Below are 72,089 nucleotides of genomic sequence, written 5' to 3'. Positions count from 1 at the left end.
TTCAGAGTTATTGACTTGATATAGGCAAAATCCCTTTGAAATATAATCTTAATAACATCTGATAAAGCATGTTCAGAAGATGTAGATTCATTCCTTATGACAGAGTCTGCTTGCTTCAAACTATTCAAATCTTCAAAAATTTGTTGATCTTTGTATATCAAGTAAGCTTAGGTTTAGCATCTGAAATACCTGAGTTGACTCTTTAGAGTCTGAAGACAATGGTTCATATCCTTCAGATTTAGAATAAATTTGCTTCTCTTTAATGATTCTTCTAAGTGATTAACTTGATTTATTTCAAGGTTAATGTCTTTTGATCCCGCACACTTGAATAACCATTAGTAACACCTATTGTTTTTTAATTACTTTGTTATCATCAAAACCTTTTAAGGGCATAAACAAATAGTGTTCTAACAATCTCCCTTTTTTTGATGATGACGAACAAATGTATTTAAGAACAATGTTTAATGATTTAATTAACACAATCTAACATCAGAGCCTAAGGTTTGTAAGCTCCCCCTAAGTTAGACATTCCATTAAGGTGAGGTTTGTAAGCCCTCCCTAAGTCTGATAGTCCATTAAGACAATGTTTATAATCTCTTCTTAACTCCTTATCTATGTTAATTAAATCTTATAAGTTTTATCAAAAAATTCTAACATCAGGATCTGAGGTTTGTAAACTCCCCTAAGTTTAGCAGACGTTAGGCTGAGGTTTGTAAGCTCCTTCTTTAGCTTGACAGTTCATTAAGGTAAGATTTTTAAGCTTTCCTTAAGTCATGTCTTTGTTAATTAAATTTATCATTTAACCATAGTAATATAAAGTACTTAAAAATATATAAATAACTTAAAGTTTATAACTTCAGAAGTTGCTAATGCAGAAACTGATTTGTTCAGGTTTTAATGCATTTCTCTTCTTAAATACTCCACGCATTTTCTCCCCCTTTTGTCATTATCAAAAATATTTTAAAGAAAGAGAGAAAAAATAAAATCGAGAAAAATAAAATAAAATTTAAAACAGTTTAAATGCACAAAATTTTGAAAGAGTTTAAAACACTGAAAATTTGAAATAATTAGAAACCAATATAAAGGCTTAAAACAAAAACTTTTCAAAAAACCATTTAATAGTTTAAAGTTTTTCACGAATTTGAAAGAAAAGATAATTAACGAAAGAGATATTTTACTCCTTATGGTAAATTACTATTGTTTTAGTTTCCAAGAAGTAATTATGATCCAATATGACATGCTTAATTAGCGATTGGCTTTGAGAATTTCAAAGATCAGAAATTGAAACACCTAAAGTGTTTGAACTTCCAAAAATTTCAATATAAAAGCACACAACTTGTTAAATCCAAGTCATAAATCCTCATCCGCTCAACATTCATCTGGTTTAAGATGAATATAACTTCTGAGCAATCATTAATGTCCATTATTTCAGAAGCTCCTATGGTCTCTAAGGCAACTTCTGATCAGGAGGTCAGACCCTCTGATGAAATTCCTTCAACTTTTCTTCCTCAGGAACTGGATCCATAGAAGAAGATTAGTAAGAAGAAGAAGTCCAAGAGAAGAAGAAGATTAGTAAGAATAATAATGGGATTTAGATTGGGGAAACTTTTTTCATGCTTGGAAATCTAGGGATGATTGGGATTAATGTTATAGACATATTTTTGTAATCATTCCTTTATTTCAATGAAGCTTTTTTCCCTTCTTTAATTTGCATACCAACCTTTTAATCATAATTATTTATTTTAAATTAAATTGAATTAAGAAGCCCATAATCAAAACAAAACATTTCTTTTAACTTAATATTCCTTTTTCATTATATTCATTTGATACATCCAATTAACCATAGACATTGCTTTGGTCATACAATCAGAGACTAATACATCAAATTAAACTAAGAATCAGAACATATGAATTTTAAGCAAAAGAAATTCTTTTGACACAATGTGTTACAACGTACATTTATTGATTGGAGATGCTTTTACAAGTCTTACAATCCAAAACAGGAAAGGATATCATAAACTTTGAATCTCAAAATCTAAACAAAAATGAGGAAAATCACAAAAGAGAAACTTAAAAAAATAAAGCTAAGGCAGGTTATGAAGACTGCCAAAGCTTGAGTAGAGGAAGAGGGAGTTTGATTGTCCTTAGAAACATCATAATCTTCACCGACAATTTTTTAACCCAAGGTTGAATGAAACTTCATCCAGATTTACAACCATTCCTTGCTGAGAGAAAAGTTCACCCAAAACTCGTTCAGAAGAAATGAAGAACAACTTTCTTTCTTGGAGAGGCAGTGTTATCTTCAGGAGGTTGAAAATTACTTGAGGAAATTTGGTTTGTATGCCTGAGTGAGGAAGAAGCAGAAAATCATAGTCAGAGGCTCCCAATTTCTTCAAGGAAGACTAGCCTTTCATTGGTGCTCTCCAGTTGGTTTTTCATGCCAAGGTTTGGACCAGAGGTCATCTCATGTTAGGACAAGAACTAGAGATAGAAGCTTTTGAAAAACCAGGGAAAGGTTGTACAACTGTGTCAACCAGGTTTTAGAGACAAGTTATTAAACAAGAGTGAACAACTTAGACTGAGGGAGATCAGTTTAAATAGGAAATAAAAAGGCATAGCCAAGAGAAAAAGAGATTTGAGACAACTAGATTTTGAAAAGATAATTCATAAAAATATCTTGGAAAACCAACAAGTAAGATAACCAAGTAAAAAGAAAAAGTAAGAAATGACAAGAGAAAAAGAGATAGAGAGAGAGAGAGAGAGAGAGAGAGACCATATAATATCTAGACGGTAAACCATCACTACTCCATAGGTTCTACACTTACAACTGTAGATCATGTATGACAAATTTTCAAACCCGTGAAATTTCTAAGTGAGGCATATGTCAAAAGTATTTTTCACTTAGGTGTTATTTGAAATTTTTTATTCCTTTGCTAAGTCTCAAAGTCTGATACTTTTCAGAAACCACACGTCATCAGAGACTGTTCTAGTTTTTGATGAGGCTACTTCTGATTAGCATCCGTATTTGATACTATTTATTCAGAGTCAAGATTTTTAACAAGATCATAAACGCTTTCTTTGGAAAATAATTAAGTCTTTAAAAGAAAAAGTGTAAAATAAGCAAAATAACTCATTCATGAGTTGACTTGAACAATAGTACTTTATGATCAAAACTGTTTGAGCCTATAATGCTTGGTTCTTGATAGAGATAATGAATGAAGATATATTCAAATATCCATAATATTTATCCAAAGGGTATAAGTATTCTTTTCATAGGTTTGAAAATCCTCACACGAGTAAGTTGTTAAAACTAGTTATGCACAAACAAATCATATACATAGACCAACTACAAATAACCTATCATGCATAGAAGCTATCTAAAGAATGAGAATGATTGAGATAACTTTGTGCAAATTTTGAACATCCTTTGCAGATTCTTTCTGAAAAAGAACCAGTCTTCAAGAATATATGTTGTTGAAGTAGATTCATGTTCAACAGGTACTTGGAGACAACATCCCTTTTCTCCCTTGAGTTAGGATCTAGAATATATACTTTCCTCTTATTTTAGGTTGTAGATGTCCATTATATAGGCTCCTAAATAAATGCTTCACCTTTTACCTTAGTTTCTGAATATTTTAGAAACTTAGATCCAAAGGTCTTTTTGGTTTAGGTTTCCTTGCAACCTTTAACTTTGAGGTCTTAGGTTATGAAATCCTTTCACCTTTTGACCTAAGGATCATAGTGACTAATTTCTTCAGGAACTACTGACTTTGAAGTTTTAGGTTCTAATTTGATCAAAACCTTTGACTTCTCTGTCATTTATTTTGGTGTATTCAGAATCTTGTTGCACTTAGCAATAGATACACCAAGGTCTTTCAACCTTTCATCAACATAGCTGGAAGAAGATGGTTCTGAGGTTTTCTTCCATGTCAAAGTTTTGGAACAAAACATTTTTCATGAACTGTTTGGATTCTTCAGTGTCACTTATCTAAATCATCCTTTTAAACAAGAGAAACTGTTTGTAATATGCCTTGCTGCTGTTTTTGAGACAAGCTGCAAAAGTTCTTAATCTTGCTCTTTCTTAATCCAGCAAATCAAGATTAAACCTTAATTCCTACAACAAACACATTTTCCCCATGAGACAGTCTTAAAGATTAAAGAATCCTTTCATACTCACAAAGCAAATGACTCAAAGCAGAAAAATGTTTCTTGATTTCTCCAACAAGCACACTTGTCCATAAGTCAGTCTTAAGGATTAAAAATCCTTTCATACTCACAAAACAAATGACTTAGACAAGAAACAAGTTTCTTGATCCATAGATTTTGGAAAGAATTTTCCACAACCTCATCATTAAGACTAATGATGTGAGTGAACATCTTGCTTTTCCACCACTCAAACTAAGTGGAATGACAACTGAAAGTATGAGGTCTATATTGGCGATTCCTTTCAATAGTGTTATGATCAAGGTGAACACTACCAAAAATATTTTCATCTCTGACTTCACTTTCAGGAGTGCCAATCATTTTGTCAAAGATATATTTTTCTCAGAATCTTTTCTATACCACTACCAAGTGTTTAGAATAAAAGGCTATCATACCAACTGAAGGTGAGAAAAATATACACAAGAAGGGGGGTTGAATTATGTATGGAAAAGTATGTTTCTTTTTATTAAACCTATTTCAGAACCTAAGATGTTAAGCTTAGATTCTGATTCAAGTAAGAGTCTGAATCAGATAAAAGTCTGATATCAACCTCAGATGCTAAACTCAGATTCTGATCCAAGTAAGACTTTGAATCAGATCAGAGTCTGACATAAGAGTTTGTTGCACAACAAAATGTAGAAGTAGAAGTAAATAAGGAGACACAAAATATATCATGGTTCCTCTCAACCTAAGAGTAGTTCAGTCCCCTTGCAGCACAAGATATTTTCATTATAATCAACAGATTAAAACTTTCTCAATCAAACTAGAAAGAGAATTATGCTCAAGCTCTCCAGCAAAAGACTTCCTTGCTTAAACACCCAGTTAATGACTTCCTCCTAAATCCCACAGAAATAGACTTTCTGCTCAATCATACCAGATCGAGACTTCCTGCTCTGCCCTCAAGCATGAGACTTCAATGTTTAATCACATTGATTGAGACTTTCTTGCTCTGCTCTCAAGCATGAGACTTCAATGCTCAATAATCAGAAAGAGACTTACTTTGAGCATAAAGGCTAGAGTCTTCAGATTCTCTTAACAAGAGAGTCAAGTATTAACCTTGTGTTTATATGTGTGCTTCTTAGTTAATCAGATACACAAAGGTTTTACATTTTTGAGCAGATTACAAATTAGTTGCTCCTAAGTGTTGAAGAATGAAGTTTTCATTCTTCTTCTCTTTTTGCACATATTTTCTTCTTTGTTATGCCTTTCTATTCTATTTATATTCTTGATCATATTCACATATTCTTTCTTTAAGTTATATGTGAATATGTCTCACTCTACTCTCACACACTTAACCCTTATAGTTATATTTCCTTTTTGTGTGTGTTTCTCTCATATGTGTTTTTGTTGTAACACAGTCTCTCTCTCAAACCATTTATGTGAACTGGTATCACAACCTTGTCAACCCAGTCATATATTTTTCAACCCATATTGATGATCTCAGGCACATTTAATGTTTTTAATCTTCTTCTTTAAATAGATGTTGAGAATACATTCGTTAAAGATTGAAACTACCCATGGTACAGATAGTCATTGAAGGTCTTTAGCTAGGGCATGTAAAGTGAGTTATAAACTTAGCTAACATAAAGACGTTAAGAATAACATAGCAGAGTTCTGAACAGATGGAGAGATAAAACCTTGACAATGGTACTTTTCTAATTTGACATAACATATTGCACAATTTTCATATGATCTTTGTGAGTGCAACTATTCGGTAGATGTATTTTGTATGATGTCAAAACTAGGATACTTTAGCGTTAATGTATATTGGAAAATATCCTCTAATTCTCAATGTGCATATTAGCATTAGAAAGTATAAAATCATTTGGAAACAAGTTGGAAAAGTTTTCATGCATAAAAAATTAATAAAAAACAATTTTTATGAAAAAATTATCCACAAGTCGACACATAGAAGAAAATTTGTTCATATGTGTCGACACATCCGTTTTATAGGTTTGCTCATATGTTGCATTATTAAAGCATGTAGGCTATGTTAGATTTTCCACCTCTATAGGTCAGCACGTGACCTTTATAGGTCGACGTATCACCTATACAGGTCGGCACATGAGTTGAATAGGTCAGCTAATGCAACGAAATTTTCCAAAAATTCATAATTTTTTTCGAATATTTTGCATTCCTTTTTCCCTCAAACATGCATGCATATAAATACTTCATACATGCATCATTTCTATTAACGTTTCTAGAGAGTAAAACCTATACAAAACCAGAATTTAAAAGCATTATCATCATCTTCAACCTAATTCTACGCATACACATAATCAAACTACACATAATCTTTTTTTGATTGGGGGTGATCTAGAGTTTGGGTTGATAACGTCCAATTTAGGTTGATTGTACTGTAATTTTGGTTGATATCTTTGAGGGTTTCAAATCAAAAAACCGAGTCGGGGTTTTCCTTCAAGATCATTTAGGGTTTGAAGATTTTGGACAAGATTATGAAATCTGGATTTGATTGAGTGAAGTCTTTGAAGAACGAGAGGTTCTTGCAAAGGATTAGTGTGGGACAGTGGATTGCATTGGTAAATCTTGATTTACAACAATTGTGCGTTTTGGATTCGGTCGAGTGAAAGCCTCGAAGAATAAGGCGTTTCTTGCAAATAAGTAATGTGAGACGGTGAATCAAAGCGGCATTATTGGGTTACTTGATCAAGATTTGATCAAGGGAAGAGAAAGTGTTAGAATAAACATCAATCTTAGGGTTTGTGTGATTAGATTTCTACATTTCTCTTGTATACTATTTTTGCGAAGTAAGGTTAATTACACTATCCCAATTCTAGTTTGAATTGAGGGCAAACGTACCCATAGCGAGGTCGATTGGGGAACTTCCTAAATAAATCCTTATGTACTCTCTCTCTCTCTCTCTCTCTCTCTCTCTTTCTCTCTTTCTCTCTCTCTTTCTCTCTCTCTCTCTCTCTCTCTCTCTCTCTCTCTCTCTCTCTCTCTCTCTCTCCATCTCTCTTTTATTTTTGGTTTGAAAATTGTTGATTTCATCAATCGTGCGATCAATTTGTTTTGATAATATTTTTAATACATTTTGAAATTTGTGTTGTTAAGTTGATCACAACTCCTTAGGTTGTAATTGGGTTTTAAGATCAACAATACCACATAAAATTCCCAACAATATCGATTTCACACTAGGTGTTCGATAAACTATCTCAACAAATTTTTTTATGAATTATTATTCGAAGTAGACTATCCTTGTTGCTTTGCATTCAACTGGTTGTGATTAATTGTGTTTGGTCAATTTGTGATTCATTATCATACCATGATTACTATTACACATATCCGATTTTTTTGATAGCGTGTTCAATTAGACGATTTTGATATGGGATACTTCCGCTTGCTTCCATGCGCCATAAAATTTTTAAAACTCTTTTTGTTAAAGTTTTAAACTAGTGATCTATTCACCCCCTCTAGATCTAAGCATATCTTTTAACAATCTTCTTTATATAACTTCTGACCGAAGACTTCTTGTAGATGTTTGTTGAAGCTTGATCTGAGTCATTGTTATCTTAATACTTAACTTCCTATATCAGAGGCTTTTTATAGAATAGTTAAAGCATGATTAGAAGCTAAAGTATGTCTTAAGAACCTGGTTAGAATGATACTTTAGAGTCTTGAGTTCATGGGTTTTGAGCTTGCCTATTATCAGAGTCTTAATCAGAACTAATATGGATGGAAACTTTCAGAGTTGTTGACTTGATATAGACAAAATCCCTTTGAAGCATAATCTTCAGAACATCTGATAAAACATGTTCAAAAGATGCAGATTCATTCCTTATGACAGAGTCTGCTTACTTCAAACTACTCCAGTCTTCAGAACTTTGTTGATATTTGTATATCATGTAAGCTTAGGTTCAACATCAGAAAGGCTTGAGTTGACTCTTCAGAGTCTGAAGACAATGGTTCTGATCCTTCAAATTAAGAATAACTTTTCTTCTCTTTAATGATTCTTCTAAGTGATTAACTTGATTTATTTTAAGGTTAATATCTTTTGATCCTGCACACTTGAACAATCATTAGTAAATCCTATTGTTCTTTAAATACTTTGTTATCATCAAAACTTTTTAAGGGCATAAACAAATCTTGTTCTAACAAATTTGACCTGCATTCAGGAGAACAAATAATCATACATAGGCACAAAATTGTTAAGCAAGTGACTCCAAATACAAGATGGGGTGAATTTGGATATTCAAAAATCTTTGTATATTTAAAAAATTATGTTAAATATTAAGAATAAACAAGAAGATGAATAAAGAAACGCAACGAAGATGATATAATTAACAAAAAATAAAGATAGAAGAGTTTAGAGAGAGTGCACCGAGATTTCTACTGGCTCGACCTAACCATTTGACCTACTTATCTCCATAAGAGTTTCCTCTTGAGAGATCCACCAAGATCACATTTGAGCTTCTTACAAGATCAACCCACTAACCTTTGAATAAATAAAATTAGGCACACCATTGTTTATAGCAAAAACTCTCGCAAGGTCTTTTCGGTCTTTCGACTATATGAAAAACAAATATGAAAATATAGAGAGTAGAAGAAGATAAGAATGTTTCATATTCATAAATTTGGTGCAAAACAAAATGAGGAGAAACCTCTTGTATATAGGAAACAATTTGGCTCAAAATGGAAATAATCCATATGTTACTTTAATGATTTAATGGATTAACCATAGTTGGTGATTGATTAAAGCACCTTAAAAAATAGCTACCCCAATAAAAAAAGGAAACACTAACACATATATATGTATTAATCGATTAAAATCTTTTCTAATCGATTAAGATTTGATTTACCTTGCTTTAATCAATTGGACCAACTCCTTAATTGATTAGGAAGTGTAAAAACTTCCCTAATTAATTAAAATACTCTTTGATTAATCCCACATAAGTCTATATGGGTTTTCAGGAGATTTTATGAAATAAGGGAGGGTTTCAAAAACCTTTTCTATGAGTTTATGATTGTCATGGTACATGAGAATTACTCTTGCTTTTACATTTTAACTGATCACTCTAAGATGCAAAGCTTAGGATCAGGCGAGCTTTCACATTTTCCCAACTTCATATCTTCAAGTTTCCCTTGCTATATACAATAATGACTTAGCACTTCATATGGAACTTGAATCTTCTAGAAGAGGAGACTTATGATACCTTCTTGATCAGGTTTCATCATCATAAACTTTATTTTGACAGTTGAAATTAACTCCCCCTATCATGGATAACTCTCAACATGGACTACCATTATCTTCAAAACTACTACTTCATCAATCATCATCAAAACCTACTGATGGTCATACCTACTAGCACATAGATCCATACTCTTCCCTCTGTTGATGACAATTCATCTTTCAAGTAAGTGGTAAAGGGAAAATGTCTGGTAAAAGTTTGGAGTGATTAAACTCCCTTCTCATAGATAAAGACAACATATTCTACTCTTTTTGATCCCTTTGGCATAATAAAAAAGGCAAGAAAAAGAAAGCACAAGCACACAAATCATGTAAAAAACATTGTGTGTGTGGTGTGTGGTTTGTATGTGTGTGTGTGTGTTTGTGTGTGTGTGCGTGAGAGAGAAAAAGAGAGAGAGAGAGAGAGAGAGAGAGAGAGAGAGAGAGAGAGAGAGAGGAAGATGAAGAAAGAGAATAAACATTTAGCAGACTAATCTATGCATGATTAATTTAAGATTCCCAACTCAGTTCTTATAAAAAAGAATTTTGTTTTATGAAGATGTTTTATAAAAGTATCTTCTAGTTGATTAGATGAGGACACAAACTCAATTACAAAATCTTTTTTTTGACACGATCTCTAATAAAACGGTTCATAACCTCGATGTATTTAGTCTGAGAGTGAGGTACCGGATTTTTCATGAGGTTTATGGTGTTAGTGTTATTACATTTTATCGTGGCAATTCCGAGATTAACTGCACAATCACTTAATTGTTGTTTTATCTAAATAACTTGCGCACAATAACTACCCACCACAACATATTCTTCTTCAATTATGGATAACACAACACTTATTTATTTCTTATTATGCCAGAAGACAAGCACTTTCCCAAGCAAGTACTATTGGTACTTTTTGTTGGAAAATAGCCATCCAAGGCGCAGCGGAATTTAAAAATTTCTCCATTTAGTGATCCTTACGAATGGGCATGATCAGTGATAGAATCGTTACCTCTTGTGGCGATTCGAACCTTTGGTGCAGATCTCTGATAATGATCAAAACCTTTGATATAGATCCACGGGGCGATCACGAACGTTGAACGATGACAACGTCTCTACTCAGTCCACACGAACGGATTCCTTCAATCGCAGTGCTAGCTGTTATGAATGAAGGCTTCGAGTGAGAGAAAGAGGGAAACAAAATTCCAAGTCTCTACTTGAATTTCTGTCTGAGTGGAATGGAGTGACAATGCTTCTACCCAAGGGGTTCTATTTATAGAACCACTTGTGTGGGCTTCAAGCCAAAAAGCCCACTTAAGTGCATTTTGGATCATATCTCATAATATGCCAAAATCACTTAAGTATTTGGTACCTTACCATATTTCGTCTCCCACTTAAGTGCACCGTACCTTACGGTGTTCCTTAATTATTCTATCTCTCATCAATCCGTCCTTTGTGTGTGACCCTATAGGTTTTCGCGGCGTTGGCAATTATATTAAATCACGCATTTAACATAATAAACAGTGAGCGGTATCTAGCAACACATCACTGCTACCCAAGTCACGAAAATGTCATGTGATCTGACAAAACCTCCTGTGATAATAATTATGTGTATAATTACCCCTTTGCCCTTATGTCTATATTGAACACAAGGTATAGACCGTGTCACCCTTGTCCAGTTCAATATTGGGCCCATGGACATTTATCCTGTTACGCAGGATTGGCAAATTCCATCTAGGACACTCATGTCCCTCAGCATGCTTCGTGGAGTACCCATCAACTGTCTTTATGGTTATCCAGTTACGGACAACGTTGGATCAGCAATAAAGCACTCGACTCTACATCTAGGATCCATAGTGGTTTCAGGTCGAAGAGTGGTATACACTATTATCACCATGAGAATAACTTATGACACTTTGCATAACTTTCTATATAGTATTCTCATAGCGGGTCAATCCAGTATAAATATTACTCCTAATATTCATACCTATGTTTAAGACTTGATAACTCTTTATCCATGATCCATGAGATGTGATCATCAGTCTACAAACATAATAGTCTTAATGCTTTAATGTTATCCCACTTCACATTAAAGCTCGACTACGGATATTTTAAGAATAGTGCCCTTATGTTTAATATGTTCTCATGATTAAGTCATACTTAATATATTAAACGGACTATCTATTCTAGGGACTTTATTAATCAACCATAATAAAGAAAATGCCTTTTATTATTAATAAATAATTCGATACAAGTACCAAAAGTATTGGCCTCTAGGGCTTACACCAACAATCTCCCACTAGCACTAGAGCCAATCAGGCATACCCCGTATACCCATTGATCTAGTATGGCCATCATGCTTCTGCTGCGCAAGAGGCTTTGTCAGTGGGTCAGCTATATTGTCTAGTGTAGGTACTTTACATATTTTCACATCTCCTCTATCTATTATCTCTCGAATGAGATGATAACGCCTAAGTATGTGTTTGGATCGTTGGTGAGATCTAGGCTCCTTAGCTTGTGCGATAGCACCATTGTTATCACAGTAGAGACCAATGGGATCCACAACGCTAGGGACTATGCCAAGTTCACTAATGAACTTCCTGATCCAAACAGCTTCCTTTGCTGCACTTGAGGCAGCAATATACTCGGCCTCGGTTGTAGAGTCAGCAACTGTATCTTGCTTCGAACTTTTCCAGCTCACAGCGCCACCGTTCAAGCAAAACACATAACTAGATTGCGATCTAAAGTCATCCTTATCTGTTTGGAAGCTAGCATCAGTGTAACCAATTACAGCCAACTCTTCCTGACCTCCATATATCAAGAATGATTCCTTAGTCCTTCTCAAGTACTTAAGGATATTCTTAACAGCTACCCAATGGGCATCACCAGGATCAGATTGGTATCTACTTGTTGTACTTAAAGCATACGAGACATCTGGTCGAGTACATAACATGGCATACATGATAGATCCTATTGCAGATGCATATGGAATCTTATTCATGCGTTCCCTTTCTTCTTTAGTTGAAGGGGATTGTGTTTTTGATAGACACAGGCCATGTTGCATAGGTATGAATCCTTTCTTGGAATCATGCATATTAAAGCGTCTCAGCACTTTGTCTATGTATGTACTCTGACTTAGGCCAAGCAGTTTTTGTGATCTATCTCTATAGATTCTGATTCCTAATATATAGGTTGCTTCACCTAGGTCCTTCATAGAAAAGCATTTCCCCAACCAAGTCTTTACTTGTTGCAGGGTAGGGACATCGTTTCCAATGAGTAATATGTCATCCACATATAACACCAGGAACACGATCATGCTCCCACTAACCTTCTTGTAGACACAAGGCTCATCTTCGTTCTTGATGAATCCATATTGTTTTACCGTTTCATCAAAACGAAGATTCCAGCTTCTGGAAGCTTGCTTCAATCCATAGATTGATCTTTGTAGCTTACATATCTTATGGGCTTCTTCTGGTATGTCAAATCCTTCAGGTTGTGTCATGTACACATCCTCAAGAAGATTCCCATTAAGGAAAGCAGTTTTGACATCCATCTGCCATATTTCATAATCATGATATGCAGCGATAGCAAGTAAAATCCGAACAGATTTAAGCATTGCAACTGGTGAAAAGGTTTCATCATAGTCAACACCATGAATTTGTTTATATCCTTTTGCAACCAGTCTTGCTTTATAGGTATGTACCTTACCATCCATGTCAGTCTTCTTTTTGAAGACCCACTTGCATCCTATAGGATTAACTCCTACAGGAGGCTCTACCAAGTTCCAAACTTGGTTCGTGTACATGGAATCTATTTCAGATTTCATGGCCTCTAGCCACTTCTCAGACTCGGGACCAGTTATGGCCTCTTGGTAGGTCACAGGCTCATCTTGATCCATGAGCAATACATCACCTTGATCTGTTATGAGATATCCATATCTCTCAGGTAGGTGACGTATCCTGCCTGACCTACGCTGGTCTTGTTCTACTTGAGCAGGTTGCTCTTCCACAACCATTTGTGTTTCCTGCTCTAATTCCTCCATAGGTGTATCGATGCTTTGTGATTCTTGAATTTCTTCAAGCTCTACTTTCCTCCCACTGGTTCCTTTGGAAATAAAATCCTTTTCTAGGAAAACTCCAGTTCGAGCGACAAACACTTTGCCCTCAGAAGGATTGTAGAAGTAATATCCTCTTGTTTCTTTAGGATATCCCACAAATAAGCATTTGTCAGATTTGGGCTCAAGCTTAGTTGAAATTTGTCGTTTCACATAAACTTCGCAACCCCAAATCTTCATGTAAGACATATGTGGTTTCTCACCACTCCATATCTCATATGGTGTCTTATCAACCTTTTTGGATGGAACACGGTTAAGTGTGTAAGCTGCGGTCAACAGCGCATGTCCCCAAAAGGAGTTTGGAAGGTCGGCTTGACTCATCATGGATCGGACCATGTCCAACAGGGTTCGATTTCTTCTCTCAGACACACCATTCCATTGGGGTGTTCCAGGAGGAGTGAGTTGGGATAGGATCCCACATTCTTTCAGATGATCATCAAACTCTAGGCTTAAATACTCACCACCTCGATCTGATCGAAGAGTTTTAATATTCTTACCCAGTTGGTTTTGTACTCCATTCTTGAATTCCTTGAACTTTTCAAAGGACTCTGATTTGTGTTTCATTAAATACACATAACCATATCTACTGAAATCATCAGTGAATGTGATGAAGTACTGAAAACCTCCTCTGGCTGGTATGTTCAGTGGTCCACATACATCAGTATGTATGAGGGCCAAAAGATCATTAGCTCTTTCACCTTTTCCTGTGAATGGAGATTTTGTCATTTTTCCAATTAAACAAGATCTGCATGTCTCATATGATTCATAATCAAAAGAGTCCAACAATCCATCTTTATGGAGTTTGGAAATGCGTTTCTCATTTATGTGGCCTAATCGACAATGCCAAAGGTAAGTTGGATTTAACTCATTAGGTTTCATCCTTTTAGTATTAATGTTATAAATTGGCACTTCAAGATCAAGGACATATAATCCATTGTTCATTTGAGCAGTAACATAGAATATATCATTCAAATAAATTGAACAACAATTGTTCTTTATTATGAATGAAAAACCGAACTTGTCCAAACAAGAAACGGAAATAATATTCCTGCTAATTGCTGGTACATAATAACAGTTCTCTAACTGAATTATTAAACCACTAGGTAAAGTCAATTCATAAGTTCCTACGGCTAAGGCAGCAACCTTTGCTCCATTGCCAACTCGTAGGTCGACTTCACCTTTTGCCAAATCTCTACTCCTCTTCAGTCCATGCACATTTGTACAAATGTGAGAACCGCATCCAGTATCTAATACCCATGATGCAGAAGTAGATAAATTAATTTCAATAACAAAAATACTTGAAGTTGGAGTCTCTACTCCTTTCTTCCTATCTTCCAGGTACTTTGGGCAGTTCCTCTTCCAGTGTGCGGTCTTACCGCAATGGAAGCAGGTGCCTCCCTTTTCTATGCTTCCACTAGGCTTCAAGGCAGCACTAGTGGGTTTGGGTTTGGCAACTTCCTTGCCTTTCCCTTTATCATGTTTGAGGACAGTCCTCATGTCTCGGTACCAATCTAGAAAATTTGTCCCAGACAATTTTTCTTTCTCAGGATTTGATCGCAATATGTTGTTAGAGGTGTTTGGTGTCATGGTAATCTACACAAGGATTAATGAAAATATAAGTATCATTGACATATTTAATTAGGCCTTTAATTAAACATGCTCCCACTATTTTATTCAAAACAAATGACCCTCATCATCTGATTCGGAAAATCCCGTTGGAAGATTTTCTAGTGGGTCGAGATCCATATTTCACTTCGTTCTAAGTCCGCGTAGGCGGATTACACAAAACTAGGTTATTTAGGTAGGAACTCCTTCCAATTGTATCTCATACAACTCTCGAAAATTTCAGTTGGGTGAATAACTCCTTATTCCAATCCATCATATGGATTATTCCCAACTCTTGCTTCTAAACATATATATAATCTTATTATAATTTGTTTAGTTAAGTTTGACCCATTGTTTTAACAGTTGGATATTACAATTATCCCATCGCACCTTACTAATATAGAACATGCACCTCGCGTAGGCGAAACCTACATTATCCGATACTAGTCTTGATTAGTGTTAAAACTTGGAAAGCTTAAAACTTAATATTTAGTTTTGAGGGAATTGCAATTTTCTGATCTCACCGGCTTGTTTATCATATAAACCGTCTCTCACATGCATCAACATACATACACATGCATCAACATACATATAAACAAAATGAAACAGTTATGGCCCCTAGCGCAATTGTTCTCCCAAGCCAATGAGAGAACCTAAGCTAACCTATAACGATCTAAGCTTCTCCAAGCAAGATCTTCAAGGTTGTCTTCCTTTGGCACTGACTTCTTTGCTTTCTTCATATCATTACATTACAAAAAGAAACTCGTTTTACATACGAGGGAGTGAGATGAGAAAAGAAGTTACATTTGGGAGATTAAGAGAGAGGCACGACACGCAGGTCGTATTTTAAAACCCAAAGCAGAATAAAGGAAAACTAAGGCCATAACCGATCACCACAAGACAATAATAAACACTTTATTATTATTATTAATTCCTTTAATTAATTAAAATCAAAATAAATTTCGACAACCGATCACACTACGCAGAGTTAGCCGGGGGTCCGCTGCCCGGGCAGCGCCCCTTGCGGGGTCTAAGGGGCAGCGCCCCGCTCGAAAATTTTAATGAACAATTCATTTAAAAATTGACGTCGTTTTTCGTATCAACACTTGATACTTCAAAGCACTTTTTCTGGTCGAACCGGTGAATTTTTCCTTGCGTTAACCGGTTAACCATATGCGTTAACCGGTTAACACTGTTTTGAAATTTGAAAAAATTGTTTTCTGCCTTGCGTTAACCGGTTAACCAAATGGGTTAACCGGTTAACACTGTTTGAAAATGTCTTGGAAAACTGTTTTCCGCCTTGCGTTAACCGGTTAACCATATGCGTTAACCGGTTAACACTGTTAAAAAATCTCAAAAATTTTATTTCGCATTCCGTTAACCGGTTAACCATACGCGTTAACCGGTTAACACTGTTCCAAAAAGTGTTTAGGAAGCACAACTCTTGTGCGTTCAAACCCCAATCGCATAACTCTCTGACAACACAACCCTTGTGCCGTCACTAACCCTAATGCACCAATTTCAGACCGTCAAACACGTCTCGATTGTTAATTCAGTATGATTGATCAACACGTCATTGCTTCACCATACTAATGTCGGATCAAGAAGCAAACGACCATTGATCGCTCAAAGGAAAACAATCATCGAGGTTTTGAATGAACGAAACAAGAACACTATATCATATATAATGTATTTTGCATCAGGGTTACATATATCACATATATGTAATTTGATCGATCTCAATTTAACCTTTGATTCATTCTGTTTTAATCATATTATTACATAACAAAAACAGATATCAGATTCATGGTTTCGTAAGTGGCTCTGATACCACAGTTGGAAAATAGCCATCCAAGGCGCAGCGGAATTTAAAAATTTCTCCATTTAGTGATCCTTACGAATGGGCATGATCAGTGATAGAATCGTTACCTCTTGTGGCGATTCGAACCTTTGGTGCAGATCTCTGATAATGATCAAAACCTTTGATATAGATCCACGGGGCGATCACGAACGTTGAACGATGACAACGTCTCTACTCAGTCCACACGAACGGATTCCTTCAATCGCAGTGCTAGCTGTTATGAATGAAGGCTTCGAGTGAGAGAAAGAGGGAAACAAAATTCCAAGTCTCTACTTGAATTTCTGTCTGAGTGGAATGGAGTGACAATGCTTCTACCCAAGGGGTTCTATTTATAGAACCACTTGTGTGGGCTTCAAGCCAAAAAGCCCACTTAAGTGCATTTTGGATCATATCTCATAATATGCCAAAATCACTTAAGTATTTGGTACCTTACCATATTTCGTCTCCCACTTAAGTGCACCGTACCTTACGGTGTTCCTTAATTATTCTATCTCTCATCAATCCGTCCTTTGTGTGTGACCCTATAGGTTTTCGCGGCGTTGGTAATTATATTAAATCACGCATTTAACATAATAAACAGTGAGCGGTATCTAGCAACACATCACTGCTACCCAAGTCACGAAAATGTCATGTGATCTGACAAAACCTCCTGTGATAATAATTATGTGTATAATTACCCCTTTGCCCTTATGTCTATATTGAACACAAGGTATAGACCGTGTCACCCTTGTCCAGTTCAATATTGGGCCCATAGACATTTATCCTGTTACGCAGGATTGGCAAATTCCATCTAGGACACTCATGTCCCTCAGCATGCTTCGTGGAGTACCCATCAACTGTCTTTATGGTTATCCAGTTACGGACAACGTTGGATCAGCAATAAAGCACTCGACTCTACATCTAGGATCCATAGTGGTTTCAGGTCGAAGAGTGGTATACACTATTATCACCATGAGAATAACTTATGACACTTTGCATAACTTTCTATATAGTATTCTCATAGCGGGTCAATCCAGTATAAATATTACTCCTAATATTCATACCTATGTTTAAGACTTGATAACTCTTTATCCATGATCCATGAGATGTGATCATCAGTCTACAAACATAATAGTCTTAATGCTTTAATGTTATCCCACTTCACATTAAAGCTCGACTACGGATATTTTAAGAATAGTGCCCTTATGTTTAATATGTTCTCATGATTAAGTCATACTTAATATATTAAACGGACTATCTATTCTAGGGACTTTATTAATCAACCATAATAAAGAAAATGCATTTTATTATTAATAAATAATTCGATACAAGTACCAAAAGTATTGGCCTCTAGGGCTTACACCAACACTTTTCCTATCCGATTTGCACCCAGCGAAATCAGAATCAGAGTACCCAACTAAATTACAATTCTTCCCTTCGGGGATACCATAAACCCATAAGTCGTGTGCTAGTGAGGTAACTTATAATGCATTTTAATGTAGTAATGTGTGATTATTTGGGGTTTGCTTGAAAACGAGCATACAAACAAATGGCAAACATGATATCAAGATGAGAGGTAGTAAGATAAAGGAGAGAACCTATTATAACTTGGTGTTTTCTCTCGTCTACTGCCTTTCCGTCTCCATCCTTGTCTAAGATGCATGACATACTCATAAGGGTTGAGATTGACTTGCCTTTATCCATGTTGAATCTCTTTAACAATTTTTTGTAGTATATTGTTTAATTGATGAATCTGTCGTCCAAGAAAGCACCACAACTCCCTTATCATAAACATCTCAAATTCGTTATGCATCATATCAGAAAACTCATTATACAATAATTCATTAGTAACATAAAAAATAATATCATCAATATAAATTTACATAAAAAAATCATGCTCGACTTTCTTAATAAAATATATTATATCAATCTTCCATCCTTCAATCTTCCCTCTTTATAAATTTAATAGAGGTATCCATGTGACTTTGATTGTTGTTCTATAGAAATATAGTACTGTAGTAAGTTATAAATTATGATTTATTCATAAAACATCCACATAAAAGGTACTGAGAAGATAGTTGACAGCACTCTTCATATTATATCAATGAACTTTTATCAATAAACAAGCGACACATTGACCAATCTGATTCTCATGGTCCGGCAAATCTTCCATGGACCCCTCCACTTTCTTTGTGCCCCACCAAGTTACTCCTCATAGCTTTCTACTCTTGCCACGTGTTAAATATTCTGATTTTTCCACATGCTATTACAACAAGAAATCCCAACCGCTACATATGTTCCCTTCCTCAGCAACTCCCCTTTCTCTCCTCACTCCTCCATCCATCCTTTCCCTCATTCTGCACTCTCTCTACCATAATGAATGACTTCACCAACACCATCACCACCCTCCTCCACCTCCAACACAAGCAAAAACCTCTCATTCTTCCCCTCAACCACCAATATCTCACTTCCATCAAAACCCTAACACCCCATATCACCTGTCTCGCAGTCCACCGTAACCTTCTCTACGCCGCATCTCTTAACCTCATCAACGTCTTTGATCTCTCCTCCAGTTACACGCTCATCGACACCTTCAACGAAACCTCCACTTCAGGTTTCGTAAAATCCATCACGTTTACCGGTTCGAGAGTCTTCACTGCTCACCAAGACTGTAAAATTCGTGTCTGGCATATTACATCTTCAAAACGACACTGTCTTGTTTCTTCACTACCTACCTTCAAAGACCGGTTGCGCCGCTGCATCGTTCCTAAAAACTACGTGACGGTTCGACGTCACCAGAAGAGTCTTTGGATCAAACATAACGATACGGTGTCTGGTTTAGCAGTAAACGAGAAAGAGAAACTCATGTATTCTGTTTCTTGGGATAAAAGTTTTAAGATTTGGGATTTGTCTTCCGGGTATTACCGGTGTTTGGAGTCTTTAAACGCGCACAATGACGCCATTAACGCTGTTGTTGTTTCAGATGACGGTACCGTTTACACGGCTTCGGCGGATGGGTGCATCAAGGCTTGGAAGATGGATCATAAGGTGAAGCGGTATTCGTTGGTGAGTTCGGTAGGGAAGCAGAAACCAACTGTTAACGCGTTGGCAATGAACGGCGATGGTACGGTTTTATTCTCCGGCGGGAGTGACGGGACGATATGCCGGTGGGAGAATAATAACAAGTGTGAGGAAAAGAACGTTGTGTTGATGGAAACGTTGAGGGGTCATAGTGGGGCGATACTTTGTTTGGTCAACGTGAATGAATTGTTGGCGAGTGGGTCAGCGGATCATACGGTGAGGATTTGGCAGAGGGAAAGAAGGGACGGCGGTGGTTATTGTTGTAGGGGAGTGTTGGAAGGACATGAAAAACCGGTGAAGTCGTTGGTGGTAATTTCAGGTGGTGGTGAAGAGGATGATAAATCTGAAGGGGATGTGGTCGTTACTCTTTTTAGTGGAAGCCTTGACGGGGAAATTAAAGTGTGGGAAGTGTTTGGTTTGATTTAAAACTTTACCATTTCTAGATCATGATCTTAACTAGCTAGGTTGAAACTGACACAAACATGTTACATGGTGGTAGTTTAACAGCAAATGGATATCAACTTATCAAACCGAGCGCAGCCTAATATATGTATATATATGCTTCGGCTTTTCATGAGAGCATAAAATCAAGTTTCAAAACTGATGTGGCTGAAGTCTTGCTCTTCATCACTAGAACTTTAGTTGCAATAAGTAAAACAAAAATAATTATAAATAAAAGTATGTATCTTCATGCGTAACATTTTTATGTACGTTATCACAAGCTTTATTTGCTCTCTACTTCTCTTTGATTTTTTTTAATGAAAAATAGATTTAAGGAACTACAGACCAAAGGGATACATATGGCTGCCATAAACCTGACTTATTATTTTCTGTTGAGATATGTATGGTAAAGTGATGAAATACACTTTTAGTATGGTTAAATAATCTTATGATACCTCATATATCGCATGCGATATTGTATATATAAGAGACGGTTAAAGATGCCTCATGCTTCCTAGTGTGGAACAGAAGGTATTATTAGATAATATTCAACCATGAATTAATCATGTGTGGCATGGAAAGAGTATAGGTCTCAAGGTCGTGAGTCCATTGTATCTTTGACACCTTATGACTTTGTACTCATGACTAGGCCTATTCGACATTAGGCTCCTAACCGGTCTAAAACAGTTGCCTCAAAGCTTTCCATAGCGTAACAATGAGAGGGTTTTCACAATATCGGGTCGGTGTCGCCCTAGGCCAAAATCTTCGTGACGGGTCCTTCGTTCGCAGAAGTGGAAAATATTTAGAAAGTCGGAGTAAGTGACCTTGAGAATAGACACATTAAATGTCAATCTCATCATTGAGATGCTTTGCAAGATTGTTCTTACATGCGGTCCTAGGTCTTTAGGGAGAGTACGACTCTCCCCTTCAGGGTGCTCAAGTGTACTTGAGTGATGTTATAATCTCGAGGAAAATTTGATAGTTGTTTTTCATCTGCATGTTTTCCTTCATTTTGGATCATTGATTCGTCAATCTCGTTGCATTATATAGAGGTTATTCATCCTTTAAAGTATGGTCTTTGCGCAAACAATAACTTTTCCATTCTCTTTTTAATCTATGATTACTATTCCATGAGCTCCGACGATTTTTATTTTGCATATTCATTTCCTTCTTTGGATTTCAAACTCCCTTGTTTTATCGCACCTTCAAGACGACCCTTCGTCGTATTCTTTCCTTCAAACTTCTAGTTTTTTTACATCTACTATTTCTCTTTTTCTCGTCTATAGTTGTTTTCTCTCTGTTGTTTTAGTCATGATCAATGTGGGAGATGAACTAGTGAATATTACATAAATATCTAGTGGCAATGATATAAGTGACGCTTCATCTTGCACTAGAATGATAGGCCTAGAAATATTGAATGTCGTCTCTTTGGTGGTGGCTCACCCCCTTGCAAACCTTATTGTTCTTAATGACAACTTTTCATCTTACGGGGGCTCCATCGAAGAATCTAGTGAACCTTTGAGTCCCCATTTTGGTGGAAGTATGTATGGTTCACTAGAAGGAATCAGAGGCGGCATGTCTTGAGTTTATTCGGCATATCGTGATGACCTGAGGGCTTGTTCCTTCATTAAAGCTTTTATATCTTTATCTTTTTGTTAGGGATCATCTCAAATTTCAGGGTCATTTATAAATTCATGATGAACATTATCTTTTTATTGACATTGGGGTAGACATGGTTCGAAAGGACTGACAAGGTCTTATTGTCTATTGATGTCGCTCATAATTTTTGGGTGGAGACTGAATTGGTGGGGATGGATTTCATCTTTATTTGCGCTTAAAGTTTGAAGAATGCCTATTCGGATGTGGGACCATCTTTTGATTGGTATGTTTCTTATTTCGACCCCAACAAAAGGGTGTGTAGTTCCTTTGACGGATGTTCAACGCCTCTTTATGAATGGTTGCAAAGCGAAAAATACTCGAGCGTCTAAACGCTCAAAATAGACACAAAGTCACTACCGAAGTTTTTATTTGAAGGGAAACGTCGATAAAACCCTTAACAGAAGAAAACAAGGTCATCAAAACCAGTTGAGGGTTCAAGAGTCGATTTTCTAAAGGAAAGATATTAACACCCCTCACATACTGTGTATTCAACAGAAACCTCCTAATAGGTTAGGGTTAAGTGTTATTAAGTGAATGCTTGCAATCATTTTGTTTATTTATTAAAAGGGATATTTACAAAGGGAAAATGTTAGTTTTTTGTTATTGCGCTCTCTAGGGTTTCGAAACCATGTGGCTACGTATTCCCAAAGTGCAATGAGAAAATCAAAGCTTCGTAGTTTGTGTAAAAATATTTGTGGGTTGGTTGATTTTAGAGAATAGTGTTAGATCGCATTTTAGCGGTTAAACGTCTGCCTATATGCTCGCACGATGGAGGCTTAGGCATTGTTTGTATTCGTGTTAAATGAATCTGACTATTCTTTTATGAAAAAGTTTGGTTTAAACGCGCAAGGAAAAAATGATTTGATGGGTTAAGCTGAATTTTAGTTGTGAATAAAAAAAATTGTTTTTGATCTTTGAAATTGACTTTGTGTTAGTGACATATGTGCATGTATTGTGAAATATTTACGAGATACTTTAATCGGGCAAAACCTAGAGATTGTACAACTAAATTAATATTTCATTTAAAAGAGATAAAGACATATTTTTGTGTTTTTTAATTAATTAAATATATTCATTTTTTTTAATATTTTTCTAATAAACAAGATTGACTAACCTAATAAACTAAAATAAATTAAAAAAGGCTAATTAAATAAAAGAAACAAATGAAATGGATAGTTTTTTGGTATTTTTGAATATTAGTTAAGCAAAATAAGGTTAAATGAATTTACTAAATAAATGATTTTTTGTGTTTTAAATGATAATAACAATTAATCTAAAAAGAAACAATTAAAATCAAAATTAAAATAAAAGTTAGAAGAGATGAACTAGTTACTTGGGGTGTCGATAAATAAAAAGGATACAACCTAATTTTATCCAAGGTCCAAACTAAAATAAACCCTAGTTGAATTTTAAATAAATAATAATAATAAAAGAAGAAGAAAAAAACAAATGAAAATAATAATTAGAAAACACGAAGGGAGGAGGCGCACCTTTTCCTAAATGGTAGTAAAAGTTTTGACTTTTCTACTTATTAATATTATGCATCCAATTAAAAAAAAATATGTGGCATCTCTTTTTAAAAATAATGAAACACATACATAAACTAAATATAATAGTAAAATACATAAAAGAAAAAAAATAAATAAAAGATCCCAAAACTACTTTTCTTCTTCCTCTCACGATTTCTTTCCTTTTTTTTTATTTCTTCTCCAAAAACTCAAGAAAAATATTGTTTCAAACTTTACAAACCAAATCAAAAATCAAATAAAAGGAATGAAATCATGAAGCAAAAGAGGGAGAACGAACAAAGGGGCGACACGGTTGAGATCAGAGAAGAGGGAGGCGCAAAAGCAATAATTGGTGTTGGTGGTGGCGCGACCGCGTGCGGGTGGTGGTATTTACAACGGATGGTTTATGGGCGATGGTTTTCTTTTCTCACCTTTATTTGTTTATGAGTTTTTTTTGCACACCAAGTGTTTGTGAATTTGTCAATGGTGATTTTGAATGCAATTTGGTAATGGTGTAGAGATATGGGGAGGTATGATTGTTTAATAGAATTTGAATAATGGTGGTTGGTGAGTTGTGTTTTTGGCCATTGTTGTTGTTATTGTGTGTGGAGGAAGGTTTGTGAGGAAGATGAATATGAGTGGGAGTAAAAAAAAGTGTTGATAATGTTACTGTCACGTGTGAGAGATGGTTATATATTAGGAATTGACTATTTTTGTGAGTTTTTCTTGTGTGATTTTTTTGTGTGAATTTCTTGTGAATTGCGGATGATGATGCTTAGGTCAAACGTAAAGACAACATCACCGAAGGATGGTGCTTAGGTCGAAACAAAAGGAGATTGTCCCCTTCCCAAGGGTCGATGATTAGATTGAACATAAAGAGATCATCCTCTTCTTGAGGTTCGGTGCTTAGATCAAACATAAAGAGATTGTCGTCGAAGACTGGTGCTTAGATCAAACCTAAAGAGATCGTCGCCGGAGACCGGTGCTTAGATCAAACATAAAGAGATCATCACCGAAGACTGGTGCTTAAATCAAACATAAAGAAATCATCTCCAAAGACCGATGCTTATATCAAACATAAAGAGGCCGTCATCGGAAATCAGTGCTTAGATCGAACATAAAGAGATTGTCGTCAGGGACCGATGATTAGATCAAACATAAAGAGACCATCATCGGAGATTGGCTCTTAGATCGAACATAAAGAGATCGTCGCCTTCCCGAGGGTTGGTGCTTATATCAAACATAAAGAGATTGTCGCTTTCTCGAGGGTCGACACTTAGATCAAACATAAAGAGATCGTCGCCGGAGACCAGTGCTTAGGTCGAACATAAATAAATCGTCGCCTTTTTGTAGGGTTAGTGCTTAGATCAAACATAAAGAGATTTTCGCCTTCCTGAGGGTCGGTGCTTATATCTAATATAAAGAGATCTTCGCTGGAGACCGGGGGTTGATGCTTAGATAGAACATAAATAGATCGTCGCCAGAGACCGGAGCTCAAATCAAGACAATTCGTTGCCAACTAGAAAGTCAATGCTTAGCTTAGTCTTAAGGACAAAGAGATCATATTTAACCCGAAGGTCGATGCTTGGATCAAAACAAGTCGTCGCCAACTCAAAAGTCAATGCTTAGACTAAGACAAGTCATCGTCAACTCGAAAGTCGATGCTTAAACTTAAGGATACATTGATCGTCTTCAACCGAAGGTCGATGCTTAGATCAAGGTATGGAGATTTGTTGGGGATATGAGAGGTCAAAACCTACTCACAAGTTAGCATGGATCATTTAAGACGATCATCTATTGGGGGAGATTCCATAAAGGACTTACTGAGGAGCGAGCTTGTTGGGGAGCAACTTTCCAAAGGACTTTGTAGGGGAAATTACTTATTGGGGAAACCAATAAGCATTCCTTCTTGGGGAATTGTAACGGTGTTATATGGGGATTGGACCTATATGAGAGGTCACATAACCCTTGATTATGCTTATCGCGCCGCGAAAAATACCCGAGCGCATCGCACGCTCGAAATACCACAGATTCGCGTTAAATAAAATTTTCTTCACACTCAGCCTTGAAGACATATGTCATGTAATGTTGCATCAACTGACATAGAGGTGGACAAGGGCATGAAGTTAATACTTTCTCTAAGATCACACAATGCTCTTACACAAAAAGAATCTTCAATGTTTCATGGTATGGTGAAACTTCCAGGATTTTTTAACTTGGGTGGCAACTTTCCTTGAACAAATTGACTACATTCTTGATTCAATGGTACAATAGAAAACTCTCATACTCTCTTCCTCTTTGTCAACATATTCTTCGTGAACTTAGAATAGTTTGGCATTTATTAAATAATTGTAATAGGGGTATATTGACATGAAGTTTCTTAAGAATCTCTGTGAATTTTCCAAAATGTTGCTCTTCCTTAGCCTTTCTAACCCTTTGAGGAAAGGCGGTGGTGGTCTTTCTTGCAAAAATTTGGGTGTTGTGCTCAATTATGGCATGTCAATTGTGATTTCTACTGTTGAATTTTTTGTTCTGAAAGTTGTTAGATTAAGTTGCTCAACTGCATACCTTCTATTCTTGCTTCAACCAAATGAGTTGTTATAAATGTTGGTTGCTCTTATTTTGATGCATCAAAAGACTTCAGATCCTTCCTTGGATGGTCAATATTTTGTTGGGTTGGTCTTTCAGAATCCTTATCACTTCTCAATGATATGACTTTTCATGTTTCAATGCTCTTGGTACCAGAAGTAGATGGTGGTGTTTCAGTAGAGCTTGGGTTTACTCCTATAGGTCTTGAACTGAGTGCATACGCAATTTTCCTAACTTGGTTTTGCAAGTTTTTGATGCTTATACCTTGAGCTTGAAACTGATTATTTGTTTCTTGTATGAAGGACTTCATAATATTCCCCATCTAGTTGTTTCCCTGTGTAGCCACAACATGGTTTGATGTAGAAAAACTAGGGGGATTTGTGGTGCTTGAAGCTTTAGTTTATTTTTGGTGTTACTCTATGAAAATTTGGGATAATTATGCCATTTTATTGTATTTTTTGTTACCAACATAGTTCACAAAAATAGGATTATCTGAACACTCTTCAAATAGGTGAGCTCCCCCATAATAAACACATGCAACATCGTTGACATCAGTTACAACTTTGACTAGATCGTCATAAATTGTCACTTTGTTCTTCACCATTTGGTGTATTTAGGCCACTTTAGCAGCTAAGTCAGTGGTACTAGTGACAACATGAACACCAACTGACTTCTTTAAAACTGTTATAATGGTTGCTCTTGTAACTGGAAATTGATAATTGTTGGCGGTAATTCTCTTAAATAAATTGTAACCTTATTCATAGGACTTAGATAATAATGCTCTACCAGAAGATGCATCCAACATATATCCTGATTATGGTAGTAAACCATTGTAAAATGTTTCTAATTGAATACAAATTGGGATCTCATGGTGTGAACATTGTCTTAACAATTCCTTGAATCTTTCACATGCATCAAACAAAGACTTATCATTTCCTTTCCTAAATGAAGTGATTTCTCTCCTCATCTTTGCATTCTTGATAGGAGGAAAATACTTAGATAAAAACTTTTTAGCAAAGGCATTCCATGTGGATATGGAATTAGGTTATAAGGAATTCAACAAACTCTTAGGTCTATCCCTTAGAGAATATGGGAACAACCTTAGTCTGAAAGTGTCATCAGTAATCCTAGGAATTTTGAAGTTACTCGCAACTTCCAGGAATTTCCTCAAGTGTCAATGTGGATATTCATTGGCAGCTCTAGAGTATTGGCCAATAGCTTGCAATAATTAAAACATCATAGGCTTGAACTCAAACCGTGCCATTGTGATCTCTGGACATATTATTCTTGTATTCATGGCATTGGCATCAAATACAACATAATTCCTTATGTTTCGTACTCTATCATTGGCAATTCCAATAATGTCATTTTCTGCCATGACTCCTTCTTAATTCAGTTGTATTTCTTTAATGATTCCTTCAAATGGATCTTCAAAGTGTTCTACAAAATTTCCAAACACAAGCGTAGGAGGATGGCTTCATAATAAATGATCGGTAGCTTGAAATATCCTTATTAATATGAGTGCTCTTTCAGGCTCAGGGTCTCCTCTATATACTAAAGTTAACAACCTGCACATGCAGCATACACACACCTGTCGTGTCACCAGAAGACAGAAAATGTCAAAAACTCTAATGTATTTTTCACAAAATTTCTTATAAAATTAAAGTGTTATTGTTATAATCCCCGACAAAGGCGCCAAAAACTTGTTGGTTGACAAACTATTCCTTTTTGCAAGTATACATAGCCAAATAGTAGCAAGTGATGTAAAAGTAAGAGTATCGATCCCACAGAGATTGCCAATAAATTAAATTAATTCTCAAAGTAAAATCTTGTGAATAAATATAAGCAAAAGGTAAAAATAATATTTGTTTTTCATAGGTTCATGTTGAATAACAATAAATAATAACAAAGAAGTTAAATCAATAGTGAGAGGAATGTTGGACAATGATTCATTTAATGAAGTTCATATTTTGTGTCTGTCTAATGAGATATGTCGTGATAGATGAGGCAGAAAGTGATCTAGTGGTGTATATATACAACATCAGAACATATACATTAAGTCAAGGGAACAACTCTCAAGGTCTAACAATAACATTAAAGCATATCTATTTTTAACTTTTGATTTTCCCCATGGCTGTAGTCCTTTATCTCTAAAGTGGCTAATTTAGTGAATATGTATGTTCTACTATTTCCAACCATATTTACTCATGAATTCCATTGGTTACTAGATCTCTCAAACCTTAACCAACTTTTACCTATTTCTAAGGTGATCAAGCAAAGAAACAAATGTATAACATTATTTCACATAGTAAAATATATCACGTCAAATCACACCATTTAACACAAAATATTACTTTTCATTAAACCTTACATTGCTCGACATAAAGAGGTTTAGATCATGATGAGCTGAAGAAATACAAAAGCACAAGTTCATATAAATAAGATTTATAAACACAAATAAAAAATAAATGTAAACCTAAGTATGACATTTTACTCCTTGCAATCTTTCAATCAACATGAGGCCAATTTTGTCATGCCATAAATCTCAACACTTCTTTAATGGAGGGGAAATGAAAGTAACTCTTCACTAATGGTTTCAAATTCTTATTCTTTAATGATCTCTAAAGTATATAAACTTATGAACCTATCTCTATTTCGTCCAAGCGGTTCCTTTTATACTCTCTAACTTTTAGGATTTTATCTTGTCATTCAGTGAATCAGTGTAGCGTTTGATCTTATCCATCTAATTTTCCAGCTTACTTGCACTTCATTCTCCACGTTGTTGCATGTTTGCCCTAATTCCAAGTACCTTCACTCCTTACATCATCTTCTGGATCAAATTCATGTTGGGAAATAAGGATGAATTGATACTTCAACTATGTTGTACCAGAACTTATCATTCGAGCAATCCTACACAAGTAACAAACACATAAAACTTACAAAAGAGAACACCTATTATGCTATACACGAAATGAACTAAAAATAGCAAAATAAAATTGAATTAACCTAATAAAGTTTGCTAGCTAAGAATAAATTCAAATACTAAGGGCTTGAATCTCTCGCAATTAGTGAGTTATCAGCGGTCACAACTATTGTCGGGCAATTTGATGTCTCCCGGATCCTGATTGACAACGACAATTCTACTATATAATGTATTCAGAGTCGTCTAAAAAGATGAACCTCAATTAAGGAAGCTTATTTCTATATGAAGGCTCTGACTTACAAGCATCCAACGGGACGACCACCCGTCCATGGAGATACATCGAGATGTAATATCAGTAGGTTATGGGAAAGACGATCGAGTGGTCAATTCACAATTCCTCACATCCCTTGCAGGAGTGTCTACAATTCCATCCCAGGGAGACCCTTTTTCCGTTATGCTAGACACTGTAGCTTTGTTGGTGCATCTTAAACTCAAGTATCACAATCTTCAAGAAGAGCTAGTCACCATCAATGCCAACCTTGAGGGAGAAAAATAATCTATCAAGAGCTTCATAAGGACCAGGGATAAAGGGTGGCCATGAAGATCAATGTAGCTCATCTCACCAACCAACTCACCATGAAGTGCATCCATCCTCCCTGAGGTGGCTAGACCAGTAAAAGCAAGCAAAAGGAATAAACAACGGCTAACCCGTCTAATTATGTGTCTTTTCATTTTCCATTCACATTAAATGACGTTGTTAGATAATCATATTCCTTTTGTACAAGAATATATTACAACTATAAATCAAATTCAATATTTTTTAAAACAATTATTTCTTTGTGATTGTGCGTAGTTACAGAAAGTCACGGGTATGGATGACGAGATCGAAGCCTGATACACCAAAGCTAGGGATGATGTCGAAGACTCTTTGCATGTCCGACTACAACAATAAAATCCCCATAACACAAACCACACATAACGAAAGTCATGGATGTTACCAAAGACACAATGCACATCCAACTACAACAAGAACTTCCCCCACCTAAAGTCAGGGGTGCTTTTAGTGACGCTTTGCACGTCCAACTACAACAATCAATCCCCCACAAGCAATAAAGATCCATCGCTTCCGGAAGCTACCCACTATAGAGGTCGCGGTGGGTTGGCCACACGTGTACCCTTGAGTGAGTTTTCATCATGTGAGGTGAAGGGGAACCGACCTTTGGCTGGAAGCGGCCCAATGACGTCCAATAAAATTCGAGGTAAGACCTCATAAGTTCATAAAAGATATGGAGCCTTACTCTCGGGATCATAAAAATATAAATCCATAGCCTTGCACTTACGATCACTCAAATATTCCTTGCACATGTAAAAAAAGCATTTCATTCTAAAAATGACAATATATTTCCATATATTCTTCCATTAAATTAGTATTATACTTGAAGTAAAAAAAATCATCAGGGTTACTTCCGCTGAGACACAACCTCCCCATCTTTGACCATTTGATCCGCCTGAATTTGCTCTCTCAAGACAACCAAAGGACGCTGAGAATGCTCTACTTGTTGCAAAGCATTCTCAAATGATTGTGAGACTTCCTCAAGGGTAAAACTTTTATAGTCGGCCAACTGCTAAGTCAGAAAAGCGTTCTAAAGACGCAAAGACTCCAATTCTCCTTGAGCAGACGACAAACTACCATGAGCAGAAACTAGAGCCCGGTTCTTCCTCACCACCTTCCTCACCAAATGGGTCACTTGGTCGACAAGAGATCCAACACGATTAAGGGGGGGGGGTCAAAACATACATCACTCAGGTAAGAGAGGTATAAGTCTTCTCTATTTCCTGCAGGTATTTATCCCGTTTTAGCTTCAGATTGCGAACGCTCTCCTCTAGTCGTTGCTTCTTAGCACGGTGTCGGTCGGACCATAAAACCTCCCACTGACCAGCTCTGCTGAGAGACAAAGTAGTATAAGCATGATGGGTATACCGAGGCAGATTAACCAGTTCTTCCTCCAGGGCAGGCTCAGACAAATTTTCCAAATAATCCCAATCATCTTCCAAGGGAGGGGTCCGACGATCTACAGAGGAATGGGAGCTCGACCCCGTCAATAATAAACGATCAAGAAAACCGGACATATTCTGTAACATCGAAGCTTATTCAAAGCAACCTCATTCCCAATCGGACATATCCCTCGCTTCAAAAGATGGAGATTTACTTCATCTTTCATATGATCTGCACACCATCATAATCAGTGTCAAAATAAATACACCATGAACAAACACATTAAAAAGCAAAGAAACCAAGAGTTTCTAGAACTTACTAAAGACGAATTTCCTTTCTTCTCGGGAATGGGCCTGCATCAATAATGGTACATCAAAGGGGTGCTGCAAGCGTCTCCGATTGACTTTATTAGTGGGGGTACCTCCTTCGAAGTAACCCAATTTGCTGATGAAGCTCATCAATTGTTCTTCTGATACATAGCTTCATCAGAAAGATCCAAATATTTTTTACACGTATATACTATTCCCCATAAGAAGTGACTCTCAATCCAGTACTTGAGGAACAAATCGATGCATCGGCACTCTACTCTATCCCTAACGATGCAAATTGTGACATGAGCTTCGGGGCTGATGGGGGTGACCAAAAAAACTTATCTTCAAATAGTTGTAGCTTAGGAAGATGCCCAGGTCCGCACACAATCGGCTCCAAAGAAATAAACCCTTTTCCACGCCCCCAATCCACAAGACTACTACGATATTTAAAGAGATAAAGAAAAGGGTCACCTAAGGCTTTCCTTATAGGTACTCACACCAATACTGGTAAACCTTCACATGCGCCCAGGTAGCAAGATGAAATTGCGAATGGCTATTGACAAATGATTTAATACTTTTATCTCAATGACAATGAAGGGTAAATGAACACCCATGACGAAGAAATTGCACTCATAAAAGGGAATACCATGATTTTCATACTTGTTGCATATCCTCTCATCCTCTGTGGGACTCAAGACCACCAATAGGAAGGTGAACTGACTTCGTTAAAGGCGTCATCAAGACCATCCACTTTAGTGAAAACTGAAACAGTAGTAGAAAAATCAAAATCTACCTAAGAAGATAGGGCACTCTTCTAGAATTTGTGAACACTCATATGTGATTTTTTTTTTACATATTATGCACTAAGTTTCAGATACAAGGAAGTGGAACGACAAAGAAGAAAATAACTGCTAAACTAAGAAAATTACTCAAAGAAAATTATGCTGACTCTTTGAGGGCTTTGTTCTAGCATGCAAAAGGAAATAAATTCTATCAAACACATCAAACCACTCACACACAACCCTCAAGTATTTCAATTTCCAAGAGTTGCAATGACGCCACTTTCGAAAATATGTTTGAAGTATGAAACATTAAATGCATGAATCTCTAAGGGACTGAAACACTTTCTTTTAGTCTTCCACACATAAAGGAAATAGTGGTCGGCAGCTAAAGGCAAAGTAGCAAACCCATGCCTTACTGAGCATAAACACGAGCTTGAAAGATAACTGTTCCAAGTCATCCATGTCGACCTCGACCGACCACCACGAAGGGATAGTAATCTTTCCAAAATCTTCTTAGCACACGAGAATTCTCCTCATGACACTAACAAGAATCTCAACTGCAAACATATTCAACAACTCTCCGCAATTCACTTCTAACAAATACCAAATTAATTATTCTCTCTCTATTATATATAAAGAAATGTGCCAAATCATGTGACAAATTTCAAATATAATTTGAATTCACTCTTCTTTTTCATATACTGACTTAAGCGTTGAAGTATTAATCTTACATGCCTCCGTCACCTTCACACCTGAAATTCAGATCTACCATTACTTATGCTCTTCACTCCATTTCTGATTCGAGAATGGATTAGTAAACTGATTTAAATTTTAAGGTAAAGATAATGAAAAGAATGTGATTTTGCCAAATAATTAGGAATTTTAAGGTAAAGATAATGAAAAAAAATGTAATTTTGCAAAAAAATTAGGAATAAAAGAAATAAGAGTATGCACAACAGAGTCTATAGACTTTTCCAAACATGAATATCACCACTACACGAAGGGACACATTGTGTCTAATTGATTTTAAATTGCAAGCGCACAAATCATCAATTATTTTATAAAAACGGGTTTGTGTTTTGTTTCACTAGAGGTGGGAAAAAAATTACTAAAAGTTATTGTTATTTTCCCTCCAAGCGAGTCTCATTTGTGACGGTGATTGACGAAACCACGTTTCACTCTTCTGCAGCAGTCACCAATGGAGGAATCTACCTTCGACTCTGTACGGCGTTCCTATAACCCTTTTTCATTCCACACTTCATAGCACTTTTCTTTTATCCTACCTTAACTTAATACATGCTTTCTTCGTTCAAATCAGGATCTAATCCATTCCATCATGAAGCGTATTTGGACATTGCGAACCCTTGGTTATATACCTTATCCTAATTTCACAATTTATATGAAACCCTAACTATATCGTTTTAATTTCTTAAAATTATTTATTTTTACACTTGCAGAGCGTGAAAATGTTGCAACCAGCGATGCTTTGGACTCCGAGGTTTTCAAAATTTCCTCTTTATCAATTTTCTAACCTATGCATGCTATATGTTTGTTGGTTGGCCTCAGAGAGTGACACCTAAGATGATTAGTTTTATGTTTCTTTCTTGAAATTCAATATCAATTTCTGAATGCTACTTGTTTAGAACATTCCTGTTTTCCGGCGGAAAACACCTAAATCCACTTTCTTGTGTGGGCTTTACTCAATATAATGTTTCTCAGATTTTGTAGGAGCCATGCTTATCAGATTTCTTTCCTTGTTTTTTTTTTCTTCCTTTTTTCTTTTTCTTATTCTTTGATTTTCTTATCAGCAATAATGCAAACTGTTCATGGTTTCTTCCTTTTTTTCTTACCGTGTGCTGTGTTATTTGTTTTTACTGTTGTTCACATCTACAACATTTGGTTAAGTATTGCTTGCAGGATATCTCAATATCAATCCTTTTACTGGATACAAGATACCTTCATATGCTGCATAGGAATGTGTTTTTCAAAAACTTATTTGATTGTTACTTTTGACAACATTATTGAGAAGCCTTCAACTTGAAACTATGAACATATGAATCTGAATGACGATGAAAAGTTCTTGTAGACCATATACTAACTGGTTACTTAAGAAATTTGTGTCCTCACAGCATTAAGAGTTAGGTAAAGTGCATGTTTTGATAAAGGCAAAAGGGTTTTGTGTTGGTTTTTGTTATAAATGAGAGCTATATGTAGTGAAGCACAAAGTACAAGAGAGTGCTTAGTAGTTTACTTACTGTGTTTTTTTTACTATATCACACCCTCATTCAAATTTGTAATTCTTTTTGTCTCAAAATTATTTAGCAGCGGACCATATTAGGCTCCAACTGTTTCCCTTTCAATCTCTTTTCTTCGTTATTGCCACATTTGTTTTTTTATGGTATGGTGGTTTTTCATCCTCAATCTATTTCACAAAATACTTCATCTACAATAATGTAGTTTATATTTGGCTGGGTGGTATCAATGGGAGTAGCATCTGTAATTGATTATACATTAATATTTTAATTTTCTTTAGTTACAGAACATCTCCTACTTAATTGTTGTATTGTCTGTCAATAATCTGCAAATGCGTTTTTACTGCTACAGGCAGGAGCCGGATCGTCCAAGAAGAATCGGACAACTTCTGGTATTTATGTCATTATCATTGTTAACAAATTTGTTATTTGGTGGAGGTTCCGTGATCATGCCACACTATAGTTGTGTTTGCATTGCAAATTGGATGTTTATCATAACTCATCTGTCCATATTTTCGGATGCAGCTAATGCTAGTGCTCTGAAGCTTACATGTGAACTTCTCCGGGTCTTTATCACAGGTTCATCCATATTAAAAAGAGAAACACATTAATGCTTTCTCAAGACTATGATTTGCACGTATTCTATGTCAAATTGTTTTTGACAAATCTTTGAATGGATGCAGAGGCTATTCAGCGTGCTGTAGCTATTGCAGAGACTGAGGGTGATGGTCAAATAGAAGCTACTCATTTAGAGAGTATTCTTCCTCAACTACTTTTAGATTTCTAAAGCATCGAAGGTTTGAAATACTCATCTGTAACTTCTACCTCCCAATCATGATCTAATGAAAAGCTCTTGAGGCTCATAAAGATTTTTGGCGAACTAGTATCAAATACAACTAATTCTCTACATTGAAATTAAAAGAAACGACCATTTCTCTCGTTTATTTATATTGCAATGCTTACTTGACTATTCTACTACTGAACGTTTTCCACCATCCGGTTATATGATATTTTAAAGACACCCTAGTGCAGTTTCTGTCCAATAGACAATGGAAAAAGATGTTGAATTCTTCAATTAGTCTGTACAACCTTGTACTAACAACAAATATTACTGCGCACTGCTTATATTATTATTGTATCTTGTGTACTATTTTAGTTGTCTTAAATATAAACTTAATATTTTAAGAGAGAAATAATCAAATTTGATCTTCAAAGTATAAGTTTACTATACAAAAGATTGAATTCTTGACTTTGTTGTGTAGAGTTGAACAAAGGATAATGAAGAGTAACAATGTAAGCACCGGTAGTGGTCTTACAACTTGCCTAGGCAATGCTTTACAAGACGCGTTTTCATATTCGCTTGTTAATCTTTGTGTTAAACGACATGTTGGATGTATTCAGATGATCAAATACAAAAGTAATTTTGCACACCTATTCTAAAGTACAAGTTACTTATAGAAGTTTAAATATTCTTCTACACATAAAACAAACATTAGAGAATAGAATTAGTGTTTTACATATTGCTATCATCAAAATCAAAATTAGAGGTCATTATTCTTAAAATCAGTTTGGTTCAATAATCTTTCTCTTTATAATAATGACAAACACATTTATTTTGATTAGCATTTCTTTTTTAAGAGATCAAAACGAAATAGAGGATCAGACTAAAAATTCCTCTTCGAGACTGTCAGAATTTATGTAAGATATGTGAACAAAATATTTTTCAATATGACTAGAGGGACCTAATATCTTAAAAAATAATTTTGTTGAAAATAAATTAATAAGAGTAAATTATCTCTCCTTTAAATCAAATATATTTTTCTCTCTTTTATCATCAAACAAAAAGAGTGGTAAAGATATTTGAGAAGGTGCTAATAATTTAAACGAGTAAATTCTAGAACAAATTAGAAATAAACTGATATTAAATGCAACACATAATATAAAGCTCATAAGGTTCATAAAGATTTTTGGCGAGCTAGTATAAAACACAACTAAGCTCTACATTCAAATTAAAAGAAAAGAGTGTTTCTCTCAGTTTCCTTATACTGCAATGCTTGTTTGAATATTCTACTATTGAACGTTTTCCACTATCCAGTTATATGATATTTCAAACACCCCTAGTGCGGTTTCTCTCCAATAGACAATGTAAAAAGCTGTTGAATTCTTCGATTAACTGTTGGGATTAAAGACAATATGAACCAACGTACTAGATGTCAGAGTTAGTCCATACAACCTTGTTCGAACCACAAATGTTATTTGTACCATTATACAAATGATTAAATTGTCGACTTTGTTGTGCAGAGTTGAATAGATAATAATGATGGGTAACAATTTAAGCACTAGTCAAAGGTAATTAAGAGTTGCCTTATAACGTGCCTAGACGATGCTTTACAGAATGCGTTTCCATATTTGCTTGTCGATCATTGTGCTAGACGATATATTGTTGGATGTATTTTGAATTCAGATGATCAAATACAAAAGTAGTTTTTGCACACTATTCTAGATTACAAATTACATTGAGAAGTTTTAATACTTTTCCACACATAAAACATTAGAGAATAAATTATTCTTTTACATCTTGTTATCATCAAAATTAAAACTAGAGATTATTGTTCTTCAAATCATTTTAGTTCAATTTTTTTCTCTTTTTGATATTAATAACATATGTATTTTGATTAGCATTTTTTTATTTTTTTTATAAGAGATTAAAACAAAACAGATTAGAGTAAAAAGTTTTCTTTGAAGCTATGTCAGAATTTATATAAAGATATATGAAAATACTCCAAAAAATAATTTTGTTGAAAATAAATAAATTTTACTAAATTATTTTTCCTTTAAATCAAATACATTTCTTTCTCATTTATCATCAAACAAAAAGAATGTTAACAATATTTTAGAAAGTTCTAATAATTTAAATGAGTAAATTTCAGAATAAAAAAAATAAAAATAAACTAATAATAAATGCAACATATCATTCACGAGAGGAAAGCACAAGATGTTGTTCAATAGAGACAACAACAAATAATAGCCAAACAAAGAAAAACAATGATTCAAACATTTTACCCAAAAACAATCAAAAAGAGAAAACTATCCTAAAGTTTGGAGAGACTTTCTATAATGAGTGCTAATGTTTGTCATATTTTTTTTTGGTTGGCTACTGCTTTGACTATTTGTGCATAGGTAGTTTGCTGGATTTTGGTGTAGACTTCTAGTTGATTGTTGGCGGTGGAGCAAATTGTTGGAAAAAACTAGAAATGGAGTGGTGAAAAACAGTGTGTTTGGGAAAGATGAAGATGATAATGTGAATAGAGAGAGATAGAGAAATAGAGAAAGATTGAGAGAATTGAATCATATGGCATTAACCTTTCAACTATGACATACAATGTCTATTTATAAGGTACAAATTGGAACCACAAACAGGCCCAAGAATAACAGAAAAACAGAATTGCAAAAACAGCTTATTTCCAAAACAACTTATCCAATAAGCTGTTTTCACTGCAGTGCTTTTTAAAGCTTCTATCAAGCATTTGAATTATTAAGGACTTCCAATACACCACCTTAATTCAAATGCTCCACACTCATCATGCTCAACTTCTTCACAAGTCTCTTGAACACATTACTTGTCACGCCTTTCGTTAACAAGTCCGCAACTTGTTCTTCGCTTCTGTAGTACCCTAAACGCAACTGTCCGGAGCTCACCAATTCTCTCAAATAGTGGAATCGCATTTCAATATGCTTGCTCCTCCCATGTGCTATGGGATTCTTAGCAAGGTTTATCGCTGAAATGTTGTCCACAAGTAGCAAAACAGCCCCATTTCTACTACTGTCCAACTCCTTACATAGATTCACCAGCCACACAGCTTGGCATGCACACATCGACGCTGCTATATACTCGGCCTCGCAAGAAGAGAGGGCTACAACCGGTTCCTTTTTCGAACACCAAGAGATTGGTGCCTTACCGAACATAAAGAGATACCCCGCCGTAGACTTTCGATCATCCTTATCTCCGCACCAATTGGAATCGGTGTATCCGAGTAACTCACAACTTCTGCCTATGTCGCTTGCCGGAAACAAAATTCCACAACCAAGAGTACCTTTCACATATCTAAGGATCCTCTTAACTGCTGCCAAGTGTGATACCTTCGGCCTCTCCATGAATCTACTCGCAATACCGACACTAAACGCCAAATCTGGCCGCGTATTGCACAAGTAACGCAATGATCCTATCAATCTCCGGTATTGAGTAGGATCCACATCTTGTTCTTCTTCACTCTTGGACAGCTGTAATCGTGTCTCGGCTGGTGTTGTGGCAGCATTGCAATGCTCCATATCACACCTCTTCAGAATTTTCATGGCATACCTTCTTTGGTGCATGAGCAGTCCCAATTTTGTCCTATGGAACTCTATACCTAAGAAGTATTTCATGATACCAAGATCACTCATTTCAAATTCCTTCATAAGCTCTCCTTTGAACTTTGAAATGTTCTTTTCACAGTTGCCGGTAATCAACAAATCGTCCACATAAAGACAAAGAATGATTACTCCCTCACTTGCATCCGGTTTCACATAAACTCCATGTTCGGATACGCATTTCTTGAAACCAACATCGCTAAGAAATCCATCTATGCGTTTGTTCCAAGCTCTTGGAGCTTGTTTCAAACCATAGAGTGCCTTCCTCAACTTATAGACCTTTGCCTCTTGATTTTTGATCACAAAACCAGGTGGCTGTCTCACATATACCTCCTCATCAAGTGGACCATTCAAAAACGCAGATTTGACGTCCATTTGATACAACGGCCAGCTGTTGTTATTTGCCATCGCAACAACTAACCAAATGGTTTCATGCCTTGCAACTGGAGCAAACACTTCATCGAAGTCTATCCCTTCCTTTTGCAAAAATCCCTTCGCTACTAATCGAGCTTTATGCTTGATTATCTCGCCTTTCGGATTCGCTTTCACTTTGTAGACCCACTTCACACCTATCGCCTTTTTACCTTTCGGTAAATCAACCAACATCCAAGTACTGTTCTTCTCAATCGAATTCAGTTCTTCTTTCATCGCACACATCCACTTTGGATCGCTTAATGCCTCCTCCGTATTCACCGGTTCGGATTCGGCCATTAGAGCGAAGTGAATAAGATCACCCTCATTGTTGATCTCGCTATCTCGGAATAATTCACAATCACGGAGTCTTTGAGGCAATCCTCTTTGCCTTGTTGGTCGTCTACTTGATTCACCTGTTTCGGTTACAAAAGGTTGTTGTACAGTACCTTCAGCAGGCTGAGAATTCAAATTTTCCTGCATGAAATCGATTTCACCTTGAGGCAAATCGATTTCAACCTCACCAGAACCAGTTCCAGCAGCTCCAGAATGCTGATTTTCCTGCATGAAATCGATTTCATCTTGAGGCAAATTGATTTCCTGAACTGATATGGCAGATTTTCTGCTGTCAAACTGCCGAAACTCGTCCACGATCACATCTCGACTTATCACAATCTTCTTGTTACTCATATCAAACAGCTTGTAGCCTCCGGTAGGATGATAACCAACCAGCAACATCATTTCACCCTTGTCATCTAATTTCTTTCGAATCTGACCCGGAATATGTCGAAACACTACCGAACCGAAAACACGCAAGTGACTCAAACTTGGCTTGTGTCCACACCATACCTCTTCTGGAGTAACCTTGTCCAGCTTCTTTGTAGGACACCTGTTTATCAAATAGGCAGCTGTAGAAACAGCTTCTCCCCACAACTCTTTCGGAAGATTTTTCGCTTTCAACATGCTACGCACCATGTTCATAATCGTCCGATTTTTTCTCTCGGCAACACCATTTTGCTGAGGCGTATAGGGTGGTACAACCTCACGCACAATACCCTCATCGTCACAATAACTCCCAAATTCCCTCGAAGTAAATTCTCCTCCTCCGTCGGTTTTGAGAATTTTGAGTTTGTGACTACTTTGTCGCTCAACCATGGATTTAAATCGTTTGAACATATCAAACACCTCATCCTTCCTCTTGATTAGATGAATCCACAGCTTCCTACTGAAATCATCAATAAACGTGACAAAGTATCGGTTACCTCCATACGAATTGACTTGCATCGGCCCACACACGTCCGAATACACCACCTCAAGAAGATGCTTGGTCTTATGACCTGTATCCTTGCTGAAAACACTCTTGTGTTGCTTCCCTTGAACACATTCAACACACAACTCAGCTGGAACCACGATTCTTGGCAGCCCGGTCACCATACCATGTCTATGCAACGCGTCGAGGTCTCGAAAATTAAGATGACCAAGACGGTAATGCCACAACCACTCCTCACGACTTTCCGCTGTAGCTAAACATCGATGCTCCATTACTTTCAATGCTATCTTGAAAGTTCGATTGGCAGCCATCGGTGCTTTAAGTACCAAAACTCCCTTTCGGTCCAAAACGCGCAATACCTTGTTTTCCATGCGAATAATGTAATCTTTCTCGAGTAGTTGGCCAATGCTCAAGAGATTACATTTGATTCCTGGAATGTACAACACATCCTTGATCAATGAACGACCACCGTCTTTCTTCATGATCAAGACATCTCCAACGCCATCGGCGGATAACGTCGTATCATCGGGAAATCTCACTTTATTCTTCGTGGCTTGATTGATCTTGACAAACCAATCCTTTCTTCCCGTCATATGAGTCGAATAACCAGAATCCAAGTACCACTCATCGCTACTTTGAATTCCATCTCGAACCGTTACCATTCCGTTTTTCTCCGAACGCGTTTCTGCAGAATTGTCTGCACTGCTGCCACTGCTGTCCAGCCCTTCTCTCATGCCATAATTCTCTTCCGTGATCATCACAAGAAGCGTATTATCATCATTTGCTTCTTCCCTAGCAAACTTTGCCTCATCCGCGCGATTTTCTCTTCGTTTCGCGTGACAATACTTTGCGAAATGCCCAAGATTTTGACAATTGTAACACTTCACGTTACTTTTGTCGAATGGCTTGTGGGTTCCTTGATCACCCTCCTTGGAGCTTCCCTCACCTTTTTGCCCCTTTGAATTTTGTGAATCTCTACCACCAAAATTCTGGAAATTGGACTTCCCTCTCGGATGCCCTTTCCTCTCCGATCGTTTACGCTTCTCATGAAGTCGCGCTTGCAATGCTATTTCCGACTTCGCTTTATCGTTTCCCCTCTCATCCATTCGTTGTTCATGAGCTTCTAGTGAGCTTTGAAGCTCCTCCTTCGACAACTACGATAAATCCTTCGATTCTTCAAGCGCAACGACAATGTTGTCGAATCTTGGCGTTAAAGAACGCAAGATCTTCGATACAACATTCTGCTCTACCGTAGTTTCCCCGCACGACTTGATTTGATTCACCACACGCGTAATACGCGTCACATAATCGTTTATCGACTCCTTGTCCTCCATTTGCATTAACTCGAACTATCGCTTGTGAGTTTGTAACCTCACCACTTTGGCTTTGGTAGCCCCTGCATAAGCCTTCTCAAGAATCTCCCACGCTTGCTTTGCGGAATCGCAATCGCCTACTTTTTCAAAGTTGTCACCATCGACACAAGAATGGATCAAGAACATCGCTTTGTAATCCTTCTTCTTCTCTTCTTTGAACGTAGCCTTTTGAGCATCCGTAGCTCCTTCAACGAGAGACGTAACACCGTCTTTGATCACCTCAAGAACGTCTTGATAGCCGAACAAAACCTTCATTTGCTTCGCCCATTTGTCGTAGTTTTTCGAGTCAAGGATTAGAAGATTGGTAGGTATTTTATCGTTTGAAACGGACATGATTGCAGCGGAATTGGATCAGAATTGGATCAGAACCAGGCTCTTGATGCCAAATGTTGGAAAAAACCAGAAATGGAGTGGTGAAAAACAGTGTGTTTGGGAAAGATGAAGATGATAATGTGAATAGAGAGAGATAGAGAAATAGAGAAAGATTGAGAGAATTGAATCATATGGCATTAACCTTTCAACTATGACATACAATGTCTATTTATAAGGTACAAATTGGAACCACAAACAGGCCCAAGAATAACAGAAAAACAGAATTGCAAAAACAGCTTATTTCCAAAACAACTTATCCAATAAGCTGTTTTCACTGCAGTGCTTTTTAAAGCTTCTATCAAGCATTTGAATTATTAAGGACTTCCAATACAAATGATTCAAAGGCCCTTTTGGTCATAAACTGAGTTGTAGGTGTAGATAAATTTGGGGTGGGATACTCTATCTTGTTGTATGCGAGCTCCGTAAGGAATCACAATGGGTTTTTGGAACACATGAAAAGATAGTTTAGAGTTCACATGATCTTCATCAGGTTCATGTAAGCATTTTCCTTGATTAGATTCATTGATGGCCTTAACATGTAACTAACTTACACAACTCCACGTTTTTCTTGAGAACTTTAGAGTTGATGACAACAAACTTTTTACTTTGCTCTTTGTTCTGTTCCAACCAACTGTGCATGTAGTTTTGCACAACAAACTTTTGTGCATTAAATTTTCTAAGCCTCGTACTAAACTTGCCTATGATTGTTAATTTTATTAATAAACTTTGCAACAAAATTTTCCATGTCAGGACATATGGGTTGTGCAATAAATGGTGGGAAGTTGTGTTGGTTGGATGATTTAGAAATGTCCTTGAAAGTTGTGTGTGGGCATTAAAGTGGAGAGTAAGGTGGAATGGCATGTTCTTGTTCTTATGGTGGAATGTTATGAATAGGTGGGTGGGCTAACATGACCGATCTGACGAGAAGCAAACGCCTACGTTTTATTAGGTATGATGCTTGGTAGATTGTGGATTGCATGTGTGACCGTACCACGTAGAGCAGGTCTAGCTCAACTCAAGTGATTTTATTTGTTTAGCTTAACTTGGACATTCATTCTATTTCGAGTTTTCACTTTGATGAGATATACCAAAATCCTTCACAAAATAAAGCTCCCTTTTGGATTTCCATATGGCATATCACATGTCCGACACAGACGACGATGTTAGATGTATGTGCTCAAGTCCAAGTTTATGTACGAAAGAGTGATGTAAGCAGGGCCGACCCAATCAATTCAGAGGCTCTGTTCTAATTTTAAAAATGGGCATATATATATATATATATATATATATATATATATATATATATATATATATATATAATTATATATATATATATATATATATATATATATATATATATTATATATATATATATATATATATAATAATTTAATGATTAAAAATGACAAACAAAAGATAAAATTATATATTAACCAAATGAAGTATCAAAAAGTTCAAAGGTATTGTTTAAACTACTAACACCCTTTCTTACAACTTAAATTATCTAACTACATAAAAAGAGTCATCCTACGAACACTTTTTGAAGCAAAATCGTCAACTAAGTCTTCATATTTTATTGTCTCCAAAATATCATTTTCAATAGCTATTAATGCCAATCCATTAAGCCTTTCTTCTGACATGGTAGACCGTAAGTAAGTCTTTAACAACTTCAATTTTGAAAAATTTCTTTCTGCAGAAGCAACTGCCACAGGAATAGTCAATAAGATTCTATATGCAATAACTGTATTAGGAAAACAATCCAAGCCTTTTAAAAATAATAATATATCAGTAGGTCTTATGGTTTCTTCAGACAACATTTCTCTTAGTAACTTCAACTCTGTAAAAAATTCATTCCCATCAATATCAGATTGCTCATTATGTTTCAATGTCTGCTCAAAGTTAGTACAACAAGACTTCAAAGTTGCATCATCTAATGATTGTAACTTGTGAGAAGTAAACAAGAAACCAAAATACTTTCATACTCTTGGTATTGCTCAAACCTCTTATTAAGAGAAACAACAACTTGATCAACAAGGTAAAGAAAATAATTAACCCTGAATGATTCTTCTTCTGATAGCTCGACTGATGGGATATTCAAATTCTCATCAAATTGCCTTTTTCTTTTAATTATACGCCTTTGAGGAAATATTGGGGTAATATTCAATTCCACCGCAATTTCCTTAGCGTTAATCAATACCTTATAAAAACTTGTTTCTCTATATCCCTCAAACTACGAAATCAACCCCTTAACTTTTTGCATAGCAACATCAATAAGCATATCCTTTTCCTATAAAAGCTTGATAACAGAATTAATTGCAGATAATATTTCAAACCAAATAATTATAGCCATAAAAAACTCAAAATCACCAAGCTCATTTGTTGCTAAGGATTTAGCTTCATTTTGTATTTTAGGATCAAGATCATTTTCTGACACTTCAAGCAAAGTTTCTGTAAATTCTAACATTTGAGTTCTTATAGCTTTGACACTTTCTACACGACTCTCACAATGTATTTTGTGTCCGTCGATGATCTACTAATTATCCTGTTGTGAAATTGTGTTCCTACATCAATAACAAAAAGAAATCAATTACATTAAATAAAAGAAATTATTAAATTAATCATAAAAAAATATTAATAATTAAATCATGGAGAAAAGACTTTAATTAATATTCAATTATATTTTATTATGTTGTGTTCTTCTCTAATATAGTACCATAAAAAAATAATAATTATAAATTAAAAGCAAATTATAAATTAATAGTAAGAAAATAAATTACATTTAATTAAATAAATTATAAATTAATCATAAAAAATATCAATACTAATACATACTAATTTTGCTTTGAAAGATTCCAGATTGTAATTTGGTCTTATGAGAAAAAGTATGTATAAAAATCGTCACCAACACCAACAATATTCTTGTTTTGAATTTTGATACTACCGAGTAGTATATATAGTATGCTAGTATCCCATTTCATCCTAAAATTTTATTTATTTATATATATTATAATTTTATAAAGAACACAAGTTACCCTCATTTCCACCCTAAAATCTAAAATCAATATTGATACAGGAACTAAAACAAGATTTCACCCTAAAATTTAAAATAAATCTAAAATTACTATTTTTTCTACCTTCAAAATCAAATAATCACAATAAAAATAAATGGAAAGTAACTAATTGAATAAACTAACCTGATAAAAGAGAGGATTGAAAAGGAAAAATAAGATTTTTTTCTGGTTTCAAACAACTCTAACAGAGAAAGAGAGAAGAGAATAACATTTGAGAGGAGAGAGAAGTGAGAACGTGTGAGAAAAGAGAAAAAAAACGTTTGGTTTCCAAATATCCTATTTTTCAGCATTTAATATTTTATTTATTATATGTGATACAAAAATATTTTTATTTATTAATTTTTTTATATTCACTAATAATAGTTAATTTGAGGCCCCACAAAAAGTGAGGCCCTGTGCTACTGCACAACTTGCACAAGAAAAGAACCGGCCCTGGATGTAAGTTGAGCGTGCTTAACTCCACGCTCCTATTCGACAGAGTGACATAAGCTACGTGTGTTCCACTATACTATCATGTACAGATAAATTATACGAACCTTAGAGGTAAAAACTAATTGGTCTGAACATCACATAGATGAGCCCATTAGGCCAGACAAGATGGACTATAAAAGACAAGACTTTGAAGGTGAGAGGAAAAGGTATGAACAATGTATTTTATCATAAGTAATTTTTTGAGAGAACTTTTTGTATTCCACCTAAGATTTTCTATTGAATAGTTCATCCATTGAAATTATCTTGTGTTACATACATGAACACTGGCGCCCACTCTGGGGCTACAGTAAAACTTTCAAACGACTTAGCTCCATTTTCTACTTACATACCACCATGGTACCACACATGCAATCTCAAAATCCTCCAGTCTCAATTCTTAACGGAGATTTTGACTTGCAACTAGCTCAAACTTATAGAGGTTGTGCATGACCTACAAGAGCGGAATGTGGAGCAACAATTATGGAACAAAGAGCAACAACATCGGCAAAATGAAGCTCAAGTTCGGGAGGCCGAGCTCAAGTGACAACTAGAGGAACGAGAGCTTGAACTTAGGGAACAAATGGAGGCCATAGAAAGAGATTTGAGACAAAATATTGAGCTCTTGCGGAACAATGTCACCAGAATCGAAACAAATAGGTTGAAGCCTAAGGTATTTCAAGCTTTTTCGGAGGCAATCCAAGGAGTAGTTATTCCTCTTCACTTTCAGGAACCTACTATCGACTTTATGACGGAACAACCGACCCTCAAAGTCATTTTTTAACATTCCAGATGCAGATGTTTATAAGTGGAGTTGACGACACACTTAGCTGCAAATTTTTTGTAGGGACCTTGAAAGATGTAGATCATAAGTGGATTGTAGGGCTCCCAGCTAGGTCCATCATAAGTTTCGAAGATCTTGCAACTCATTTCGTTGCTCATTTTGCAGTAAACAACAAAAAGCCTTTCTTAGTAGCCGACTTGTTTGATATCCAACAATGTTCAACTGAAACTTTGAAGAGCTACATAGCCCAATTTAACAATGTTACCCTCAAAGTGGAGGAACCAAATGAAGATATATTCTTCATGGCCTTCGAGAAGGACTTGAGCTTTGGAACTTTCAACGAGGCCTTAACTTTATGTAAGCCATACTCAATGAATGGGAATCAAATGAAAGCTTAGAAACACATTGAGACCGAGGAGATTGCTCGAGAGAAGGGATCCAAGGAGATGCGAAGTAGAGATCGAACATATGAAGCCCGAAAATAATGGAGAACTTGAAGGATAAAAGAAGAGGAAAATATAAGGAATGCTCGACAAAGGCAAAAAGGCCAACCAGAGTGTGAGGTACCATTTAGGAGGAATCCTTGGGAGGAAAACTTTACTCCTTTAAACAAAATGAGGGCCCAAATGCTCAAAGAAGTAATGAACACCTAAATCATCAAACGACCATCCCCAAATCCTTGCCCCATGGGGGAAGAAATGAGTAAATGCACAATCGGATACAGGGACAAGACATCGATAATTGTCGAACCCTTAAAATGCATATAGAAAACTTGATACAGGAATGCCATATAGAGAGATATGTACAAGAACGAGGTGGAGGCTATCGCGACAAAAGGCCATCACCTAACATACCCTTAGTTCAGTCCCCTAAGTGAATACTTGGAAGATAAAATATATAAGATAAGGTTCAAGGGGGAGGACACGAGATAAATAATTGAGGAATAGTCAACAACATTGTAGGTGGGTTCATAGAAGGTGGAGTAACCAACTTAACTAGAAAAAGATATACACGCTCAACTTTATCTTGCAACATGGTCAGAGTACACAAGTTCAAAGAGAATCCTTAGATTTCATTCATTTTCTAATATTTTAGAGGGATACACCCTCATGATGACGACCATTTGGTTATCTTAGTGGTCACAATTGGATTTCAAATCAAACGTGTGATGGTGGACACAGGGAGCTCGAGTAATGTATTATTTTGGAAAGTCTTTGAGCATTTGAGATTACCAAAAGAAATCATGAAAGAGTATCAACCAGAACTGTTAGGGTTTTCAGGGGGGTCAGTGGAGATCTTAGGTTATATAGACCTACATACAACACTCAATGAGGAAAAAAATGCAAAAACCATAATGGTGAAGTACAATATAGTTGACTCACAATCGTCCTACAATCTTATTTTGGAAAGGCCAACCCTGAATGAATTAGGAGCAGTAATATCGACTGCACATTTATGCATCAAGTATCCACTAGAGGGATTTTATGTTGGGGTTATCAAAGGTGATCAATATAATGCAATAAAATTCTATGAAGACAACTTGCGAAACAAACAGGTCAAAAAAGGGAAGGAACAAATGAAGACATGCGCTGTAATTTTTTGGATCTTAATCCCAAAGATTTTAATAAGGGGGATGAGGAATGGTGTCTGAGGCCAATAAAGGAAATAAAGGAAATTCAAATAGGGGAAGAGCTTGCACGAAAAACTAAGGTGGGAACTTCTTTGACACAAGTGATGGAAGAAGAGCCCAAGAAAGTCCTTAGAAGAAAAAAATAAAAATAAAAATAAATAAATAAATAAATAAATAAATAAATATATTTATATTTGCTTGGTTTGCAAAAGATATGTCAGGGATATATACAAATTTCATATGCCAACGTTTGGCTATCAACCAAATGGTCCGGTAAACCAACTCAAAAATTCTTTTATCGGTTTTTTCTAAAATTTCGATACGCATGTATGCATTTTTGTTATATATTTTTTGAAAACTCCGATAAAAATGCATGCAATTTTATCGCATTTTTCAAATTATTCAGTATAAAACTATAACTTTTATCATTTTTTTTAAAAATCCGATAAAAATGCTTGAGAAACATGTGTTTTTATCGAACATTTTGAAAATGCCGTAACAATGCATATTTTGTTGTCAAAAGATAAGTATAAAACTGAAATTGTTGTGTATACTTTATTGGAAAAATTCGGTATTTGGCTAGAAAAATCCAGTAATGCTCATCACTTTTTGAAAAAAATCGAAATGTTACAAGTGAAAAGTAAAATGACTTTTTTTTTGCAAGGTTAATATAGTAAAATCACAACATTTAAGAGGTCATAGATTTAAGTTTGGGGCTGGTAGATAAAAATATCGTGAACAACCCTTACAAAAACTCCAGGAAATTTGTTAATGCACCCTGTATGTTTCTTAGGCACCACATGAAAAATACTAAAATGACCTATAGTTTCCAGAGATGCATCTCCAAGCGCACCTAATACACACTCAACGTAGACCATTCTGAGTGACACCCTATAAGTTGAATTATTTTAATACCAAAGATGCATCTTCAGTATATTTTCATAGATGCATTTTTGAAGCGTTTGCACACTAGTAGCAGAAGCAGACACCAAAACATGTAATTTGACAAAATAAAATTAACATTCATAAGAAAAAATAAATATTACATAGATGATTTTAACATAAAATGCAACATTACACGTCAATATCTAGGTGGACGCTTCAACATCTTCACAATATCTTCGACTGATCTCGATTTCGTCACTTTCAACTCGATAAGAAATTTTGTTTTGAAATGGAAAAATGTATTCCACACCTCCCTTACATCTGCATCCATCTGCATCCATCTTGAGTTCAAAGTTGGTGAACTCAATCTTCCTTCATTTGCCAGTCGACGGTGAACAGTACTCCAACTTCATAATTCTTCGATTGTTTCCGTAAGGTAGGAGATTATGAATTTCGTATTTAATATCTGCAAGAGATGTGCACTCGTTGAACTAAAACTTTCGCCTGCGTGTTGCGCTAGAGAAAAAGACATTTGCGACATACCAGTTGATGTTTATTTGTGACATTTGAGACATTTTCAGTTTGTGTGATAAAAAAACAAGAGCACCTTAATTCATATAAATTGTAGATGAAATGTGAATCATTCATACTCGTTCCGGAGATACATTTTCGAAAAAACGCTAGTTGTTTTAGACAGAAACAAGATTAATGTGTGTTCTGGGACTTGAAATAAATGATCTTTACCTATAATTCCAACTTCTTTTGCTCCCTTTGATGTGATGAACACAAAGATTGAAGATTTGGAGTGAAAATGGGAGATTGAGAATATAATGGTTTTTGGCGAGAGTTTGTAATGAAAAACAAGTATGATTCTGTGATCATGCAACTCTATCTTTATCAAATTATTTCCGAGATGCATCTCTGAAAAAAAGTGACATGCAAAGCTGACATTAATTTTCAAAATCCCGCCCCAAATTTCTAAAGATGCATCTTCGAAATTTCCACTAGGTTGATCAATTATGAATATATTCATAGTAAATTCCGGAGATACATTTCCGATATTAAAAAAACTCAATTTATAAGACGTCACTCAGAATAACCTACATTGAGTGTGTATTGCATGCATCCGAATATGCATCTCTAAACACTTAAAAATATTTTAATATTTTCACGTGATACTTAAAGAAACATAAAATACATTAAGAAATCCCCATAACTCTATTCTTTCTTCGAGCCCAAACTTCTCAAGCCCATTCCATCTCTCAAAGCAATAAGCCCACAGGAATACCGGAGTGGGGGTGTTTGAAAGAAAGTATCGAAAAGAAAGAAAGAAAGAGAATAAACGTATTTAGTCATTGTTCCCGTAGTTGTTCAGATTACATCATCTCTGCCTAATTTTCACTCACGCTGATCAGCGTCTCACTGCTAGCAACACAGCCCCAACTCCATCACCACAGTTCTCTCCCTCTCTACGATGGAGGTAACCTCTCCCATTTGACCTAATTCATGTTTCTTTTCATCGAGTTTTCATAGAATCCTTATTGATTATTGTTCCGATTATCTGATCGTTAAAAGTTAATTAGCGAATAAGCATATAGAGGCTTTCTGAACTAATTTCCCTAAGATTACTTCTAATTTATCTTCAAAATGGATATTAATTTTTGTTTCATGTATAGATAAGCTAGTTGATTGAATCAAAAATATATAGATAATAAGCTAGTACTTATTTATTTGCATTTCTTAGATCACAAATTTCATACTAATTTAATTAAATGTAATATTTCGAAAAATTACAGCAATATTGGTCTGGGAGTGCGATCAATAAAAACAAAGGGATGGTAGAGAATTTGCAGCATTGCGGAATAATCAAATCTAGGAAGGTGGTTGAAGTAATGGAAAACATTGACAGAGGTTTATTTGTACCCAATGGGGTTCAACCTTACATAGACAGCCCCTTTGCTATAGGCTACAATGCCACTATATCTGCACCGCACATGCACGCAGCCTGCCTTCAGTTGCTGGAGAATCATTTGGAACCTGGAATGCATGCTTTGGATGTTGGCTCTGGTATGCACTCCGTCGCATTTATCAGAAAATAATGTATGTGCTTGCTTTGTTGTTAATGAATGATATGGTAAGATTGATTACTAAAATTGGCGAAGTTATTATGTCATGTTTGTTAAGATTGATTACTAAAATTGATGGTAAGAACTGCAATAACAAGGATGTGCACAAAGAATTATGATATGTTTCCTTTGCTTTATTGAGTTGTAGGATAATATGACGTTAGAGACATTGAATGTGTTCGCTGATTAGACAATTAGGTTTCTTGAATAGATTGTTTTCATAGATGATGTTAATGTGGAACTTTTTCTTGTTCTAAGATGGGCTTTACAGAATTAAGTGATATTCTGTTTCACTGTGACGAGAACTTATCTGAAGTTTTTTATTTTATTTTCTCTGCATGGGCTGTTTAGAATCTTAATACTTTGGACCAATTTATAGGGACTGGGTACTTGACAGCTTGCTTTGCCTTGATGGTTGGACCGAATGGACGTACTGTTGGCGTGGAGCATATTCCTGAATTGGTTTCCTTTTCAATCAAGAATATTGAAAAAAGTGATGCAGCTCCACTATTGAAAGATGGTTCCCTTTCTGTGCATGATGGTGGTATGGTTTCTGTTATTTCCATGGATCTGAAAGACTGAAATTTTATACTTCTTGCACAACAATAGTGCTGTTTCCTTTGATCTATTTGACCATGATAAGCAATCAAGCACTTGGGAGGAATCCTCCCTTTAATACTATGGGTTGAGGGAGAAGAACGCGCCATTCAGCGAACATCTTAGGATACTCGATGTGTGATTTAAGTATTCCATCATACCCAAATACCTAGCACAACCATTGTGAGCCAATGATGAAGCTCTAAGACGCATCATTTTGTTGTTTTAGTTAGTTCCTTCATTGGTAGTAATAGAAACTGTTACAATGATAGAAACTGAAAGATGAAAAGAAAGAAAGAGAGGGAAAGTAGATTGCATTTTCTGTTTTGATTATTATCAAATGAAGAAGTTAGTAACAGCACTCAACATATTTAATAATTATACCCAGCTAGGACTGTGCTGGCTCATCAGCATAGTCAGTTACAAGGTTAAGGCTTTGTTTGGCTAAATTTATTTCTACTAGCATAGTTGGTTAGTTCAGTTTTTCTCTATTAGGTATCCCTTACGGAGACACCATCGATAAAGCTCTGATACCATGTAATAAGCACCCAACTACTTGCAGAAGCCTACTATAAAAAAGCTAGCTAGCAAGGATGAAGATCAAGCCACTTAAGCACTTCATTGAACATCTCATATTACCTAATGCAGGACTTAGTAATGACAGTTAAATCTTAGTCTATATGTTTGTTATGCGGAATGAAGGATAGTAATGGATGAAATGTTAAATTTTTGCGAGTCCTTAAAATACACAAAAACCATAACGTAGTGGTTAGGTTTGAGATTTTTATGAAATGATTGAGTCAGCTTAAGCTAAAAGTAGAATTGATCCATAAGCCTTCTTCATGTTATAGCCATCCAAGATATATGCGTGTCTCCATTTTCACTATCACAAGGTTCTTCTTCTGGCCCGTGGCAATAGCTGCACTGTTATATTATTGCTTCTTAAGCAGTTAAAACTTAACTAGTTGCTATTTTAAGTTGATGGATATTTAATTTCAAACATTTGTATAATTGTTGTATTGACAGATGGAAGGCAGGGTTGGCCTGAGTTTGCTCCTTATGATGCCATTCATGTTGGAGCAGCGGCACCAGAGATTCCCCAACCACTTATTGATCAATTGAAGCCGGGTGGTCGGATGGTTATTCCTGTTGGAAACACATTTCAAGATTTAAAGGTTGTGGATAAGAACTCTGATGGTTCTATCAGTATCCGGACTGAGACCTCTGTTCGATATGTGCCTCTCACTAGCAAGGAAGCTCAACTTAAAGGGGAATAAGAATAGAAAAGGCGAAGAAAAATCTTCATATCTGAAAGAATCTGTATAGTTCAAGTTGGTTTTCTCTTCTTGCCCCCAAAACAGGAAAAGCAAACATTGTTACTTAGTGAAACAAACATTTAAGTAAGGGTATCTAGCTTGATAAAGACGTCCTAATCATATTAGCAACATCAAGCATGTCGAAACCATAGGAATTTGGATCTCTATCACCGCATATGCTTGCCTGAGTTTTTGTATTTGAAGATGGATTCTTAGAAACTCAGTCTTCCCTAATATCTTCAATATCAAAACAAAATTATATTTATCAAGTCTCTTTAGAAAAATGAAATGTAAGTATTGTGTTTTTAGTCATATATCTTTATCCTTTTCAACTGCTCAGGTTTCATACTTGACTTCATCCTTGCTTGTGCTGAGCAATGTTTGAGTATCTTTTCTTATTGAAGATTTTGATACATTTGATAAACCTCCATGCAGTTTGGAAACACTGTTTATAAAAATACCACTTTAAAAAATTGTGTTTGTAGATGTGTGTGATGTTTTTACAAACTAGAACATATGGAAATAAAATGCTTGTCTTTTTGGCTTTAATTGGATCCCTTTAGCATATTCTGTTGTCGTGTTCTAGATCTCCACAGTTAAAACATTTGATTGTTGAATATAATCTGTGTACTTGAAGGTGCAACTTCATCTTTTTCCATTCTTTGACTTTTTTAGGCCTTCCCAGGTGCCTACACAAAGGAGGTAGAAGCACACTTGTTATAGTATGCAATAGAATAGTTCTCCACTTTTGCTCTTGTGTATATAATGGCAAATGCACTATGTTTACAAGGTAGCTCACTTGTTTGCCATGCATTGTACCCACATGTATGTGAATGTAAGTTCACATAAAGTTATAAAACCACTATACACTTTACCAGCTAGATTCACTTTACAAAACCTTGCATCCTCTACTATATTGCCCAACATTGGCCAAGTTTCATTAGAAAGAATTTCGTTGGAAAACCTCATATTTCTCTTGTTTTAATTTTTTTTTACGTTATTTCATATGGATTAAGAAAAATAATAAATAAATGTGTGGTATTTTAGATTGAATTCTAGTCTCGATAGGAATAACTTCATATTTCGATTGAAGTTGGAGATGTGCATGTTGTAGTCGAAGTCTGTTTAAATATGCAATTGTATAAGTTAACTTGTTACATAAGTTAACTTAGTGCTTGTTGGCTCCTAATTTTGACGTCTATATTGGAATTAAGAAATGGAGTTCTCTGTGAAGATGTTTCGACTAGATCTGATATTGGGAGCTCTAGTCGAAGATGTCTTGATGAGAGGATCAAGATGCTGCAGGGACTTAGAAATATTGTTTTAGTCTTTGAAGATGTTTTCGACGAGAGATTCAAATTTAAATAAAGGAGAGAACTTTTGTTCTTATCTGAATTGCTTAAGATACACGTGGAGCATAGTGGATAGTTGCATCCATGCAAAGCACCATTTGTCTCGATGTGATAGAAAGACTGTTAGAAGCGGTTATTTCGGTTAGTATAAATAAAAGGTCTTAGTGCTAGGATCATGTGCGTTCAAAGTGTGTACAAAATCTTTAAAATTTATCAAGTATCCGCGTGTAGAGAAACAATAAATTGAGAAATGTACGTTTGATTTACACAATTGTCATTTACTTTGAATTAATTCAATTCATCTTTTATTGCCAGAAATATCTCTTTATTTAAAGGAATTATCTTTGTTGCTATTTATCTTCGTTTTACAACATTCTCTTTACTTTGTGTTGGTCATTTCCTTTTTTTAAGTATTTAACAAATAATTAGCACACGTCCTAGGATCAGTCTGATCGATCCTGTAAGTAACCAAATTTAGTAATTTGGAAGATCAGCGGTTGTTTACCAATTTTTACGGTAAACAAATTGGCACACTCGGTGGGGCAGTGCTATATTTTGAAAAGTGAGATTTTCCTCATTTTTTATTCTGCTTATTTAGTCATCTTCTCCCTTTTGAAAGAATTCGTTGTATGTTATTAAGAAGTGGTAAAGTAGCCACAACCAACAAAAACAGACCAAGGAGAAGATCCACTAGGAGAATGGCGAATTTAAATGCGCCAAATAACAAAAACTCTCAAAATCCATCAACCAACAATGTACCACCTGTAGCGGTAAATTCATGACCATTAAGCTATGGATAAACTTAATGTTGATAAAACCAGAGTCGCCACCGCACTTTTATTATTTTCAAGGAAAAAGGGAAAAGTACGAAAAAAACGCAAAGATAAGAAGTTTTCAGATCAAAACTAATAAAATGCTAGAGATTACATGTAAGGGGGTTGGTTACACAGAGGGAAGGTGTTAGCACCTAAAGTGTCTTAGGTACTCCTAGGGAGCCCTTTTTTTGTGTACATGTATTTTGATATAAAATGATGTTTGCAATAAATAGAGTGCGGGGATGAGAAAAGAATTCATTAATTATATTTTTTTGTGTTTGACAAGACCTCCGGACTTGTGCCTACGTACCAACATAAAAATGGGGGATAAAAACCTCGTAGTTCGTGGTATCAATTTCAAAGTGAGTGAATTGCTTTTAATAAAAAATTTAAGTTTAAAAAGAGGCACAAAAAGGCCTAAAAAGAGTTTGAATGAGTGTTCGTTTTTTTTGTCTTTTGAAATTTTAAGTCAATATGATTAGATTCATTTACAAGTTTGATTTAAGAAATGAGTTTAAAATGCAATTACATAAGACCAAAGTTTCTAGTTTGCAATGAGGTCTAAGTTAAAAAATCACAAGCAAAGAAGATTTTGAAAGGAGGAAGAGATTTGAAATTTAAGAAATGGGAGGAGATGAAGAGACTAATCCTAAGCAACAATTTAAAAGTTAAGAGTTGAAAAGATCTAACCAATGTGATGCAATCCAATAGACAAGAATTTCATATAGAAATCCACTTTTCCCTTAGACTTTTGAAACAAGCAATATCAATACACATAGCAAGATGAAGAGCAAGACATCAAATGAAGATAGCCACATCCAAGCAAGCAACTCCATAGCCTTCTTCACAATCTTTCCCATGTATCAGATGACATACTCCTTGAATGGCTTAGAATAATGCATTAGACACAGGTCCAAAGTAACATCTTCATTAAGACCATGTTGCAGATGAACTCATAAGGATCCAAATACTTGCATCAGATGAAAGCTCACATCACAATGACTTGGTTTCAGAAAAATTGGCATTTTCCAAGTCCTTTTGCATAGGGAATGTTGCCTAGTTCTAAATCCAAGTCTCAGATCAAATCCAATAGTCCACACAAATATTTTTTAGGGTTTTTGTTGTTTATTAAGTATCTTAAGGTCAAAGACCACAAACACAAACAAAATACACAAACAAGTATATACAATCACAATATATGGCTCAAGTGAGCAAAGTGAAAATGACATTAAAATAAACAAGTTAAATGGTATGTATAATGACAAATGATAAATGACTTGAATTTAAAGTGCATAAAAGTAAATGACTTGAAATTAAAAGTTAGTCAATGGTTAGTTGATTAGAAGTTAGTGGAACTTTGCTTTTTTATTATTTTAAGTCATTCTTTGGAGAACACCCAACCCTCACAAACATGTATCCTTGAACCAAGACATCTTCCAAAGGAAGGAAAAAAAGGCCAAGTTTCCACACAATACCATGAAAGGGGGGAGACTTACAATCTCACTTACTAGAATTCTATGTCTTTGTGTCAAAATTTAACGCTATATTAAGCAATCGTAATTGGACTTATGTAGAAATCACAACTATCTGAGGCCGGGCAATAATTTTTTTGGTGTTAATGCATGTTAGAGATATGGTATAATGAACCATACTTCTAAAACATACCACACACAAAAAGAAAATGATCAAAGGGTGGACCTAATCTCATCCATACTTGTATTGGTTTATGAACCAATTAGCCTTAGGATATTGAGATGTCATTGGTGTCATACCCCGATTTTGGTCCTGAATTTTTTATGTTTGTTTAACATGCTTGGCCTAACCTTGGTTTTGTATGAGGATTGTGGTTTTGATCCAGAGTCATGGTGTTGTGATTGTGGATACCTCTATGGTCTGGGTCATCTGAACAACCAAGTTTCTTGTGTTTCTAGCCACTTGCCAGTCATGTTATTGGTTCATGGATACTATGTCAAAACCCTAACCTTATGGTCTTATTTCATGGTTTTGTTCATACACATTATCAGTCAAGTTATTTTCTTTTCAAGAGTCAAACATTCAAGTTATGATTAAACCAATTGTGAAACCAACTTCAAACCATTTTGTTAATCCATTTCAATTTTATTTCATTACATTTGATTCCATACAAAAATACACAAAAATTGACACTTTGACCAATTGTTGACTTTGGTCAACAGTTGACTTTTTGGTCAACTTTGACCAAAGTCAACCCTAAATCCTAATACCCTAAATTTCACCATGATTATCAATACTTTGTCCATTTACAAAGAAATCAAAAAAGAAAATACATTTTGACCATTTGTTGACTTTGGTCAACAGTTGACTTTTGGTCAACTTTGACCAAAGTCAACTTTCACTTACTCTTACAAACTCAAACATGCTAGTGGATCTATACTTAAGCAAAAGCCAAGTTGAAAATTTCATTACTTCAAAACCTTCAGCGACTTCTGAGCTAAAAGCTCTACTTGTAAATTTTCTTCCACGTTCAAACATCAAAAGCATCATTGTCAGCTGTGGAAGTGAGTGTTTACTCCAAAATGAGATACCTTTGATTATGAATGCTCTTGAATCAATTTATTCAATTCTCAGAGATCTTCACATTAGTAATGAAGTAAAACTCTCGGTAGCATTTCCACTTCAATTCTTAACGAAGATGAATCCATCACAAGAGCACGAAATTCGTAAGCTACTTTCGTTTATAAAGGAAACAGAATCGTTTGTGACATTAGAAGACATCATTGGTGGAGAATTAAGCATGGATGATCATTTTGTTCAAACTGTTATCAAGCGAGCCACTCTTGCTGCTTCTGTTCTTCCTTGCAATGATGTTCCTGTGGTTTTGACAATCAAGAGTTCGGTTATACCAAGTTCAGTAGAATTAGCCGAATTTAGTAAAAGAGTATCAAAATATTTAGCAGCAAGAAGACCAACCCTCACCCTACCACCAGGCCTTGCATTCACCACAAACAAGACACCACAATCATGTGATCATATGTTGCACTTACAGTGGTTATTTGGACAAGATAACTCATGTGTATTTGGCACTGAATTCACCTTGGCAAGCATCCTGCAATCGTGGTCCTGCAGCAGCCATAACCCTGTCATCATCCTGTAGATTCATGCAAATCATGACCAAAATAGCAGGTATACAACATCAAAACCTTGGTCCTGTACAACACCATATCATGACTGCAGTGATCCAAATGAAGGCCGATGCTCTCTATCTGCTGCAAAAGTATGATGCAGCAATTCAGCTTTGTGACCAGAGTCTGAATCTTGCAGAAAAGAATTTTGTCTTGGCAAACAGTGTGAACAATTCCATGCATAATAGTTACTCAAGTGTAAAAATGTGGAGATGGTCATTTATATCTAAGTGTTACTTTCGTTTGGGGAAGCTTGATGCATCACTTAATGTTATTGAAAAATTACAGCAAACAACATCTGCCAATGACAAGTGTGGGATTGATAACATTGAAGAGTTGCTGTCATTAGCTGCCACTTGACATCACAAGCAGGAAATGCAGAAGAATAAAAGATGGTACCTGAGCTCCTTGTTACCATAATCCTGTTGAACAACAAGCAACTCATTAATTGCCATGATAAGTGTATTGAAATACTACCTGCAACATGTTACCAATCCAATGCCATTTGACCACATTCGTCAAAAAATCAGTTGGTTCTTGTAAGCATCCTTCCTGCAGTGTTGTTGCTTATCACCAAGCTAAGTTAGTAGTCATGATGGAATTCCTGTCAGTTGGAGCAAGTCAAGAGAAAACACAGAAATACAACAGTGAAATGGAGACTTAGGGTATATCAACCATACCTGCAGAAGTATGAACCACTTGTGCAATGAGATAATGGGATGAGTTGTTAACTGTTGCACCATTGCCTTGAGCTGTGAGCACAATAGGTTTGTTTGGAATTGAGAACAAATCCTGCAGCCAGCATTCCACACTCTCATGTTGCATTGAGAGGGGTCATAACAGGGCACACTTTGGAGCCAAGTGATGTCCAAGGTTGCACCACACTTTACCATGGCCAAACCTTGAGTTAGAATAGGAGGAAAACAGGTGAGGGCAAAGAGAAGTTATGCCTTTGAAAACCTTGATTCACACTGCAAGAAGCATTAGCCAAAAGCTGCATTACCAAGATATGAACAAAAGAGCAGCATAACAGGGCAAGAGCACAAGGGATAGCCATGGAATTACCAATCCGGCACCTCACAAGCCATTGGATCCATTGGATTCAAAACCAGTTCAGACCTATTACAAAACATGACGACCAAATTGAATTCATGCCAATTATGGCCAAATGACAATACTCAGCAGCATACACTGACCAACAGGATTACATCAACACCAGCTGCACACCATCAATCCAATGTCAGGCCATGGAGTGTGTTAGCTTACCAAACCTGAATCATGTTAGCAAAGCCACCAGCTATGACAATAGAAACCAGGTGACTAACTTAAAATCTAAACCAAGACCACAAGTAAGCCACAACATCATTACATGTGTGTGGTAGCTCATGACCACAAAACCTGCATCAAAACTACAGCCTGCCCAAAAGGAATCAAAACAACTGAAGTACAAAGCATTGGAACAGCAAGTCAACAATATTGGAAGCAAAAATAGGCTCAGTCATCAACACTCCATACCTTTGTCTTGACCTGTAGTGGAACCAACAAGCTCATCGTGTCATCATCATCAACAGCAGCCATGAGGCAGCTGCATTGTGGAGCCAATGTCTTGCTTCACACGACCTGCTCCTACTTCACCTAGGACTGCACGCCAGCTGCAAATTCACACAACAAAAAGGAAGAAAAACCTTCAAAATTCAGACTCTGAGAAAGGACTTGGTTTTGCACCAATTTTGAGTAAATTCAATTCTGTGAAGAAGGTTGGTAAGAAAGGGTGTGTTCCAATCATTGACTATGAGCAAATAGAAAAAGGCACTGAAAATTTCAAGGAAAGTAACATCTTAGGTGAAGTTGGTTTTGGATGTGTTTACAAGGTTAGTTTGGATGATAATTTGTTGGTTGCAATCAAGAGGTTGAACTGTGAATGTCAATATGCAGAAAGAGAGTATGAGAATGAGGTGGAATTGTTAAGTGAAATTCAACATCCAAATGTAATTTCTCTACTTGGTTGTGGAACTCATGAGGATTCAAGGTTTATTATCTATGAGTTGATGCAAAATGGATCATTGGAAACTCAATTACCTGGACCTTCTCATGGCTCTGCATTGACATGGCACATGAGGATGAAGATTGCTCTTGACACAGCAAGAGGCTTGAAGTATCTGCATGAGCACTGTTACCCTGCAGTGATCCATAGAGATATGAAATCTTCTAATATTCTCTTAGATGCAAACTTCAATGCCAAGTTTTCTGATTTTTGGTCTTGCAATAATTGATGGGTCCCAAAACAAGAATAACATCAAGCTTTCAGGGACATTGGGGTATGTAGCACCAGAGTGTCTTTTAGATGGTAAATTGACTGATAAAAGTGATGTCTATGCTTTTGGATTTGTGCCTGTGAAAAAAAAACTGAGTTCATCTCAATGCCAATCTATTGTCACATGGGCAATGCCACAGCTCACAGACAGATCTAAACTTCCAAACATTGTGGATAATGTGATTAAGAATACTATGAACCAAATGCAACAACAAACCTGCTACCACATCTGTTGCTGCTATGGAATGGTTATGCACCAAGCCATGAGATATGTTGACTCACCATGAAACTACTAAAATTCAAGGAAAAATCACAAACCATCCTTCAGATGTTGAAATCAAACCAAGCCCTCCATTTTCACTGCAGTAAAAAGGATTAATTAGCCAACAGTAAAATGCAAAAGTCAGAAAAATCCCAAAACAGAATAGAGACAAAAACAAAGAAGAAGGCACATGCTCAGGTTACCTGTTCCAGCTCCAAGTATCAAACGAGATGGACCAATTTCTGGGTATCAAAAAGTGTTTCGCAGGATGCTTCTTTTGAACACAAGGGCACCAATTTGAAACCCTAGCTGCAGAAATATAAAAGGGAGAATGAATCAGTGAAGAAAGAGGACCTGGAGGCGAAAACAGAGAAAAATAACCCTAATCAAAAAAGAGGCAGGCAACAGAGAGAGGTGGAGGCAAAAATCTGAAAGAGAGAAAAACCTAAAACCCCAAAATCGTACCTGGAGGCCAGTTTTCTTCGCATCCATCACCACCACCGCAGCGACGCTCTGTAAGAACCTTTCTTTCCTACTCTTTTTCTTTCTCTTCATGCTTGTTGTTTGATTGTTTTTGTGAGAGCTGAGAGTGATTGAGAGGGGTTCGTTGAGAACGAGAGTGGGATTGAGAGAAATGTGAAGTTTGGTGAGTGTTGATGAACATTACCGAGAGAAGAGAGAGTGAAGGAGTGAGTTTGGGAAGGTTGAGTTCGTGAGGTGGGGAGGACGATGGCGATGAAGACGAACCTCTGTGTTTCCATTTTCTTTTTTTTCCTTTTTTTAATTTTTCTTTTATTATTTAATTTAATTTGTTTTTAACACAAAAACCATAAAAATGTTTATTTTGTTTTTTTAAAATCTTTTTATTTTTTAGCCCGGTTCATATATTTAACGTAGTATCTCAGTAGCAGATAATGATGAGTGGTCTGGTGGAGAAGGGCAGTGTGTATATTCTTGAGTGGGGTGGGTTCAATACTCATGTGTGGCATTTTTTGGCATTTTATTTCTTTTAGCTATATTATTTTTTCTTTTAGCATTTTCGTTTCTTTTTATGTTTATGCCTTTATTACACTCATATGTTCATTTTGTTAATAATGTAAAGTTGTTGTATTTTAATTTAATTCAAAACCATTTTAAAACTATAAAAAATCATATTTTTCTCGATTTAATATCGAGCCCATTTTCACACCCTTGTAAGTCGATTGCTTTTTAAGCATCGCCATCAACCTCACATAGCTTACTCTTGGGCTTTCTTACAATGAGCCGGTTCCCTTACACTTACACTCATACGTTGTTTAATGCTCATTCATTTCATTTCTTTGATTATTTGATTTGATCACATACTTGTTTAAATATCTTATTGTCTGATTGGCTGTTGCCTACTTGTATGATGTATGAGGCATGTATTATTATTGTTTGTTTGCCATGAACAATCCCCATTCATAACAAATGTATCCCTCTCCCATGAAATGTATAATATTTTTTTTATTTATTATTCTTTATTCATCTGTAAATACAAGAATTAAAATGAACATTTGATAACCATTTCAAAACAAGATCAAAACCTCGATCCAACGTCGAGTAATCATTTCTCAAAACCTAACAGAACCAACACGTATTCATCCACCCTTTTGTAAGTCGATTGCTTTATGCATCGCCATCAACCTTGTAAGTCGATTGCTTCATGCATCGCCATCTACCCTTATCCCTAACACTTCTCCTCGCTCCATTCGTCGATTCTTGTTCCAATTAGGTAGCACCAATTAGATAAAACTCTTTGTATGATAATATAGGTAGGACTCCCTTATCCCTTTGTATGATAACATAGGTAGAATTCCCATATTCTTTGCATGCTAACATAGGTAGATGTTCCCATTTGTAAATCCTAAACACTTAAGTACATATTGCATGATAACTCTAGGGCAGAGCTTCCCCATTTCCTTTAGACCTTTCGTGCGTCTCCGATCTTGTGGCATGTAGTCCGTTCTATTGCAAAGAGGTAACTGCCTAAGACTCGATTCAGCGAGCTGCGACACCTACTGCCAGGACGTGAACACATTGCCCACTCTCCTTTGACACAACTGGTGTCCTCCTTTTGTAAGTCCATGTTCAGATGGCAATCCCTATGAAGGGGAACTACGTTGCTCTGATCCTCATACCAGATGAGGTACGTAGGCAGGAGATCGTGCGAGATCTCTCCGGGCACCCTTTTCCTCTTTGTGTGTGTTTGCTTGACAGTTGCCAGGCTCAAGTTCCCGACTCCTTAGTAACTTGTTGCTTGTTTCTTCTTGTGTGTGTTAGGATATGGATGTAAGCCCAGCGATTGGCATTCCGTATCCTATTGTTGAGTGCTTGGAGTCCGGTATAAGTCCATCAAGTGGCATCTGGTTTCCAGTGTGGGTATGTTTGGTTCGGAAGCTGATGTAAGCCCAGCGATTGGCGTTCGGGTTCCATGTTTGCCTTTTTGTGCGTGTGTTTTGTTTCGGCGTGCGTGAGCCGAACTACGGCAACTCTGATTCTCATGTTCAGATGAGATACGTAGGCACAAGATGCGATGTCTTGCCGAGTTTGACTAACGACTAATAACTAATCCTTGTTTGCTTTCGCCCTCGTTGCGATCCTTTCTCTCGCCCTCGTTGCGATCGAGACTTCCCCTTTCTCTTGCCCTAGTTGCAATCGAGACCCTTATTCCCGTAGTTAGCTGAACTACGTTTTTCTCTGATTCTCATTCCCGATGAGATACGTAGGCATAAGACGCGACGTCTTAGCGAGCACACTTATCCTTAACCCATAGGTACCCGAGCTACGAAGACTCTGATTCTCATATTCAGATGAGATACGTATGCAATGGATGCGATATCCGTGCGAGTCATTTTCTTTGACCCTTTTAGTAAATAGTACATTAGATAAACACACACCCTTTAGACAGGAAACAAACAAGAGTGGATCCCGTAGAGTACTACGGATGCGTAGGGGTGCTAATACCTTCCCTTCGCATAATCGACTCCCGAACCCAAGATTTGGTTGCGAGACCTTGTCTTTTCCTTTCCTTTCTCCAGGTTTACTTCGAGCGTTTCCTTTCCCTCCTTTGGGATAAATAACGCACGGTGGCGACTCTTCTGTCATTTCTTTCTCGCCGGTTGTTTTTTCGCACCTCTGTATTTTTCAGGCTGCGACAGCTGGCGACTCTGCTGGGGACCCGGTTTCCCTAAGCGAGTCCCTCCTAGCTTTTGTAGGTTTCTTGTTTGATTGGGTGTTTTTTTCTTTTGTACAGTTATTTATTTTCAGCATTTACCTACTTTACCTTATTGTATTCATGTACATATGTTTGTTGTATCTGTGGGTTCTGTGGGTTGTTTGTTTGTTGGGTTGGGATTGTTCTATGAGAGATAAGCCCACTACCCAGGCCTGAGTGTACACATAGGTGTTAGAGTGGATAGTCATGAGGCTTGTGTGGTATGTTGCTACGTTAAGTCGTTCATGAGACCCACATTCCAGACGAGGTTTCTGTTGGATATATTTTGTCCTATGGGTGTTCCATAACGACAGATATTCCTTTAGAAATCGTCGACTCTGGTGACCATTTCCCGAGAACTCAGTCGAGGCCTCTCCTCCGAGACGCGTTTATGTTAGCTCTGGTGGGCGCATTCTCGCTGCTCAATCCGAGGACCCCGAGACTGGGAACTTGCTTTAGGATATCCTGTTGAGGGGAGTCAGCGGAGGTCTTTTATCCCGTAATAATGCCAAACCTTCAGTGGTAAACGTCTTATTCTCGACTGAAGGGCTAAAGCTGACAAACTTCTGTTCTTAGAACCTACCAGTGAGGGGCGGGCTAAATTCAGGAAAACCTTAACCTCCAACCAACCCGGTTTTCTGGAGCAGAGTTTTGATCTTGTTCTTCAGTGGGTTTTCTCTTCAAACAGTGCAACCCGACATATGTTCGAGCGGATACAGCAGTCCCGATTTCCATGTCACTGCATTGCATCACATCATTTTGCATTCATATCATTTAACACATGTTTATCCATTTCTAGGGGGTTTACATCTTCTTCTTGATTCCGGTCGGGGTTCTCTGGTTTTTCTACGATGGACATTGGCAGAAAGAGACACGTCGCCTACAAGTTTCCAGTGGTTTGTTCGGAGCCTATTCAACAACTGATGAAGTTAATGGATCACGATTCTCTAGAAGGATTCCGGAAGGATTACGGTTTGATTCTAAGCTTCGTCACGGTTCTCCCCAAAGATCAACACGATGCTCTCTTTACACTGCTGCAGTTCTATGACCCTCCATTGAGGTGTTTCACATTCCCGGATTATATTTTGGTCCCTACCTTGGAGGAGATTTCCGCTGTTCTCAGAGTTCCTATCAAGTCATAGTTGTTATTCTACAGTTCTGAGCTTCTGCCCGATCTCAGCATGGTTGCTTCGGCCACATATTTGGGGAAATCAGTCTTGAAGGCTAATATGTGTCATAAGGGAGGAGTCAGTGGTTTTCATTTGAGTTTCTTACTGGGAGAAGCAAAGAAGAAGCTTGAAGATGGTGACCAGAGGGGTTTCAACGCTATGTTGGCTCTTTGTGTGTATGGGATTGTCCTGTTCCCTAATGTGGCAAAATTTGTGGACGTAGACGCAATACGCCTTTTTGTGTTGGGTAATCCAGTGCCGACCTTGTTGGGAGATTTCTTTCATTCGGTGCATCACAGGAATGAGAACAGAAGAGGAGGATTGGTGAATTGTTGTGCGCCTTTGTTTTGTAAGTGGTTCAGTTCCCACCTACCCAAGTCAGGAGCGTTCGTTGATGTCGAGGACTCGTTGAGTTGGTCGAAGAGATTGATGGGGTTGAGAGCTGAAGATATTTCTTGGTGGTCTGACCGGAGCTTGCTTCGGGCGGATATTATTCACAGTTGTGGGAACTTCCCGAATGTACCGTTGGTAGGAAGAAAGGGAGGGATCAACTATAATCCCTCTCTAGCGGTCAGACAGTTTGGATATGCTTTAAGAACTCCGCCTTTGGAAAAGGATGTGGAAGAATCTCTGTTTTTCCATTCTTCGCCTGATTTGACTGTGTCCCGTAAGGCAGCTGAGGCCTAGCTCAAGGTGATCAAGAGAGGAAGAACTGTGCTTGGAAAAGGAGATTGTAGAACTTACCCTCAGTATGGAGAGTGGCTTCAAGGAAGAGTCGAAGAGTTGGGTCTGCCGTTTCCTATAGAAGAACCTCTGTATCCACCTACTCCTGCGCAGTCAACAATGGTGAGCCGAGAGGAGTATGACAAATTGAAGAAAGCCACGGAGGAGCTTCAAATTGAAAACTCGGAGTTAAGTTAAGTGTAAGTTGCAAGACTATATGCATCAATTTCATGAGGCAGAATATCAGAAGAGGGAAGCCGTCAGATTGCAAGAGGAAGCAGAGAGGAAATTAGCTGTGGAGGTGGAATTCTTCAGGAAGACAGACAAGGCCTTGGGATCATCCAGTTCTGAGTTGAAGCGAGTCAAGCAACAATTCATGGATGCTCATGGTAAATTAGCTGGGTGGCAAGAGCGATGGGATGCATTCTCAACTTCTCGGAAGGAAAGGAGGAGGAGATGGTGACCGAACTGACTGGTCAGATGGAGAAATTGAAGACTTTGCTGAAGGAAAAGAACAATGAGCTTCTGTGCGCCCGTTCTACCAATGGTTACATCACCGATCAACTCAATGAGGCTCGAGGACAGATTGAAGAGCTCAAGGTGTTGGCAGGTTTGAAGAAATCCAGACTTGAAGAGTTATTCGGAGAAGATGATGGGAATTACTACAGAGAGCACATCAACGAGTTGGATGGAGTTATTCACCAAAGGAATCTGCTTATCCGGCGTTTGATAGAATTCCCAGATCATCCTGACACGATAGCATTGCTGGCTGAAGTGAGGAGCAGTCCTTACAGTTTGTACACAGGAGGCTGAGTCCTGATTTTTTGTTCCTCCTTTTACTTATTGCTTTATTGCTGTGTAGTGATGATCCACAGGCTTGTTGTGGAAATCCTCTTTTGATGTACTATTGGCTAAGGCCATTCTCTTTGAATTTATCTATATGAAGACCTGCCCTCTATTGCATCTTAATCTCCGAAGTTTATCTACGGCTCGATCTTCTCGTGAGACCGGAATCAAGGGGGTAGAATACCTTTTTGGAAGTGATAAACATGTCATTGCATTAACATATTCATTTGCATATTCTTGCATAACAGGTGTCGCCGCGGTGTTCTTATATTATTTGGTGTTCCACTAGCAGGATAGCTGATTCAGGAATCCACCGGTACGGAACCCGCAGAAACCAGCAGAAAGCAATGGAGGGTCTACAAGCAGAACTTGCTGAGATGAGGGTCCGCATGAACCAGTTCATGGACGTGGTTCAGGGAGTAGCTCAAGGACAGCAAGAGATTAGACAAATGATACAAAGGAATCCTGCAACTACTCAACCAGAGGTCGTGACTGATCCTCCAAATGCAGAGGTTAATGGACCGGGGCCTGTCCCGATCCCACATAACAACCTTGATCAACAACCCATCCACGATGATCAAGATGATCAGTTCTTGCTGCCAGAAGATTTTGGCATGGGCCATGGCATGGATCCCATGTTCAGGAGATTAGAGGAGAGGCTGAAGGCGGTGGAAGGACAAAACCCTCTGGGGGTAGATGTTTCTGACTTGGGATTGGTCCCAGGCGTGAGGGTCCCGCCGAAGTTCAAAGTCCCAATCTTTGACAAGTACAACGGTAGCTCTTTCCCGAAGACCCATGTGCAAGCTTACTTCCGAAAGATGGTTGCATACTCTGATGACGAGAAGCTACTCATGTACTTCTTCCAGGACAGCCTAGCTGGGGCATCCCTGGAATGGTACATGAGGTTGGATAGAGCCCATATCCGTTGCTGGAGGGATTTGGCAGAGGCTTTTGTGAAGCAATACCAGTATAATGCAGACATGGCCCCAGACAGAACTCAACTCCAGAACCTGTCTCTTAAAAGCAATGAGTGCTTCAGGGAGTACGCTCAACGCTGGAGGGAGACAGCTTCCCGTGTTCAACCTCCCATGTTGGAAAAGGAAATGGCCAACATGTTCATGAATACGTTGTCTGGACCTTACCTGGAGCGTCTGGTGGGGTGCAATGCCTCCAACTTTGCTGATGTGGTCTCTACCGGAGAGAGGGTAGAAAATTACCTGAAGACCTACAAGAGCCACAATGGAGTTGGATCTTCGTCAGGAGTAAAGAAGCCATTTATGGGAGGACAGCAACAGAGGGAGGGGGGTGTGAATTCCGTGTCTTCATATCAAAACAGGAGGAATAATTTTCAAAACTATCATCAACAACCGTATGTTGCGGCTGTGACCATTCCAGCTGCAGCACCACTACAACAACAACAACCACAACGCCAGCAAACTCAGTATCAGCAACAACCACAACGTCAGCCAGCTCAGTATCAACAACAACAACAATAGCCAGGTAACAAACCCACCTATCAACAGAGGCAGAGGATGATGGACCGGCGTTTCGACACTCTTCCAATGTCGTGCGCTCAACTGCTTGCTAATCTTCAACAGCTACAACTCGTGCAGCTACGCACTCTGGCTCCTCCGGTTGGTAGACTTCCGGCGGGTTACGATGCCAATGCTAGGTGTAGTTTCCACTCTGGGGCACCTGGCCATAATATCGAGAACTGCAAAGCTTTTAAGCACGTAGTTCAGGACCTCATTGATTCAAAGGCTATCAGCCTTGCACCGGTTCCTAATGTCGTCAACAATCCTATGCCACAACATGGTGGTGCAAACGTTAATATGCTGGAGGAAGAAGCCAAGTCTGTTAAGGATGTGTTGAAGTTGAAGACCCCGTTGTGGGAAATTAAGGAATGCTTGCTGAAGGCCGATGTCTTCCCCGGTTGTGGGAAAGGTTGTTCGGAATGCGCTACACAGGGTAAGGGTTGCTTGAAGCTGCAGCAGGGTATCCAGGTCTTGCTTGACAATGGTACCCTCCAAGTTGAAGACTTGTCTGCCAAAGAGTTTGCTGAAGGGGTAGTTGAAGAGGTATTTGAAGATGCTGTTGAGGAATTCACATATGTTGTTCCTGCTGATTGTGTATTTCCCATTGATGTATTTAATTTTTCAAATGTTGTTGCTGATATACCAAACAATGTGTCTGATTTTGATGTAACTGAACTTGATTCCGGTGTTCCGGATGTTTTTGTTTCAATGAATGAAATTCCCGAGTATGACTATGATGTCGCTACTATCACCATCTTTTACCCGACTAATCAGATCAGTGTGCCAGAAGCGCAACCAGTGCCACCAGTGCGACCGGCCGCTATGACAATCACAACCCCTGGTCCTTTACCTTTCACAAGTGAAAGGGCCATTCCGTGGCATTATGGGGGGAGTGTATACACACACGATCATGGGGTGGAACGACCTTTGGAGGTAGAAGAGGGTCAAAAGTCTGAACTCGAAGCTGAAGGTCCCGCAGTGGACAATGTTGGTGGAATCGGGCGATTCACCAGGAGTGGCAGACTATTCTCGCCACCCGTTACCCAAGCTGATAGCGCTGATGCCGCGGCTAAGGCCAAAGGCAAGCAAGTCGTAAATGAGGGCACTTCTGCACCCCAGACTGGCTCAGAGCCTACTTTCTCGAAGGATGTGGACGAGCTCTTAAGAATTATAAAGAAAAGCGATTACAAGGTAGTCGATCAGTTGATTCAGACGCCGTCTAAGATATCCATTCTCTCACTCCTGTTGTGTTCAGAGGCATACAGGGAGGCACTTCTGAAGGTCCTTAATGCTGCATATGTGCCTCAGGAGATCTCAGTAAACCAACTAGAAGGGATCATTGCAAATGTTCATGCAAGCAACGGGTTGGGTTTTACTGATTCTGACTTAACACCAGCTGGACGCAACCATAACAAAGCTTTGCATATCTCAATGGAATGCAAAGACACTGTGTTATCACATGTTCTGGTGGATACAGGTTCCTCTCTCAATGTGCTACCCAAGAGAGCCCTGTCAAAGTTAGAAGTAGAAGGTTTGATCTTGAAACCTTCCGATTTCATGGTGAGAGCCTTCGATGGTTCTAAGAGGTCGGTGTTTGGAGAGGTAGAATTGCCAATTCAGATTGGATCACAAACCTTCAACACCGTATTCTATGTGATGGATATCAGTCCCTCGTATAGTTGCCTGCTGGGTCGTCCTTGGATCCACAATGCTGGGGCAGTCTCCTCAACACTGCATCAGAAGATCAAGTTCCCAGTCAATGGAAGAATTGTCACCGTCTGTAGTGAGGAGGACATACTGGTAAGTAACCTGTCTACCTTCAAGTACGTAGAGGTGGAAGGTGAAATTCAAGAGACTCTCTGTCAGGCCTTTGAGTCAGTTCAGATCAAGGACGCAGCTCCGGTGGAAGGGGTTAAAGCAGGAGCCCCTATCTCATCCTTCAAGCAGGCGCAGGCTTTGGTGGATTCAGGTGTTGCTCCCGGTTGGGGACGTCTGTTGGAGTTACCAATGAAGGACGACAAGTTCGGGATTGGGTATCAACCAGCGCTGACTTCTACAACTTCAGCACTTCAGACTCGTCAGGGGCCGATTACTTTCTCCAGTGCTGGCGTCATCCAATATGGCCAGATATCAGCAATCAACGATGAAAATGGAGATAGTGATTGCGACATCGACAACTGGGTGCGTCCGAGGATCCCTAGTGAAATCATCAGCAATTGGTCTTCCGAGGAAATTGTCCAAGTCACTCTTCTAGAGGAGTAATTTTTCTTTATTTATTCATGCATGTCCAAGTCTTACGTTCCGCCCAGGGCGTAATGACTCATTGTAGGGCTCATCTATGTGAATACCTGCATTGTTTATCATAAATGAAGGACGTCTGTTGCATTCAAATATTTTGTTCACTGTCTTTCTATTTTTGCAGTTTTTCAAAATTTCAAAAAAATAAAAATATTTGGCAATGTTTTGTTTAGTTCTCACTCACTGTCCACACTCATAAGCACATACCATCACTCATGCAGATGCACATCACCGGATCCTATTGATAACGATTCTGCTATGGCTCGCTTCGACTTCGAAAACCCAATCTTCCAAGCTGAAGAAGAGGGTGATGAAGACTGTGAACTCCCTGAAGAACTTGCTAGGTTGTTAAAACAAGAGGAAAGGGTCATTCAACCGCATCAAGAGTCTACTGAAGTGATTAATCTTGGCACCGAGGACGTCAAGAAAGAAATCAAGATAGGGGCTGCTTTGGAAGATGATGTGAAGAAGGGGTTGATTGAACTGTTGCAAGAGTATGTTGACGTCTTCGCTTGGTCTTATCAGGATATGCCAGGGCTTGACACATACATCGTGGTACACCGCTTGCCTCTCAAGGAAGGTTGTCCTCCGGTCAAGCAGAAGCTCAGAAGAACAAGACCAGAGATGGCTGTCAAGATAAAAGAAGAAGTGCAGAAACAGTTGGATGCAGGGTTTCTAGCGGTTACCAATTATCCGCCATGGGTCGCAAACATCGTTCCAGTACCTAAGAAGGATGGAAAGGTACGGATGTGTGTCGACTACCGGGATCTGAACAGAGCTAGCCCTAAAGATGATTTCCCATTACCTCACATCGACGTTTTGGTGGATAACACAACTCAGTTCTCGGTATTCTCCTTCATGGATGGCTTTTCTGGCTATAACCAAATCAAGATGGCACCAGAAGACATGGAGAAGACAACTTTCATAACCCCATGGGGCACCTTCTGCTATAAGGTGATGCCGTTTGGTCTGAAAAACGCTGGGGCAACATATCAACGAGCTATGGTGACTCTGTTCCATGATATGATTCATCATGAAATCGAGGTTTATGTGGACGATATGATTGCCAAATCTCAGACAGAAGAAGAACATTTGGTGAATCTGCAGAAATTGTTTGAACGGTTAAGGAAATTCAAGTTGAGGCTTAATCCGAACAAGTGCACTTTCGGTGTGAGATCTG

The 72,089-nt window shown here is 37.1% G+C and overlaps 4 protein-coding genes, 1 non-coding gene and 1 pseudogene across 6 annotated transcripts; all 6 read left to right on the top strand.

Moving 5' to 3' along the window:
* The first annotated feature begins 19,226 nt into the window (after positions 1-19,226).
* Positions 19,227-20,763, top strand: LOC127074007 (protein JINGUBANG). The gene has a single exon (XM_051015261.1). The coding sequence runs from the start codon at positions 19,321-19,323 to the stop codon at positions 20,449-20,451; it is 1,131 nt and encodes a 376-aa protein (XP_050871218.1). The 5' UTR covers positions 19,227-19,320; the 3' UTR covers positions 20,452-20,763.
* Positions 20,764-27,085: 6,322 nt separating this feature from the next.
* Positions 27,086-27,192, top strand: LOC127077455 (small nucleolar RNA R71). Its single transcript, XR_007787266.1, has one exon. It is a non-coding gene; the product is annotated as a small nucleolar RNA R71 (small nucleolar RNA).
* A 6,045-nt stretch (positions 27,193-33,237) lies between these two features.
* On the top strand, positions 33,238-35,953 carry LOC127074006 (protein MHF2 homolog). Of its 2 annotated transcripts, XM_051015260.1 has the most exons (7): positions 33,238-33,456; positions 33,553-33,601; positions 33,692-33,732; positions 34,839-34,878; positions 35,012-35,065; positions 35,170-35,283; positions 35,749-35,953. In XM_051015260.1, the coding sequence occupies exons 1-6, from the start codon at positions 33,433-33,435 to the stop codon at positions 35,271-35,273; spliced, it is 312 nt and encodes a 103-aa protein (XP_050871217.1). In that variant the 5' UTR covers positions 33,238-33,432; the 3' UTR covers positions 35,274-35,283; positions 35,749-35,953. The 2 variants fall into 2 exon arrangements, with proteins under 2 accessions (XP_050871217.1, XP_050871216.1); XM_051015259.1 differs by lacking the exon at positions 35,749-35,953 and having other exon boundaries at positions 35,170-35,430.
* Positions 35,954-46,444: 10,491 nt separating this feature from the next.
* LOC127136344 (uncharacterized) lies at positions 46,445-47,043 on the top strand. The gene is made up of 2 exons (XM_051062917.1): positions 46,445-46,534; positions 46,654-47,043. The coding sequence occupies exons 1-2, from the start codon at positions 46,445-46,447 to the stop codon at positions 47,041-47,043; spliced, it is 480 nt and encodes a 159-aa protein (XP_050918874.1).
* Positions 47,044-50,469: 3,426 nt separating this feature from the next.
* Positions 50,470-53,531, top strand: LOC127074005 (protein-L-isoaspartate O-methyltransferase 1). Its single transcript, XM_051015258.1, has 4 exons — positions 50,470-50,640; positions 50,957-51,227; positions 51,666-51,830; positions 52,910-53,531. Exons 1-4 carry the CDS (start codon positions 50,635-50,637, stop codon positions 53,158-53,160), a joined length of 693 nt encoding a protein of 230 aa, XP_050871215.1. The 5' UTR covers positions 50,470-50,634; the 3' UTR covers positions 53,161-53,531.
* A 6,597-nt stretch (positions 53,532-60,128) lies between these two features.
* On the top strand, positions 60,129-61,128 carry LOC127136343 (probable receptor-like protein kinase At1g80640; annotated as a pseudogene).
* The last annotated feature ends 10,961 nt before the right edge of the window (positions 61,129-72,089 follow it).

The sequence above is a fragment of the Lathyrus oleraceus genome, chromosome 4 (genome assembly GCF_024323335.1).
Source record: "Lathyrus oleraceus cultivar Zhongwan6 chromosome 4, CAAS_Psat_ZW6_1.0, whole genome shotgun sequence".
Classification (NCBI taxonomy): domain Eukaryota; kingdom Viridiplantae; phylum Streptophyta; class Magnoliopsida; order Fabales; family Fabaceae; genus Lathyrus; species Lathyrus oleraceus.
This window is presented reverse-complemented; position numbering and strand designations above follow the sequence as displayed.

Coding starts and splice junctions, on each gene's coding strand:
- LOC127074007 (XM_051015261.1), top strand. CDS start 19,321: ATGAATGACTTCACCAACACCATCACCACCCTCCTCCACCTCCAACAC.
- LOC127074006 (XM_051015260.1), top strand. CDS start 33,433: ATGGAGGAATCTACCTTCGACTCT. Junction 33,602..33,691: donor TTGGACATTGCGAACCCTTG/GTTATATACCTT, acceptor TTACACTTGCAG/AGCGTGAAAATGTTGCAACC. Junction 34,879..35,011: donor GAAGAATCGGACAACTTCTG/GTATTTATGTCA, acceptor TTTCGGATGCAG/CTAATGCTAGTGCTCTGAAG.
- LOC127136344 (XM_051062917.1), top strand. CDS start 46,445: ATGGAGGCCATAGAAAGAGATTTGAGACAAAATATTGAGCTCTTGCGG. Junction 46,535..46,653: donor CAAATAGGTTGAAGCCTAAG/GTATTTCAAGCT, acceptor TTAACATTCCAG/ATGCAGATGTTTATAAGTGG.
- LOC127074005 (XM_051015258.1), top strand. Junction 51,228..51,665: donor TGCTTTGGATGTTGGCTCTG/GTATGCACTCCG, acceptor ACCAATTTATAG/GGACTGGGTACTTGACAGCT. Junction 51,831..52,909: donor CCTTTCTGTGCATGATGGTG/GTATGGTTTCTG, acceptor TTGTATTGACAG/ATGGAAGGCAGGGTTGGCCT.